Raw genomic sequence first — 72,089 nt, forward strand, 5'->3', positions numbered from 1 at the left:
AAGGAGCGCCTCCAGCATCGGCAGGGATGCTGCTCAACAAGATCAGCCTCAGAAGACCTTCTCTTGATCCCACCGGTTAAAACAGCTAGACTGGTGAGGACTAGAGAGAGGGCCTTCTCAATAGTGGCCCCCACCCTGTGGAATTCTCTCCCAAATGATCTACGCCATGCCCCGTCTATGATGAGCTTCCGCCGGACCTTGAAGACCTGGCTTTTCAGGCAGGCTTTTGGGGCGGGTTAGGTTCTTACTGTCTTTTAAATTTTTTAATTGTTTATGTACTGTTTTTACCTTGTACGTCGCCCAGAGTGGCTGGACAACCAGCCAGATGGGCGACTAATAAATTTAATAATAAATAAATAAATAAAAACATTTACTCACACTTTAGTCTCCTAATTCCTGTGCTACCAAATGTTAAAATCATGCTTTAAATAAGTGCAAAGTATTTTTTATAACACAGAGTGTCTCCGGAGGAGATATTTAAAAAATATAATATTATGTTCAACTGCTGCCAAGAGAAAACAGACTGTGTTGTCATCAGAATTTGTGTGTGTTTTGTGTTAATTGTGAACAAGAACTTTGAAGAAAATCTAGGAATGCAGCCTTGTTTCGTAACATGCAGAAAGGCTTTAAAACATGGGTAAATAATACCTAGCATTTATCTAGTTCAGGAGTTCCCAACCTGTGGTCTGTGGGTCACCAGTGGTCCCCGAGCTTTGTTCAGTGGTCCACAGCATGCCTGTGAAGGACACTTACAATTTGAATTCTAGAAAATTACGGAATTGAAATTCTAATAGGAAAATAGGGACACAGGAAGCTGCCTTATACCGTGTCAGATCATTGGTCCATCTTGCTCAGTATTGTCTACGCTGATTTGGCAGCGGCTTTCCAGGTTTTCAGGCAGGGAACTTTTCCCAGCCCCACCTGCAGATGCTAATGATTGGAGTTGGGACCTTCAATAAAATACAATATAAGAAATAAAAGAAGCAATAGAAATTCAGTTAAAAATAATTCACCATCCAGCACAGCACATTACAAGTGCTACAACAGGCAGAAAGAAACATTAAATGGTCTGCCATGACCAATTTTCAAGTGGCCTGTGAGTGGGAAAGTTTGAGAATCATTGATCTTTATAGGGTTGTAAGTGTCCTTCACAGAACACAATACATGCTACCTTGCTCCAGTCTTTACAACAATCCTGCAAGGTAAGGCAATATTAGAGAAAAGGCTTCCTCATATCCCCCTCACAATGTGTGTGTAACAAGATTGGGTGGAATGTTTTACTGAATATTCTGGGTTGGGGTGAAGATAAAATTCTTCAGCAGTTTTCCTCAGAAAATTCTGTGCTGAAAAAGTCCTGCTCGTTTAATGTTGAACAAAACTCTTTTTGGTAGTTCATTTCCACCGAATATTCTCCAAAGGAGAACTGAAACTCCCCAATGGTAGTCTTGGGTGATACTGATTGTTTGGATTCATTGCAGTCAGACTTCAGGTGCAGTTTGGGGATGGAAATAGCCTTGGTTGCCTTGATGGATGATTTATATCTTAGAACAGGCAAGGGAGTGTTACCCTGCTAGTGATATAGAAAGTCAGTGGTCATCTGTACCATCAACCATATTATCCTTCTGAACCATTCAGCTAGGATAGGGAGAGGGCTTTGGAGGCACCATTTTAAAGTGGTCTGGATCTTTCTAGAGGAAAGGTTCCAGAAAGTGATGCTGAAGAACTTCTGCTCTACCCCACTGATGGATAAGATGTGACAAGGGTCTGTCTTGTCCCCATGCTCTTTAACATCTGCACACATATCTTGCCGCCCTGGGCTCCTACTGGGAGAAAGGGCAGGATAGAAATCTAATAAATAAATAAATAAAAACCACTGGGGGGAAGTGTCTAGAGGTTTGAGCTGTAGTGTCATCAGTATGTGGATGACATTCAGCTCTACTTCTCATTTCAATCTTGATTCTGAGAAGACTCTTGATATCCTGAATTGGGGCTTTGGGGCAGAACTGGGATGGATAAGGGAAAACAAGTTGAGGTTAAATCCAAATAAGATGGAGGTACCGTGGACAGGGAGATTGCTAACTCCAGAAGGTGGGATGCCTAGAGATGTTCTCTAGAAGGTCAGTGGTAGATCACCTGTTTTGCATACAGAACGCCCTAGGTTCAATCCCTGGCATCTCCAGGTAGGACTCTTACCTGAAATGCTGGAGAGCTGCTGCCGATCATTGTAGACAATACAGTTACTTCAGTTAACAAAGTAGATGTGTTTGTGGACATTACTTCTTTAACAGAAAGTATGGTACCAGGGGTAGGAATAACATGGAAAGAATAGGGATAGGTTCCTACATCCACTCATAGATGGTGGGGGCAGCTTCAACAGGGGCTTTAAAGGGTGCCTACCTGGCACCCACCTCTCCTGCTCCTTCTCCTGCTCTGAATCATATTGGATCCTTCCCTCCCCAGCCCTGGGAGAAAGCGAGAGATCTCTTAATACAAAGCAAACACACAGGCTTGTCAGTTTCACCCTAGCAAAGCAAAGACAGGCTGGTCAGTTTCACCTTAAAGCAAAGGCACAGGCTTGAAAGTTTATCCATAGCAAAGCAAAGCTGGTTGGTTTCACCTTTAAAAAAGCCTTCCTTAAAAGGAGCTTCATTCCTGGAGGATTTGTTAGCTGAGGTATTACTGTACTGAGCAAGATGGACCAATGGTCTGACCTGATAAAAGGCAGCTTTGTAGGATTGTATACTCCTATGCAGAGCTTGGAAAAGTTACTTTTTTGAACTATAACTCCCATCAGCCCCAGCCAGTATGGCCACTGGATTGGGCTGATGGGAATTGTAGTTCAAAAAAGTAACTTTCCAAGCTCTGCTCCTGTGTTCTAAACCCAATGGACACAAAGGCCATGCTGAGCCTCATCTGTGAAAGCATCTTGAAGGTCCAAACAGGCTCCATAAAATCGGCAGGAAGGCTCCTATACCTTCAACTTAAGAAAAAGTGTCTCAATAACAGAACAAGGGGGATTACTAAATCATCGGTTCTACACTGGGAACAATAGGTGGTATCCAACAACTAAGTTCTACTCAGAGAAGACCCATTGAAATGTCCATTAACTTTAACAGATCTACTCTGAGTAGGACTAGCATTGAATACCACCCAATAGTAGACTATTTGAAACTGAAAAATATGGTATGGAACTTTGGAGAAGGAGCATTTTGGAAGTATCCTTGTCCCTTTCCCAAAATTCCAGAAAGGCAGAAGGATACCTTCCCAAACATTTGTGGGAAAGCATGACCAGAACTGATTGGGACTGCACCAGGCCATGACTACATAGGAACTCTTGGAACTGACCACAGGATTATGCTGTGTAAACATTAATTCTAGAACATTCACTCATGTATTAAAGCAAATAAATAAATAAATGATGGTGACACATTTAAGCTTCAAGGAAAGTTTTCATACCAAGAAGATCACTCGTTCTCTCTTTTTTTTTTTCAAGGAAAAGCTTAGCAAAAATTGTGAATGAAATTATATCCAATAAATTCTACCCAAGAAACTAAGGAAATGTTATCTTTGTCTCCTATGAAATCTACCCTTCTCTTTGTTCTAAAGAAAAAGAAAAAGCAGCCCCAGTTTGGCCCAATATTTTTTGGAGCCAGAATACACTTTCTACTGCATATGTCAAAAGCAGTGACACAAGGCAGAAACTCATATAATACTAGCTGTGAACCAAAAAGAATGTGTCTTATTAACAATTTAGGACAAATCTAATCCTGACTGACGCAACATTCATTGCAACTTTGCAGAAAGGAAAGCAGGGGCAGGGGGCTGGAGATGGTAAAACATAACCCTGATGTGTGTGTCTTCCTGATGGAACAACAGAGCATAATGAACCCTGGTGAGAAATCATATAATTTCACTTGGGCTTGGGAAATTCCCAGTAGTGCCGGTGGGCAAAATGTTTCATGCAACCATTTCACATTCTTTTGCATTTGCAGCCCCTGACTTTTGTTTCTAAATCCATTCATTTTCTGATTGTTATAGAGCCTTTCTTCCAACGAGGCATACAGAAATTTGGTTGCTGCAAATTGCTCTCTCTGTGTGGGCATAATCCACCAGTAGGTTCTCCTGCAGCAGTCCTGTTGAATAGACCTTTCGTGTAAGTCCCACTCATTGCACCAGGCTCTGCGGCAATATACAGCATTCTGAAATAGAACCACTTACAGTGGTTTGCTGCAGTTCTAACTGCTGAGGTGTGGGCATTAGCAGGTATCAAAGAATGCCAAAGTCTGACATCAGCTCTAGCAACTCCTTTCCAGCCCTTCTACAACTGCCACCTGCCACTATAGAGATTAAGTGAATAAATAGAAAATTTGGTACCAAAACAGAACTGGGCGGAATTCTAGCACATCCCTTGTAGGGAGGGGATTCCACAGCTTAGGGCCTGCTCCCAGCCCCCCCAATCTCTGATGGCAATGGAACTACCAAGAGGCCCCCCTCTTAACACCCAAGAAGCTCTGAAGGGAAGGAGCTGGTCTTTCAGATATTTTGGGCCTGTACTGTGGAGTTCCTTTAATAGTCCCTCTGCTGATCATGTACTTTCCTAAGTATATAGAAAAGTTGTTACTGACTCCTTTGGGAAAGAGACCCTTTTAATAGATGCATTAAGAATGTACTAAGGGCTATAATAGGTCTATGAAGTCCAACTGAAGGAGAAAATTAGAGGGTGTTCCATTTGCTTTCTCACACATGTGCTCTATGGAGATTGTCAGTTGCTTTAGGGAAGGGGGTCTGTTTTGGCTCTCCCGTCAAGGGTGTCAGCTAGTCTTATGAAGTTTATCTTTCTGAGAAACAAAAGCTTTCCAACAGCATAAACAATATCTCCCAGCTAGCTTTCAGGGTTCACGTTAATGGCATAATCCTACATACTTCCTCATGAACTTGATTCTGTTCCCTCCAGCACGTAAGAGTGTATTGGAGTAGGTTCCACATTGTTTTGAGTATTTTTGGAGCCAATTTGCAGGATCAAAATGCAGCACTTAAGATGTGGTAAGTTCAGGGGGTATTGGGGACGATGCACTGAAGCATTTGTTTAAATGTTCTGTTCACTGTCCAGATTGTAGTTAAGCATGCAATATGATAACGCATTTTGGGAGGTCATCCCACTCCATTCTGAAAGAAAATATAGGTGAGTGATGGAGAAATAATGCACCTGACTGTGTTGTGCATTGTCATATCTCTGAATGTAGCAAGTGCCAATGGATCATCAATTGCTATTAGTCATGAAGGCTATGCTCTGCTTCCACGGCTGAAGGCAGTATGCTTCTGAATACCAGTTTCTGGAAATCCCAGGAATAGATAGTGCTCTTGTGCTCAGGTCCTTCTTGTGGGCTTCCCATCAGCAGCTGCTTGGCCACTGTGGAAATAGGATGCTGGACTAGATGAGCCATTGGCTTGATCCAGCAGGCTCTTCTTATGTTCTTATGACTGCCACATTCTATACTTATCTGTTTCTCTTCTCTGTCTACTTTTCTATTTATTTATTAAATTTATATCCTACCCTTCCTCCCAGAAGGACAGGGCAGCAAACAAAAATGCTAAAAGCACTCTAAAACATCTTAAAGACAAAAGACTTTAAAACATATTAAAATAAAACATCTTTAAAAACTTACTAAAACAAAACATTTTAAAAACCAATTCCAATATAGATGCAGATGGGATAAGGTCTCCACTTAAAAGGCTTGTTGAAAGAGGAAGGTCTTCAGTAGGCACCAAAAAGATAACAGAGATGGTGCCTGTCTAATATTTAAGGGGAGGGAATTCCAAAGGGTAGGCGCCACAACACTAAAGGTCTGCTTCTTACGTTGTGCGGAATGGACGTCCTGATAAGATGGTATCTGCAGGAGGCCCTCACCAGCACAGCATAGTGATCAACTGGGTATATAAGGGGTAAGACAATCTTTCAGGTATCCTGGTCCCAAGGTGCATAAGGCTTTGTACATCAAAGTCAGAACCTTAAACTTGGCCCAGTAGCTAATGGGTAGCCAGTGCAATTCCTTCAGCAGTGGGGTAACATCTTGGCAATACCCTGTCCCAGTGAGCAGTCGCACCAATGTGTTTTGCAACAGCTGCAGCTTCCAACCTCAAGAGCAACCCCACATAGAGCACATTACAGTAATCCAATAATCCAGACATTCTCTCTTTTGCAGGAATGTGGGGATGGAGAAAACAGAGAATATTTTAGAACCAGTGTAGTGGTGGGGTACTGCATTTGAGGTCTAAGGATAGGGGGGAAATGGGTTCAGTTCACATTTAACATGAACTGAATTGGGGAAGGGCCATAGCACAGTGGTAGAACATCTGCCTTGCATGCAGAAGGTCTCAGGTTCAATCTCCAGCATCTCCAGGTATGGCTGGACAATCCTGCCTGATATCTTAGGGAACCACTGCCAGTCAGTGTAGACAATACTGAGCTAGATGGACCAATGTGTCTGACTCAGTATAAGGTAACTTCCTATGTGAACCTTTCTAATTCTAATTCTCATTTCCTGAAACAATACATGAACACTTGTAACTGACCAGATTCCATCACTTGCTGTGCTTCGGTGAACTTTGGTTCCGTAGATGAAATGCCATAATCATGTGCAATAATTATTGCATGGTGTGCAAAAGTGGGGGGAGGGGAGTTGGAGGAAAGGGCTTTTTTAAAAAAGTATTTGAAGGCAATTATATTTATATTGACCCCCTGATTTCCCCTCCTCCCTCACTATCTGGTACTTGCTTATTATTATCAATCTGACATCTCCGTCCTTTGAAAGGTTGTCCGTCACACTTTGAATCGCTCCTCTCCATGGTTACATTTTCTAATCAGTTCACATGATTGAGCTTACATCAAGTGATGCTTTACTTAATTCCTTTCCGTTTGGGCGGTGTGATTCTTGGAGGGACTCTCGTCAAAATTTTGGAGGGTCCTGTCAGTTTGAAAAGAACATGACCTTTAAATTGTATCAGTATGTTTGCTGGTGCATAAGGCAAAGGAAAAGGTTTGTACTGATGGAAAACCACTCTAAAAATGAAAAGTAATTCACTTGAAGGCAACATGCATGGAAACTTAAATTTGTTTGTGTTTAACTGGTTAAATACATTGAGAAGAAGGAGACCAGGATGGTCATGGAACCTGCTAAAAAAATACCCAACATTTTGTATCTCCTTTTCTTTTGTGGTGTATGTTGTCTTTTTTTTACTTCCTGCCATGTTTTATATGCAGACAAACAAAATCTAGCATTATGCCAGGATAGCCTTAAGATGTCTTCGTTATGCAAGCATTGCACAAGTCATGGCAGTATTCTTCTGATCGTTTGCACTTTCCACACCTATCTGAGAACCAAAACACAGTCATCCTTCAAAATTCACACTTATCTGAATTTGCGATACAGTCCTCCAACCAATGTTTATAAAAATAGATACGGGGAAAGTCATTTGTGGAGCATCACCAGCACAGGGTTGCCCCCTCTGCTGATCAGCTGTTCAGTGGAGGGGGCCATTCTGCAGGGTGGCAGTGATGCTCTGCAAACAACCTTCATTTAGAAAGCTGTTTGTGGAGCATCATCAGCACAGGATTGCCCCCTCTGCTGATCAGCTGTTCAGCAGAGGAGTCCATTCTGCATGGTGCTGCAGTGCCTCTTCCCCAATGCCTCCACTGAGGCATTGATCATGGGGGGGGGGAGGCATTGCTGCACCCTGAAGAATTGACCCCTGTCTTGGTCATGGGAAGGAGGAGGAGACAAAAGGTCTCCTTTCCCCGCTGTTTTCCCTGCTACATGTTTAAATTGTATTGTAATTGTTTTTAGATCTCCCATTCTCTGTACTTTGTGGTTCGTTTTATTGGATTTTATTGTATTTTGTATTAATCTGTTGTTCACCGCCCAGAGAGCTATGCTAGTCGGGTGGTATATAAATTTAATAAATAAATAAAAAATAATTAGGGTTTTGAAACCCTAATCAAAACAGTAGTCTTGCTCCTGAACTTATTTGGGAGCAAATCCAAGGTAGGACATAGGGGAGGTCCTGAGGACAACCCAGGGCAGATTGGCCTGAAGACCCTTTGAATCAGAGCCACAGGTTAGGTGGGGGGCGGCCGCTATGCACAGCCCTACTGGAGATGTTTGATCACATGGGTGAATGAGAACATGAACGCAAAATAGCTATAGTTACTATTTAGGGAGAAGGAGGGTCACAAACCTTGGACCTTCCTTCAGCTAAAGCCATTGACCAATAATATTGCAAAAAGAGGTTTTACAATCTCTTTCCTAATTTGCATCTGGTAAAGATGCCGTGGAGCATAGTATGGTTATGATATGGTACCACTGTGCATATTATTGTTCTAGAGCAGCCTTTCCCACCCTTTGGGTCCCCAGATGTTGCTGTACTACAGTTCCCATCATTCCTGACTATTGGCCATGCTGGAGCTATATCCTCATATCATACTGGAGACTTTTGCATTACCGCAGTGATCCCAGGCAGCTTGGTGTAGTGCCTGACAATACTGTTCCATCTCTCTGAAAATTAATTCACAGGATGGCTCTTTTCTACTGTAATGGCTGGGGTCTGGTTCCAAGCAGACTGATGATGGATTAACAGTATCTTGTATCACGAAAAGGCAGCACAATAAGTATCTTTTCCTGATTAAAAAAACCCAACCCTGATTACCTAATCAATGAGTGCTTCTTCCTCACTTACTGGCTAGGACCATATAATTAGTTCTGTCTATATACCAAGAAGCTTTTAGGCTTTTGTTTCTGGAACAGCTAGACCCTCATGTTACATGCAAAACTGCTCTTGAAACTTAAGAGGATTTTCAAAAGTCATTTATGATATGGCATAGGTGGTGTAGTGTGTTTGTTCCATTATCTTCCACATGAAATACTAGCCAACGAGAAGCTGAGAAATGCAAACAACTTTGGCAGTTTGGGAGCAAGTTGGTCTTGGGTTGAAATTTGTAGGGATGATTGCGGAAGTTAACCTGATGAACTTTGATCTGATTTGCACTCCTTGGGCTAATGCACTGTGGTGCCTTCCAAATGTTGTTGGTCTGCAGTTCCCATCAGCCTCAGACAGCATGACCATTGGTCAGGGATGATGGAAGTTGTAGTTCAAAAACATCTGGAGGGCACCATGTTGACTAACCCTGGTCTAATGTGTGGATTGGAATTTAGTTATCCTCTGAATTTTGAACTTCTCTGAATGTTGCAACATACTTCTTGGAAGTTTTAATGTATCAAAATATGCACTTAAACATTTTTTGAGATAAATGCAAATTAAGCATATTAATTAAATTAAATTAAATGCAAATTAAAATAAACACAAATTAATTATTTGGCAGAAAATATACATAAAATTAAAATATATTTGCATAGGTATGTTGAGAGGATTAAAAAAACAACAATCCACAAATGCAGAAATGGACTGGAAGTATGAGTAAAAAACATGCAAAAATGACATAGACCAGAAGTACAGAACCTCCCTTGTTTAGTAGTTTGATGTTAGTGAAAACTGAACAATCACTATATAAGAACATATCTCCACTGACTGGCAGTAGCTAGGAAATTCAGAAGAGCAGGGTCCCTTCATAATTGCTTATTCTTCTACATCATCTGCATTGTCTTCAGTCTTTCCTGCATGTGCCTTCTCCCACAACAACAGACATTCTTAGGAAACAGTTAACATGAAAGGGGAGAATGTTAACTACTGAGAAGAGTCTTCTCAGTGGCTGACTCACCTCTTTTTACTCTGATTGGCTCCAATCAGCAGGAAGGGACAAAAAATGGTTAAAAGATTCATCTCAGTGGCTAACACACTCCTCTTTCATGATGATTGGCTCATAGCATGCTGGGACCCTGCTCCCCAAAAGGTAAAGGGTCTAAGACCCCCCAAGACCCCAGACAACTACACCCCTGCTTACATGTTAGATGCCAGGGAGTAGGGATGTAAGAAGTCATTGTTTTCCATTCTGCTCTGTATGTGTCCCATGCAGCACTGTTTCCATTCTGCTGCAGTTTGTCTTTTACTAAGAACAACATTGTTTGCCTTGCTCTGGCAAAATTACATAACTTGCATAATTTATGCAATTAATTATGTAAATAGCGTAACTACATTGCCATTATGCTATTACACCCTAATTCATGTCAATGCAAAGAACATGCAATGCAAATATTCAAGTATGTATCATTTGCAGACTGAAAGCAACAGCAACCGAATACACTGATTGTATTTGCTGGATTGATTTCCATTCTGGACATGGCTAAGTGACAACATGCAATTTTTGCTCCTGTTTTCATTTCCATCAGGATTTGTCCCTACCAGGGACTGAACCGGAGACTGTCTGTATGCAAAGCATGTGCTCTACCACCGGGGTATGGCCCTTTCCCTACATGTTCAAAAAATCGGAGAGATCTATATCCTTTGTTTTTAGTTGACAATTTGTTGTCTTTCAAATCAAATTTTGGGTTTTGACTCTGTGTTTTGACTGATCTGATTGTCACCAGCCACCTTGAAGGCTTGTCATCCAGAAGAGAGGATGCAATTTTAGGCAGTAACGCAGCCGAAGCTCTGCTCACGGCCGGAGTTCGATTCCAACGGAAGGAGGAAGTCGAATCTCCAGTAAAAGGGGTCGAGGTCCACTCAGCCTTCCATCCATCCGTGGTCGGTAAAATGAGTACCCGGCATATGCTGGGGGGTAAAGAAAGGCCGGGGACGGAACTGGCAATCCCACCCCATATATACGGTCTGCCTAGTAAATGTCGCAAGATGTCACCCTAAGAGTCGGAAACGACTCGCACTATAAGTGCGGGGACACCTTTACCTTAAGATAGATAACATAAATAAGGTTGACGTGGGAAGAGTTCCCTGAAGGAAGAGTGTTTGAAAACTGCATTAGCCGACTGAAGAGCTGCACGTCCATTGGCAGAGCGTTGGCTTTGCATGCAGAAGGTTCCAGGTTCAATCTCTGGCATCTCCAGATAGGGCTGCGGATGTCCCTGCCTGGAAACCCAGAGAGCTGTGTTCATCAGTAGATCTCGGGGGAACAGGAGGAAGGAAAACCAAAATGCTAGAAAAATAAGTATTTATTTGTAATCCAAGCCCGACGCGTTACAGCCTTTGTATATTTAGGCCTTCATCAGGGGAATAAAGGCTGGCAAGAAGAATCTTCCAATAAGCAAACTGCTTTCACTGATGCAAACGCCTCCAAGGCGTTATTGCTTATTGGAAGATGCTTCTTGCCAGCCTTTATTCCCCTGATGGCCTAAATATACAAAGGCTGAAACGCGTCGGGCTTGGATTACAAATAAATACTTATTTTTCTAGCATTTTGGTTTTCCTTCCTCCTATTCCCCTGGTTTTACATGCTAGCCACTTCCAGGTGTTGCATCAGTAGATCTCACCAGAGTTCATCATACCAAATCCTGGCCTGTATCAACCCTCCTTTTAATCCTGGTCCATTTTGCTCAGCAGCCCAGTGGAATATGAAAGTTGATGTGTAGGCCAGAATTTGGCATGGTATGCATAAGCCTTGATAAGCTGCTGCCAGTCAATGCAGACAATACTGAGCTAGATGAACCTACGGTCTGACCTGGTTTAAGAGAGCTTCCTATGTTCCAGGTGTTGGGGGACCCCTGAGAGAGATGCTGTCACTGGGCCCTCCTCTCTGACTAGGCCCCCCTCCGCCTCACCCCATCACTGCTACTCATTTACCATTCATTTCCCTCTGGGGCCAGTCTGCACTAGTGTCCAGAGGGACAGCACAGAGCGAGAGGCGGCTCCTGCTCATTCTCCTTGCCCTCTTCACTGCTTGCTCACTTGGAGAGGACAGGTGAAGAGACTGGAGAGCAGAAGCAGCAGGGATGGGGGGTCTGGGGGGATCAGTAGCAGGTGCCTCACAATGCCAACCTTTGATGCTGGCCTTAATATCACGAGAGCCAGTGTGGCGTAGTGGTTAGTGTGTTGGACTACGACCTGGGAGATCAGGATTCAAATCCCCACACAGCCATGAAGCTCACTGGGTGACCTTGGGCCAGTCACTGCCTCTCAACCTCAGAGGAAGGCAATGGTAAACCCCCTCTGAATACTGCTTACCATGAAAACCTTATTCATAGGATGGCCAGTCCATTTCCATTTCAGGAGGATTTTTGCTATAGCAGGCCTTATTTTGGCAATGCCTCTTCAGTGAGCAGTTTGGCTCCACAGGGATTGGGACCCGTCCTGAACAGTGGATGTGTTGTGCATGTGTACATTAGTGGCTGATTAAATATACTGGTAGTCATAAATCTCACGTTACAATAAATCACATAAACAGACTTTTGGGAGATTAGTTTTGCCTTTCACAAAATGCTAATGTTGGCTCTGTTTTTGTTTCACCCTATTGTCTTTCTCTTTAAAAATTACAGCTTTACTACAGAAAGCTAATTTTATAATACAGTATTAACTCAATATTACATAAATTACATTTGTCAGATTGCATTGTTATGGATGTACAAAGCCCCAAATTTACAACCAGAAGCTCTCCAAAGACATGTATTTCCTACAATGAACCATATGCCACAATATAGTCTTAAGGAATTACACATTTTAATGCTAGGCACAAATCCTGCAGTTTTCCTTTAAACACAAATGGAAAATCGTATATATCAAGTCTTTTCTCCCTATTTACATTGGGTGCCATTATAGGCACCAAATTTTTCCTACGGTGAAAATATTTTAATTCCTGCCCCTCTTTTTTTAAAAAAGTCTCCTGTTGCCACTGAACATGTACTTTGTGGGGGCATATGTTGTAGCTGCTGTTGATACATCACCTTCCAATAGAAGGATGCTTGAGGAATTTGATCTTTGCAAACTACTATATGAAATTACCCAAAACACACTTCTTGGACTAATGCATGGATTGGGACCAGGGCCTCATCTGCTCTGTACATTTAAAGCAGTATCATATCATTTTAAACAGACATTTGGCTTTCCCCAAAGTATCCTGGGAATGGTAGTTTGATAAGAGTGCTAGGAGTTGTTAGGAGTTCCCAGGATTCTTTGAGGGAAGTCATGACTGTAGTTTGTTCAGGGTGATAAGAGACACCTTTTCCCCTCTTAGAGCGACAATTCTCAGAGCTCACTAGAAAGAGGGATTTATTGTTAAACCATTCTGACAACTGTAGCTCTGTGAGCACTCTTAACAGTCCCCATATTCTTTGGGAGAAGCCATGCCTGTTTAAAGTGGTATGATACTGCTTTAAATGTAGGATCAGGGCTGGCACCAGACATGCCAGGGCCCTTGGGCACCAGCTTGCCCTGGGCCCTGGCACATATGTGCGCACGCACACATACACGCGTGCGTGTGCCCAGGGCCAGCCGCAGACACGCTGGAGCCCTTGGGAAAAAGCCTGCCCCAGGCCCAAGCGCTCCCCTTCCATGATTCACACACAGTGAGAGCTTTGGGACTCCGCCATTCCCTTGCTTAACTTACCTTGTTCTGCGGTTGCGCACGCAGCAGTGCCCTTAAGAAACATGGTGGCTGAGGTTTCCCTAAGGAGCTGAAGCTTCTGCCGACATCTTGGTTCATGGCAGGGATGCGAGCTCACAGCATGCATGGGTGCCATCAGCCAAGATGGTGGCAGAGGCTTCAGCCCCTTAGGAAAACATCAGCCGCCATCTTTCTTAAGGGCACCGCTGCATGCGCAACTGCAGAACAAGGTAAGTTAAGCAAGGGAATGATGGAGCCCCGAAGCTCTCACTGTGCAATCCGCGGCAGCGATCCTACAGCGAATCACAGAAGGGGAGCAGAGGGGACCCTCAGGGGCTTCTGTAGCCTCAGGGGCCCTTAGGCCAGTGCCCCACCTGGCCACCCCTTGGAACCGGCCCTGTGTAGGATGCAGATGGAGGTCTAAGCTGCGCACTGGATTTTGTACTTTTCTGAATGTCACAATACAGTTCCTGCGAGAATGTACCAAAATAGCCATTTAACTATTTATTTGAGAGAAGCCACATTTAAATATGTTTATTCAGAGAAAAATGGGTATAAAATGTACATTCAAAGAAAATCCATATTTCAATATTTAGCATATGTATTTATTTAACTATGTGTTTTGGAAGAACACACACACACATACACATTTAAATACAATCTTTGAAATATTTATTAAAATATGTGCTTGCAGATGATTTTTTTAAAAAAAACAGACTTAAAAATTATATATATAATTATATATAATATAAAATTATATATATATATATAATCAGAGATTAATACAAAACAGAAAATAACAAAATTATGTGAAAAAGCATGCAAACGTGATACAGATTAGATATAAACAGCTTTGTTCATCGCTACCTCCTTAGCTTATTATAACATTGGATATGGAAATGCAGGAGAAAAGTAATCAAATTGAGTATAATGTATATCAGCTTTTGCCAAGCTGGTGCCCTCCAGATGTTTTGGAGCACAACTTCCATCAGCCATACAGACTGGGGCTGATGAGGAGTTGTAGTCTGAAACATCTGGAGGGCACCAGCTTGGCAATTGCCAATGTGTACAGACCACAACACCAACATCAGGAGAGCAAGCCTTATCCCCAAATCAGCTATTTCATCGTAGCTGGATACATTTCCTTTTTCTTGTTAACACTCAGTAGCTTCCACTTGCAAGGTGTAAGTAAGTCTCTCTCTCCCCCCCCGTCTCTCCCCTCTTGCAATGTAACCAGCTTATCCATGTCATTCAGACAAAGAGCAAAAAAAAATGTTGTCTGCTTTTTTTGGGGGGGGAGGTGGGAGTTTGTGCGATTGTGCAACATCTATAGGTTTTTAAACACACACTGTCTAATCAGCCTCTGACAGATCCACTGTAAATCAAAGGTCTGGTAAGTGGGAATGCCAGAAATGTTTGATCTCACTCCAAGCCTTAAAACAACTTGCTTTTTTTTTTTCCAGCTTGGCTCCTCACTAAAATAAAACATTGAGAGATGAATGTTCTGACAGGTCATTGTGTGTCAAGCTGTCACTCTGTAATGGTTACATATTTCAGCTGGATGGAGGTGCTTGGCGGTTGGGGAGTGGGCAGGCGGAAGACTGAAAGAACAGAAGAACGAAGGAAGAGACAAAGAATAAGAGATCTCAGCTTTTTCCTTGTGTCTGATCTTCATTTAAACCAAGCACTTGTCATGTACAGGGTGCTGGTGGTGGTGTTGGGGGGTGGTTTTTATAAATTTTTAATGATATTGGGTACAACTGGTGCTTTGAAATTTGCTGCACTTTAATTTTTTCTTCGTTAGCAAAGGCTCGCTAATGCATTGAAGTGCTAAGAGCGTGTCCTAGGGATGCCACGATAATTGTGTTGTTAATAATATTGTGGCACTAGTAATGTTCGCTTGGTAATCAAGCCGTGTGATTTTTTTTTAATATATTCAGTTATTACACTGCATCTCGTACAAATCATGTCAATTACAATTGCCAGCCTATGACAGTTAAACTAATTGTGTACGTTTTCTAGAATTTCCCATTGGCTTGGCTAATCAAGCTAAAAAAATAAAATAAAAAAAAATCAGCCCATTATTTGCATTCATTTTGTTGTTGTTGTTTGAACCTCTTTCTGCTTCTAAATCAGTTGTCCATTTGCTTCAAAAGTGAGGGCAGTACGTATTATAATAATACATATACAAAAGCTTTTGCAGTGGAATGCTATGTAAGCAGGTGAATGAAGAGAAGACACAAAGGTAATCCTGGGGAAAGCTGTGAATGTGTTCATGTGTGGGTTTGATATTTAGTTTTTTAAAATAAAATCTGGGAACCTATTTTTTGCATATGTGTAGTTATCCATCTACACACACATACATACACATACACACGGTACTTTTAATACAATTTTCAAGAATGGCATAGCCAAAAAGGCAATTCTACGCAATTACAGTTGAATATCTGCTCCAGAAAACATTCCACATCCTTCTCCAAGAATGGGGAACGTCTGGTGCTCCAGATGTTGCTGGATTCTAGCTTTCATCAGCCCCAGCTGCAGCCCAACAACATCTGGAGGGCCAGACATTCCCCAACCCTGTAAATAATAACACTGAAGAACTATTATTGACATTCAGAAAAAGAGGGCTCCTTCAAAGTGAAAAAAGGTGTGTGTGTGTGTGTGTGTGTGTAAAATACTCAATTTACCATGAATAGCTCAGGAAATATCTGAAGTATTTTCTAGTTTCTGTGTACAGTCTTATTTTAAGAATGACATATTCATATATATTACGTATTGTTGCAGTCCTGTGAAACTCAGGCCACATCTGCACCCTACTTTTAAAGCACTATGATATTGCTTTAACAATCAGAGTTCCCCCTGAAGAATCCTGGGAGCTGTAATTTGTTAAGGTTGCTGAGAGTTGTTACGAGACCCCCATTCTCCTCACAGAGCTACAATTCCCAGAGTGGTTTAACAATCAATCCCTCTTCCCAGGGGACTCTGGGAACTGTAGTTCTGTGAGGGGAATAGGGGTCTCCGAGCAACTCTCAGCACTTTGAACAGACTACAGCTCCCAGGATTCTTTGGGGGAAATCATGCCTGTTAATGTGGTATTAGAGTACTTTAAATGTAGAATGCAGATGTGGTCTCAGTCAGTATTTGTCTTGGCTCTTCTCCAGGGGTACGCAGAACACCTTACAAGGTTCTTCGGATGGCAAATCGGTTTTTGTGACATTTGCGTGTTTTCTTAGATCTATGGAAACGTAGAGGTAGAGAGGAAAAAGTGGGAATTGTCCTTTGCACTTATTAAGATGCACATTTAACATGGCATTTCCCCTCATTTGAAAGAGGAGTGTACATGTAACGGTGGCAGTAAAAAAGAGACCGACAGGGAGGTGTATCGGTAGTAGAGCCCAGAGGTAGTGAATGAGTGGGAACAAAAAGTGTGGAAACCTCGTAATTACTCTAGGCGGAATAATATATAGGCATGGATGCTTCTGAGAAATAACAAGTCATCTGGCAGCAGTATTTGAGGGATGACAAGTAAACACGTCTGTTATTTGTGAAATAAGTAAGCCAGATGATCAGATTTGTAGAATAGTAAGCATCCATTCTTTTCTGAAGGTATTTCATCCAGTTATAACTAGGGATGGCTGAATCTGTCAGTCTCAGTTCCTCTTAGTTTCTCATTTTTCCAGTCTGAAGTTCAGTTCTCCACATCAGTTTGTGATTGATTGATTTTTATTTTATTTTTTAAAAATGCTCATGGAAATTTAGCAGCTTTTAGAGCAAATTTCTCCTAATAATAAACACATTTTTGTATGTATTTTTTAAAATTGTTTTTAATGTCGTATTTTTAAAAATGTTGTAACCTGCCCTGGAACTTCTGCATGAAGGGCAGGTAATGAATGATGGTGGTGATGATAGTAATATACATATACATATTTTTGCAAAGCCATATCTCCTAAAATAATGGGTTTTTTTGCACATACTGTATATACATGTTATGGATACATTATCCCCAGGATGTTATTTTCACAAATATATGCAATTGTATGGACACATGATTACTCCAGGATTTTTGTACAAATTGCTTAGTTGGAGAAGTGCATTGCAAAATTCAGAAAAGTGAGAATTTCAAAAGATGGCTATGTTTCGGTTTGTGTATTGTTCCAGAAGGGGTGAATTGGGTAATTTCACTTTCAAATGCAAACTGAACTGAATTTCTCCCCATCCTTATTTGTAACCATGCACACAAGAGTTAGTGGCTGCAAGTTGGCCATGTGTCAAGGAAAGCAAAATATGGGCACATACGGAGAGCCCTGTTGAATCAGGACAAAGGCCCAGTGCAGCATCCTGTTCTCGCAGTGGCCAACCAGTATCAGTAAGGCTGCAATCCAATGCACACTGAGCTGGGAGCAAGTCCCATTGAACCCAATGAGAACTTAAACTTACTTCTGAGTAGACATGTATTGGATTGCAGCCTAAGTCAATTAACAATAGCGAGGACCAACCACATCAACATTAAGCCATAAGCACTGTTTTTATTTATTTTATTTATAAAATATTTACATACTGCCCAGTGATATAAAATGTCAAGGGGTGTGCAATACATGCAAATAAAACAAAACATCAGAGCAGAGCTTGGAAAAGTTACTTTTTTGAACTACAACTCCCATCAGCCCAATCCAGTGGCCATGCTGGCTGGGGCTGATGGGAGTTGTAGTTCAAAAAAGTAACTTTTCCAAGCTCTGCATCAGAGGGCATATCACAATTGCACATTTAACCAGTGTGTTAAATTTGAAATGACTCAAATCCAGAGAAATTTAGCCCCATTGAAATGACTAGGACAAGTTAGTTATGGCTAATTTATGCCCCGCTATTCAATAGAACTTTAGTATGATTAATCCTAGACAATCAGGAATCTAAATTAGCACCAGGCAGATTTCAGGCTTGTGGGATCTATCCACTACTTTCCTCCACATCCAGTCAGATCCACTAACTGGAGCCAAGCAGTAGGGGCGTGGGGGAGGGAGGGATGAAGGCACAGATGGGGCTATGTTGCTCTCCTATCTTCCTAAATGTGCAGATCACTGCCACTTACTGTGTGGGCGAGGCACAGGGAGCTTTGTGCGATGTGGAAGCAGTGTCGGATTGGGTCTACTGCTGTGCACAGCACTGCACTCAGTTCCCCATGCTTCACCCCTTCCCCTCTCCCTCTCAGAAAGGGGCAGTGACCCAGGGTGTTGGGAAGTTGGGAGGGAACAATGCATCTCCATCCCCCCCAGACCACTGGTTGCTACTGGAGCCAGGTGCAAAAGACATACACTTAGGCTGCATTCAGACATGGGGCTTATTGCATTACTTTACTGGATTAAAATGCTAGCACTTCTTTCCCAATTCTTAAAATCCTTTTCACACTGAAGTACCTATTATGCTAAGGAAATGTGGCTTTTTCGGCTGATATACCAGCGTTCGTGCAACTGTCTTTCACACTGCTGCAATGAACAGCACCTTGTTTTCATCGTTTACCTGTTATACACATGTAAACTGTAGTTACCCCATAATTCACCTCTTGAGTTAGTGTCTGGACACAGGGGTGTGTGTGGGAAAAGGAGGAAGGGAAAGCTGCTATCCTCGCCTACACTGGAATATCAGTACAATATTCATCAGGCAAGAAGAAATTGGTGTGTGCCTAGAGGGCAAGAACACATTGCATGCCAGGATGCCTGTCATGTGAATGGCTGCAGCTAGTGCAAATCTTCCACCATCTTCTGGGTTCCCAGGCTTGCAAATGGATTATTTCTGGTATTATTTATCACAAAATCAGTGCTAAATCTCCACTATACCCCACTAGATTTCTGGAACTAGGTTTTATGTCATGTGAAAGGTCAAATATAATGCGCAAATTACCAGGCAAGAAATCATCAGAATAACGGGAAAAAGTGCAATGTGAAAGCAGACTTAGAATTAAAGAATTCTGAGCCCAGGGGTTTGTTTTGAGTGGCAAAAGTGAATGGAATGCACAGTCCTTCACTCAACAATCCACTCTTGCCCCCTTCCCAAAGCTTTCTTTATTTCAGCAGTAAAAAGTAGGGTGCAGGGATATTTTTTTGGTTCTTGCTGTTGTTAAACTACTGGGAGTCAGAAATCATTGTTGATCTATTTCAGATCACCCAGAAATCTGCCAGCAGATCCCAATGTATCTTCTGCCAGCCCCTGTTCTAAATAATGTGGGGTCCCCATGCATCACACAGGCTCAATGCTTCAGAAGGAGGGCCCAATATGGTGATGCCTGAAATGGGTACAACTTTGAGATTTTCGGTTTCGGGATACATGTGCGGCTCTGTTGCTTCATTCTCCACACTTGCCCTCTTCACACAAGTAAGTTATACCTAGGGATGGGGAAGAAATTTGATTTGGTTTGCATTTAAAGGCAAATCTATCAAATTCACACTTTCTGAACTAATGTGGGAACGAAAACACTGCCATCCTTTGAAATGTGCAATGCAGTTCTCCAACCAACCAATGTTTATAAAAATGCATATATTAAATAAAAGTGTGCATGAAAATGAGCACATTAGTGAAGATAACATACAAAATGCATTATATTAGGAAAGATTGCTTGGGGAAATGTGTACATTAATCAAAACTGTGTACAAAAGTGTGTTTGTTGGGAGAAATGCACACTAAAATGCTGATGAGGATTTTTTTTTAAAAAAAATCGCAAATTGCTGCAGAAATGTGGAGAACTGAATTTAAGATTGGAAAAATGAGAAATGGAGAGAACCAACATGGACAGATGTTTTCTGTCCCTAATTACACCTGAAGGGGGCTATGCTCAGAGTTCACTCTGACTGGGTTCATTTTATTTAATTAAATTTAATTAAACTGGCAATGTGTTCTTTTCCAGTTTGGGGGAGGGGAGGAGAGGAGAAAAATAGAAGAAAGGTTTAGGATCTGCTCTAGATTTGGGATCTCTGAAAAATTGTATGTGCGTGTGCGCACGCATCAATGCAGCAAGTGTTCACTAAACGTGGCTTGAACAAACCATATCTCAAAATGTTGTGCTTATTCCTCTAGTTTGCCTGCAGGTAAAACTGGAAAGAACAGATTTCTCCCTCGCTCTCTTTTTTGAGCCTCTGAGTCCTGACCATTCAGAATGAATGGCTTTAGAACCATACCCAGACAGAAAAATCAATGCTTCATATCAGGAGGCTTCAGGGGTTAGACTCCCATGTTCATGTCAACAAGGCTATTGGTTTTCTTAATACCCCAAAGTTAGCATTTCCAATGCTGCAGGAACCCACCACAGTGACTTGTATAGTCAAAGTTGAGCAAACGAATTTTCCCTTGACTAGGGTGGCCAAATGTTTTAATGCTTGCCTTCAGAATAAAATATGCATGTATGTGTGTTTTGCAGAGGAAAAAAAACCTACTTTACAGCATTACTAAAGGGCATCTTCACTGTTGCAACAATGAGTCAACAAGTACAGACAGCCACACATAGCTGGAAAGGGTAAATAAGGGCCGGCAGCATGATCAAAGAATACTCAAAGCGGGGATAGCCTATGCGATGCCTTTCAGATGTTGTTGGACTTCATCTTCTACGAGTCCCAGTTAGTAGTGGGGAAGAGCCATGGCTCAATGGTAGAGTGCATGCTCTGTATGCAAAAGGTTCCAGGTCCAATTCCTAGCATCATAGTAGAGTTGGTTGAGAACCCTGTCTAAGATTCTGGGAGCCGATGAAAATCAGTGTAGATGTTCCTTAGCGAGATGGACTAATGAGTCCATATAAAGCTGCCTTATACTGACATACCACAAAATTGTTTTCATCATTCCAAAGTGGATAGTCATGTTCTCTCTTTGTTTTTGTTTTTTGTTTTTTTTGGAGAGGTCTGAGCTATATAGGAGAATCTTGGAAGGAAAACCATCACTTGCTTACCTTTAGCTAAAATGCTAACCAGGCTGAGGCAGAGCTGTTCATGGATGAACAGGGCAATCAAAATGCACAGTTGCTCATAATGGTTACATTGCTAAAGAGCAATTATCCTGATCATTTGGGACCAACACATACTCATTTTCAAGCTTGATGGAGAAGTTTGCATGCAGAAGGTCCCCAGGTTCAATCCCCAACATCTCCAGCCACAGCTGGGAGAGCCTGTTTGAAATTCTGAAGAACGACTGTACACAATGCTGAGCTAGATGGACCAAAGGAATGACTTGGTAGAAGGTCTCTTCGTATGGTCCTTTCAGTTGACAACTCCTACCTTCTCACCTGTTTCAGTGCATATCTAGAGTGGGTTTCTTCTTCAGTTTTCAATAAAATGGGGCTTATAACAATTTGTTGCCGCTTTTACAAGCTTGGTGCCTTGTTATGATGCATTGTGAATTGCATGAGATTAACCCAGTAGGCTTTTGCAAGTGTTTTATGATGATATGTATCATTGTGTCCTGAGCTCATGCTCAGAAAATATCATGGTTGCATTTTGACTCCCCACTTCCCAATCTCAATGTGAATCTGAGTTGCACAGATTATTTGAAGATGGAGAATGGATATTGCTCTGTTTTGCAACATCCATTCTCTGCCTTAAAAGATTCTGCGGAGGCTGGTCCATTAGGACAAATGGGGTACTCTTCCACAACCTCAGTCTTGATTCCTCCAAGCTCACCTGCCTTCTTTCTTACAACCAATCCAGTCAGTGGCCCTGGCTATTTGCTTCTTAGCTTCGTTGCTGACCTTGTGGAACTCAGCAGGGGGAAGGATGCGAACACAACTAGAATTAGTTGGCTCCCACTGTCATTGGCTCTGGCTGTACCTGCTGTTGGCCTACCTGCCTGCTGCCATGCCAGCTGCAATGGGCATCAGCCACCACTGAAAAATAAGCATGCATATGGCATTTATTTAGTACTTTAGTGTGTTTGAAACAATTCACCTACATTGCCTAAGTAGTGCATGTGGATTTCTTTTGAACACCCTGAAGCATTATACTGGTTGAGCAATGTCACATGGTTTCCATTTTGCCAATACAAGGGCTGAGACAGGATGAAGAGTGGCTTCCCAAATAGCACCTAGTGAGTTTATGGCTAAGCTGAAATTTTTAAATGGTGAGTAATATACTCAGAAGTCTCATTGTTTTCAATGGTTTAAGTGAATGTGCATGCCAAGAGTGCCTAGCCTGCAGCCCTCTGGTCATTGTTGGACTCCAACTCCCATCAGCCTCAGTGAGCATGACCAATAGTCAGGGATGATGGGAGCTGAAGCCCAACAACATCTGGAGGGCCATTAGTTCACCACCCCTGGTGTACAGGATTGCAGCACTTGCTACATCACACCACCTTGTGCTATTTTGCCTCAGCCCCAAATGGCATATCCATTAGAACAGGGGTTCTGAAACAGTGGCCTGTGGACCACAAGTGGTCCATGAGCTCCATTCAGGTGGTCCATAGCATGCCCACATTATAAATACTCATATCGATTCTTAATTGTATCTTGATTGCTTCTTTTATTTCTTGTAATGTATTTTTTTGTATTACAAGTTGAATTCTATGGAATGAAAATTGCAAATACTTAAGTAAAAGAAGCAATTAGAACACAATTAAAGATCATACAGCACATAGCACAGCACATTACAACTGCTACAATAGTCAGAAAAATCCACCAAAATCTGCAGAGATGTTCAAGTGGTCCATGGGGAAAGAAATTTGGGAACTACTGCGTTCGAGCAACAATTCAGTATGTTTGATTTAAGTTAGGGATATTGAAGAAATTTTCCAGATTTGCATTTATGCATAAATTTGAGGTGTCCTGTCATCCCAAAGCCGGTCCCAGAATGATCTTCCCCACCTCTGTCTTACTAACTCAGCTAGTTTTTGTGGTGAGTTGGTGACTGTTTTTTGGCCCCACAAAAAGGGGAATTTAAAAACGTAACTTAATGATATAACATATGTGTGTTATGTTGATGTTAACGCTTCCATCCAAACAACATCTCTGACCATCAGCTCCTCTAGCTATAAATCATCTACATTTGGCCAACGTTTTAGTTGTGGAAGGGTCCTCTCTCTCAACAAAAAGGATGTGTCAGCCTATCTACTTAATGAAAGAAACTAGTGTGACCATGTTTTTCAGTCCTCCTCTTTTGCAGACTGAAACCTTACAGCTATAAAATCACAGGGCTGCATGGGGCTGTGTTTTTTTTTTTAAGAAAGGGGTTCACGAAGCTCAACAAGCTCAGCCTCTTTGGGGCACCTCACCTGTAATAACACTCTCTCTCATGTTGCATGTGGCTGCATTAAAAAAAAAAAGGAAGGGAGCCTGTCTGATCTCAGATGGACCACACATAGTCTTCCTTGGTTGCCTCTGTCCTCCTCCGCTCCCTCTGTTGACTTTTCAAAGGGAAGCTTCTGTGGGCTCAGGGAATGTTGTTTACTATGTACTCTTTAAATCAACATGTATATTAAGATGACTATATGAGCTGTCCTCCTTTGCATTTGAGAGCAACTGGCTACATGTGCAAAGTTAACAAGTGAAGTTTTTTTTCCAGGCTTGGAGGTAAGTGACAAGAGAGAAGAATGTCACTTGCTAAATTTCTATGTATCAGGTAGCTGTAAAAACAAACAAACCCAGAAGCAGGATCAGGAAACAAGATGGCTGCCTAATTGTTTGTGTATCCAGGCGCTAAAAGGGCAATGATGTTGAGGCCTTTGTGCTCTTCGTTCAGGCTGTGTAAAATCTAATTAGTTCAGTATCTTCTTGTGTTTAAGCCAGGAAAAGGCAGAGGTGGGGCAGAGAGAGGAAGGGGGAGTGAACTCATTCTACTAGTTTGTGCCCACCTGTGCTCCTTTTGGGCCAAATAACATTTGAATGTTGCATCAGATTACGCAGCGGGCTTTCATTATCTGTTTCATTTCATGCCTTCCTCCCCTCCCCTCCCATTTTTAGACGTTATGTTCCTGGCGGTTTTTATTCTCCCCTTGAATCCCCTCCCTTCCTTGTGGTATGCTGTCTTTAGTGACACAGTGCTAACATTGAAAGCGCTAGGGGCTACCATGAGCATTGCTCACCCAGAGCAATCGGATGAAAAGGCAGTGCAGATGTAATTTGTTTTCAATGGCTGTTTCAAAAGAATAATTGTGGTGACATTGTGGGATCAATATTATGGATTTTTGTTTTCAAGTACACTGTATGTGTGGTGCTAAGGGGAGGCAGGAAATATAGCACTGCAGCTGGAATACAATAAAAAATGGATTGAGGTCTGTGGGTATTGTCGGCTGGTAGCCATCACAGGTTTGGTACATCATTGGCGGGATTAGAGAGCTTGTCCTCTGAGTTGGCATTTCATTGTGAGTGTGTAAGTGCCTGCTGCCTCCTTTTCCTTGAGGGACCTGTTTACTGAACTTGTATAGACCAAAGTGTAGCATCGGCACTGCAAATGCTTTGGTGGTTTGTACCACTAACAAGTGGCAAAGGTACAGAAGTGGGGATTAAGGTACATTTGTGATGTCATGTAATTTGGCACGTTGCTAATGAAAAATGAAAAAGAGCAGCATTGGAGGTGAGAAAGAGAGAGAGAGATCCGGGCGGCAGGATGAGCTTTTCCATGCGGTTTCTGTTCGTTGGCTCTTCAGGCCACCAGGCTAGTTTTTTTTTTTTTTTAAAAAACCCTCTTTAAGGAACCTGAGAGCTGAGCAAATGCACACACCTCCAGAGAGCTGCTGGTGATACAGCCTACTTGGAACAATATGGTGAGTGTCACTTAAAATACCAAGAGAAATATGATGTGGTGATCAAGGACTTCTTGCTTTAGGAGTTTCATGTATCAGAGTAACTAGATTAAAATTAAAAAAAAATGTCATTCCCAGGGTGAAAATTATATTAACAAAGAATTAGTAATGAAGCCAAATAAATGTAATGAGATGTGAAAGACAGAGCATAGCCAGGTTTTTTGCCCTCCCCCCCTTTTGTAATTAGGATGTGAAAAGAATGGAAATTCAGACCAAACACCTTCTTAATTAGCAATTCAGATATTGAAAATGGAGAACCATTGGGTGGCAGCCAATGCTAGTTCTACTCAGAGTAGACCTATTGAAATTAATGGACACAACCAATTTAGGCTAATTTTAATGGGCCTACTTTGAGTAGGACTTGGGTGGATACAGCCCATTACTTTTAGCTCACCGGTCGTTTCTCCTACTGACTGGAGACATAAGGGGGTTTATTCCTGTAAAAATAAGAACACAGAACACCTTCCCTCTTCCTTTATGCTACATCTGACTATTATTTGTCCATATAGTGCATTACTGCTTACTCTGATTGGCAGTGGCTCTCCAGGCTCTGAGAGAGTGGTTCCCCATCACTTCCTACTTCAAGAGTAGCCAATGTGTTGACCTCCAGATGTTTAGGGCTATAATTCCCATCAGTCCCAGCCAAAATGGCCAATGATAATGGGAGTTGCAGTCCACAACATCTGGAGGACACCATCTTGGCTATCCATGTACTACTTAATCCTTAACAACAACAACAAAAAGAACAAAATTGGAGGTGCCAATGATTGAACCTGGGACTATCTCCATGCAAAGCATGTGCTCTGCAACTGAGGTGTGGTCCCTCTCTTAAAGTTTCCTATTGTTTTATAATTATTCACTGATTTTTTTCTGAATCTTTAGATAAAGATAGGGCTGTCAGAGTCAGGACCAGAGGAGACATCACTGAGAAGTTTATAGTCCACCATTTATTGAGATGTACTCTACATATACTCCAACTAGGATGGGGGGGGAGGATTTTTTTCGTTTTGTATTTTGGAGTGAACTTACCTGATTTGTTTCTCCCATTCTCTTGCATCACAATGTAGATACGTGGAGCAGTCAAACCTTTTTATGCATTGTCAGATAATTTACAGTTTGCAAACTGGTCCAAAGTCTTGTTTCTTTTCTTTTTTCGTTTACATTTTCATGCTGCTTGGAAGAGTTTGTATGCAAAATGCGGTGCAGATAGAAAATGCATTTTAAAATACTCCAGGAAGTGGCTCTACATCATAACCTGCACTCTCTTCCTGGGCAATTATACAGAGAAAAAGATGGCTGCCCCCTTGCACCCCTGTGAGCAACCATCTCCTTTTCTGTACAGTGTCCATGGTGGCCTTACAGGGACATTGGCCCCATCTGCACGATACCTTTAAAGCTCTATCATACCACTTGGTCATGTCTTCCCCCAAAGAAACCTGGGAAATGTAGCTTGTTACGGGTGAGGAGGGTTTTTAGGAGACCCCTGTTCCCCTCACAGAGCTACAGTTTCCAGAGTTCCCTGGGAAAAGGGATTGATTGTTAAACTATGCTGGGAACTGTGCTCTGTGTGGGGAATAGCAGTCTCTAGGGTTGCCATGTTCATGGCCTGAGACTGATCCTGTATCTTTAGGAGAAGAGAAAGCCAGCCAAGTGCAGGTGGTCTTGCAACACTGTAATGAGAAAAACCACAAGGTGGAATTCTCCCTTCCCCCTGCAAACCTTTTAAAGATACAGAAGACCCCTTGGTTGCCAGGCCCGGCCTCCAAGAGGTCTTTTGTATCTTTAAAAGTTGGGGAGCAGAGGAGGGAGAATTCCACCTTGTGGTTTTTCCCATTACAGAGTTGCAAAAACACCTGCACTTGGTTGACTTTCTCTTCTCCTAAAGATACAGGATCAGTCTCAGGCCATGAACCTAGCAACCTTGCTTACAACTCTCAGCACCCTTTGCAAACCCTAGGAGTCTTTGGGGGAAGCCATGACTGTTTAAAGTGACATAATACTACTTTAAAAGTATAGTACAGATTACCCATTGTATGGGGGAGGGGTGGCTGCTTTCACAGGTGCAAGGAAGGAAGGAAGGAAGGAAGGAAGGAAGGAAGGAATTGGGGTTTTTTGGAAGTGTTTTATCAATATGTCAACATATGTTATTTATTGCATTGTATATCTAACACATGGACATTCACAGTTAGTCTTCCACCCAGGCACTGACCAGACCCACAAATCTGCTTAGCTTCAGCAAGGTTGCTCAGGACCAGCCCTGTCCTATATCAGGGTGAAGTAACCTGCTTTAGGCGGCAGCATGAGTGGGAAGGGGAACAGATGAAATCGGGGATTGGTGTCTCAATGGCACAGAAAATCTTTTTAAAGCATTGACCCTAGTAGTGCTGCTGCTGGTGCTGGATACCATTTGGCATCTGCTTCAGGCAGCAAAAATTCTTGGGCCAGCCCGAAGGCTGCTGCACATGTATGCTCAGATTATGCTCCAGGACATCTGCACTGACAATGTAGAGCAGCCTTTCCCGACCAGTGTGCCTCCAGATGTTGTTGGACCACAATTCCCATCTTTCCTGACCATTGGCAATGCTGGCTGAGGCTGACGGGAGTTGTGGTCCAACAACATCTGGAGGCACACTGGTTGGGAAAGGCTGATGTAGAGAATGGAAACCAATGAACGGATGGGTCCGGATGCTGTGCCAAAAAGCACATGAGCAACACTCCATGCAACTTTTGAGTGAGCAATGGAAGATTCCCAGTGTGTCAGTTCCATTTCTGAAACAAGACTGCATAATTCAGAGCTCCAAAATCAGGAGAAATTCTGATAGTTTAAGAGAAGGGCTGCAGCTCAGTGGCAAAAATATGTACTTTGCATGCAGCTTCACCCCCTGATATTTCCAGATAAGGCTGGAGAAAACTCCTATATGAAATCCCGGAGTGCTGCTGCCAGTCAGTGCAGACAATACTAAGTAAGATGACACTGCAAGCCATAATTGCCCAGCACATCCCTTTTCATTCCTTCTCACTTCAGTGGGGCCAGCTCCCTATCCCCTTCCTATGTGGGCCTTAGCAAGTCCTAGCTCCATGCTCATAAGGGTTGGGTGGCCTTGTTGGGTGGTGTGCAGCAATAGGAAGGGGGATTTAACCAGCACCCCTCACGCCAACTCTTGAAGGACCGCCTGTAGTCCCAGGAGATCCTGCAAGAGCACTAGGAAGGGCAGGGTGGGCCCAGGCCGCTACAGCCAGCCTCTTCCTTCACGTGGCAGCTTTCCCACCCTCCCTCGCTTTGTTACGGTGTTTCACTGAGCTTTTCTTAAAAGGGTCTCTGGCTGATGGGACCCAACAGAAATTTTCCTCTTGATCCAATTGGCTCTTTGTTGAGTAGGTTTTCCACCTGTCGTTCAGCGACTGCTTTTCACGCACATATGCTTCTGTCACAACTTAAGGTGGAAATGGCATTGGGCAGGATCAGACATAAGCCCCCCCAAGGGTCTTGTGGAGGTACATGTGGGCCATGCCCCTTGTTTGGGAAGGTCTAATGCTGGCCAACACCCAAGGGTGTCTCTTTGATTGCTAGTTGGGGGAAAAAACATTCCCTCAGCAGGGGCTGATGCAATGAAAGTGGATCCTTGTCCTGCTGCCGCGCCAACTCTGCTTGTGCTGTAATCCAATAACGTTGTGGCCTGTTTTTACCCATAAATCATTGTTGGCTGTTTTATTCCTGTTGCTGGTGAGGGGGGGCGCATCATGCCCCTGCCTCACAATGTTTTACTTTTGTCGGCCCCTGTGCGCGTGTGGTTCCCTATTAACTGAAGTTTGCAAGCCTGCTTTGAACTCTGCTTTCAACCTGTGGTGAAACTAGGTACCCTGGGTAGCATTAACCCTGGTTAGCATCATTGTAGATGTAATGTTGAACCACCATAATTAAAGATTTAAAAGGGAGAGGGGAATTCATGTTGGGAATTCATGTGTGCTCTTGAGGCAGATTTCCACTTTGAGAAAACAATGGCAAGCCAGAAAGCTAGCATTGCATCTTGTACCATGGGTGTGTTTCAGATTGTTTACTTGGATAACTTTCAGGCAAATAAATTGACCGTTATAGGGAGTTATAGCGTATTAGGATAATGGCCAAACTGCAAGCCAGCATTCTGTGTTTGTCGATCTTAATAGGTGATGTTAAGGTGAGTCTTCTGCACCAACTTTCTCTTACTAAAATCCCATAGCGGCATTCAACTCAAGTTGTCCTGCAGTACATTAAATGAAGAACTTGATGGATCAAATATACGCATTGCATACCGCAGCAGAAAATGTCCTTTTATTATTAGAGTTTATGCTCAAACATTATTCTTGGAGGCCCATCATTTTTTATGAAAACTTTTATTAACATTCCAAAAGAAAAAAAAATGACCTCCCAGTCCTCTTCTGTGTAATGTTTCTATCAGTCCCAAGGGTAGTAACCTATTTAATATTTTTTTTTATCTTTACAAACACAATAAAGTAAGCTGTCTGAGAGACACAGATTTGTAGATCTTATTAGAGTAACTTTTTTTTAAGGTGCTCAACCTCAGGGTATAATAATGACAACTTGTAATCTTGGCATGCAAAGTTTTCTGTCAACAGCATTTTTAAAAAAAAACCCAGATTGTTTAATTTCATCTGTGTACCTTTAGATGCATCAGTGTTCTGGAAAGTACCATCGTGTGCAACATTATGATCCAAAAGTCAAACCTGGGAGCATTGGAACTCTAAAATTGATATCATTGGGAATATCAGATTTGTAGTAATTTGTGTTGGATAGAACGGAAGCAAAGATGGTTTTTGTCAGATACTCTTAAGGGAAAAAAAAGACAGTTGTTTTTAACTGATTAAAACAACTGTCCCGTAAATGAGATATTTTCCCCAGGGTAGTTAACAGCTTTGGTGGCACCAGATGGGAATCATTTTTTTCAGATGTGCTGCTGCTTCCAGTGGTCGAAGAGTCCCAAGGCTCTCTCTTTAAATGGCCTTTTTATTCTGCAAGATAATGGGCAGCTTGTGCATTGCTAAATCAGCCCTGTTTTGTTAGGAATGTTGCCGTCAGGGGCACTCACAATTTGTCAGAGGAAATGCAGAACATCTCTACAGGAGTCTGTTTAAGAGGACATCATTTCTCGATAAGCTCTTGCTAAGGTCAACGTGGAGCTCTGCTCTCTTTCTGTCCCCCTGTTGCTTCTGCCACTTGGGAAACTTCTGATTTATTAGGATTACACAAGTCATGTCCTCCGCCTGACTGAATCTGCAATGAGAAATTTCTTTCCTTCCGTTCTTAAAAAAGAAAAAAAAATTACACCCAACAAAAACAAAACAAAACGTAAGTGTAGAAGGTTTGTGAATGTAGGCAGAGGGAGAGTGTGTGACATGGGTCAGAAATATGGGGGGAGATCCTTCACTATGGACAGAGTGAGGCTTCATTCATTTGAGCAGAAAACAACCTCCAATCATGTTGTGCTCTATCATGGAAAAACAAAATCTAGTGTTAAACTAACAAAATAACTTGTCAAGAATATAAAAATGTCGGTGTCAGGGACAAACATATATAGTGCAGAAAAGTAGCATTGTTAGACTGTCACAGCAAGATCATCCAGTTTTGCCCTCAAGGCTGACACATTAAGGGTGGCATGAGAGCCTGCAGATACAGCCTACTTCACCAGGATCACCACCCGGCCTGGAGAGTTGGTACAGAGAAGCAAAACAAAATGCTGATGCAGTGTATCCTTACTTCCTAGCAGGAGCGCTCTTGCCCAGGGTTCGGCCAACATATCATGCCTTCCCCTAGTATAGTATCAGCTGTAAAGAGCTTGGGCAGGGCATTCCATTCCTTTTGTCTTGTTTTCTTTTACAACTGACATGCAACATTTCATGACTCAGGAGCCTGCTCAATCTCCATTGGCTTGTTTTGGTTCCCCCCTCCACTTTCTATTCTTTTTTTGTCGTTTAACAAACCTCGGGATTCTGCAAAGCACAATGACCTCCTACCTGTTTCTCAGTGGCCTTGTTTTAGCTCAGTTTCATCAGCACTCACCTGTGTTCACTATTAGGTAGAGACACACTTACTGTTATGCCAGTTTGAGTGCGTCTCCACCTCTCTTTTCTAAAAATGGGGGCACACAACGGTACTCAGACTCCAGCCCTTTTTACTCTAAAACCTGGATGTATCAGCTCAAGACTGTTTTTATGATGATGATGATGATGATGATTCTGCTTCAGAGAGATTTCACAACTGATTGGTAGATCAATTTGTTTGCCTTCCAGGTGTAGCCAATGGAAATGCTTTGCTGCAGGCTCAGAAAGAGGAAGTGATTGGCCCAGCCCTTTGCTGTGTGCAGTCCTGAAAAGCCTGAAGTCAGCAATGGGGAAGGGAGATGTGACCAGCGGAGGGCAGAGTCACTTCAAAACACAACCAGAAAAATCATTCTGGCGACTTTTGAAGTGACTAATGTGTCCACAGCCTTAGTGTGAGAGATATGTAATAGAACTACATATAATAGAGTGTGAGTGATATATAACAGACCTACAGATATTAGCGCTGCCACTTGATTGAGGAACTCTTACTTGTTTGATCACATGAGCTTTATTCATTCCTTTAAATCTGCTGAAATTTTCATATGAATAACACAATCACTCTAAAGAAAATATTTTTTTCCTTTGTTGTTTAGATGATGCATGTGTGTATTACTGCAGGCAGTGTGTTAGAAGAGGCATTTCCTCTTTGGAGGGATGAAAGAAGGTAGCGATTTCTGTTGTGACTTGGATTAATCAAAACCAACACTGTTTCCATTCCGGCACAGTTTGCTTTCCACCAAATGCTATGCTGTCTGCCTTGCGGTTTGCTATGTAAGGTTACATAACTATTTTTGTAACTTATGGGAAAAAATGTCAAAACATTGTAAAAACATAGTAAAGCAGGAGTAGTCAACATGGTGCCCTCCATATGTCCTGGATCCCAGTGCCCATCAGGCCCAGTCAGCATGGCAAGTGGTCAGGGATAATGAGAGCTGGAATCCAATCACTTCTGGAGACCACCATGTTGGGTACCTCTGCAGTAAAGCATGCAACTGTACACATATGAGCTTCTTTGCATAGTTTGTGTGCTCTTTGTTGGAAGGACTAGAAGAGGCTAGAATTGAAAGGCATGGCTGTGAGTTAATGTAATGGCTTCATTTACACAGGGATGAGGACTAGGGGAGAATCCTAAAACAGAGAAAGGAGATTTTGAGGAGGAGTGTATTTAACTGCATTTATATCCTGCCTTTCCTCCAAGGAGATGAAGGTAGCTCCCTCTTCCTCCATTTTCTTTTCACAACATCCCTGACAGGTGGGTTAGGCTGAGAGATAGCGGCTGGCCAAAGGCCACCCAGTGAATTGCATGGTTGACAGGGGATTTGAACCTGGGTCACCTCAGTCAAGCACTCAAACCAGTACAAAGTAGTATCACATGAGCCCAATTCAAATTGCTGTAAGCACAATGAGCTGGGTGGAATTGCAATCATATCCATTGTCCCTGCTCCTGAATTTCAGATGTTCTTCTTTGTCATGAGCCCCATGGAGAACTCTTGGCAGGACTGTTCTGAGGAGGAGGAGGAGGTTGGGATCCAGGGGCGGGGCCTAGTGGTCTAGCACAGTGGATAAGGATGCCAAGGAGGAGCCCAATAGTCTGCCCATTGACGGGGCTGAACCAATGGCCCCTCTGAATGTGCCGCCCATGGTGGCTGATCTGCAGCTGGGCTTGCCTCCTGCAGTGGGTCTGCCCACAGTTCAGGAGGGGGGTGCCCAAGGCAGAGTTGGAGCGGAATCTAGCAGAGTCATCCCCACCCCTGTCGCCATGGACATGCCATTGGTGGTGCAGGCACGAACACACTGAGCCCATTAGCCAGTCTACCTGTAGGAGTGCCTGCTTGCTTGCTTGCCCAGTCCCGAGCTGAGAGAAAAGCCCAGCAAAAGTAGCTGTGCCTGCCCCATCCTTTATGAGGGGATCCAGAGTGTGTGTCAAGTGTTCCAACAACACCTTCACTGGAGTAGTCATGCAGCTTCCTGCCTTAGGGAAGCCTCCATTGCCATCTTGGGCAATGGCAGACATTTGCACACAGCATGCATGGTGTGCACATTGACAGGAGAGGTAGGTGGGACACGTGGATGGGCTTATTGAAGTCCATGCTGCCTGTATGGGGGGGAAGCCTGGGAGCTCGGTATCCGCAGTAGCATCGGACTGCAGGATCCAATACTGCCGCAGATCACAGAACAGGAATGCCACTCTCCCATCCTAAGGAGGGGCACAGGGGTCCTCAGCCAGGGCTCAACCTGGCCACCCTTTGGTGCCAGCCCTGATATCTTCGCTCAGATAGCCATGCCGCTTCGTGCCTTGTAGTGATGTCAGATCTTGTGAGCTGTATCCTGACCTATGTTCACGTTGTGAGCTAACCTGTGGATTCAAGCCCTTAGCTTGAATTGGGAACCCCTGCAAAAAGGCAAGATCCCTGATCATGAATGGAGAGAGAGGAGAGTGGGTACAACCACAGTTCCCTCTTGCATATGTTCAACAAGCAACTGAAAAGGGCTACAGATTGGGGGGGGATGCCAAATGTATGCACAGCAAAGGGGAATGGGTAGAGTCCACACAAGCTTAAAATGAGAAGATGTATTGGATTCAGAGTCAGAATGGAAGGACACTTACTGCCTTTCCTGCCGTAAGGAAGGAGACATCCTAGGAGGAGTTGCATTAATTTTCAACCAAGGACTTGACACATCTGGGCTAATTATGGAAGTATGTTGGGAAAATAATGGCAAATGAAACATGTCAACGGTTTTCCTCTTTGTACCAAAAGAAGCATCTGTCTGATGCAAAAGTTTTCCTTTTGCTGTGATGAATGGTGAATTCTTTTAGAAGAACCCCATGTAAGAGACAGGTTATGAATAAACAGTAATAGCTCTAGGCCAAATGAAAAGAGCACTGAAAGAGAAGATAAGATGCTAGAACGTAAGGACAACAAACATTATATGGCACCAGATCTGGAGCTTAGGCTACTCTTGTTTTCCAAAACTAAGATTTGACCACTAGAACGGCATTTAAGGCCCCATCTGCACTATACATTTAAAGCAGTGTCATATCACTTTTAAATACTCATGGCTTCCCCAAAAGAACACTGTAGTTTCTTAAAGTGTGCTGAGAGTTACTAGGACACCCTTATTCCCCTCACAGCAGTACAGTTCTCAGATGGTTTAACAACTAATCCTTCTTCCCAGAGAATTTTGAGAACCGTAGCTCTGTACATCAGTACATCCATCTTAAATTAAACATATAAGCCCTCCAGATGTCCAAATGGGTATCCACATGAGATTGACGTCTATAAAAATATGTTCAAATGAAACTGATTATGAGAAGAGTCCCAACTCTCCTATACCAGGGGCCTGGGACTTACCAACACCTATCTGAAGGATGTTGGCCCTCACTGGGTGATCTTGGACCAGTCACAATCTTTCAGCCTAGCCTATGGGAAGGGGGAGAACCATGTATGTCACCTTGGGCTTGATGGAGGAAAGTTGGGATATAAACATAATAACAAATATAATGACAATAAAATATATGTGCCAAGGCCAGTGCATAAATATTGATTGCACTTTTGAAGTAACAAATAAAATCTCTGAATTGACTATGAGATCTGGACTGATGTGGATTAGATTTTATATGTGCTGTTAGATTGTTCTGTCCATGCATGGACATCTGGTGGCACCAGAGAAAGAAGGTGTGCTCTCACTTCCCACTGCGTATTGGAGAGTAATCCAAAAGCAGATCTCCAGCCCACAGTCTCAAGTATTCCCAGGCTGTTCAGTGGCATATTCTGGACAAACTGTCAGAATACAATAGCATCCTGGTGAGATACAAAGTTCCAATGCCATTATTATAATCTGGCAAAGCAATGCTCACAAAAGAATTTATAGAATAGAAAAATCAGTCAAGCCAATTGTTGCAGGCTGGTGATTTCTCTATTTGATTATCCATCACATGGTTTTGGAAGTATTTCTGATATGTATGTGTGGTGAAGCAAACAAGAACATGAGAACATAAGAAGAGCCCTATTGGACCAGACCAAAGTCTTATCTATCTAGTCCAACATTCTGTTCCAATGGTGGCCACCCAGATGCTTATGGGAAGTCCACAGTCAGGACATGAACACAATAGGACTCTCCTGGTCATGTTTCCCAACAACTAATATTTAGAGGCATACTCCTTCTGATCCTGGAGACAGTATATAGCCAGCATGACTAGTAGTCCATCATCGAAGTGAACAAAAGTCTTTTGATGAAGGGCAGGTAAGAAATACAACAGTGACTAAACATTCAGAATATAGGTTACTACTTGCTGGGTTGTTTGGGAGTGCAGAATTGATTGGTGTTGACTGGCCTTGTTTCTGCCTCTTTATTCAGCAAAATTAGGACTAACATGAAGCCTTTCTTCACTTCTGCTGTCCAATGATGACCAGTTGTTGTCACTATCTGTGTTTGGGGGCAGCTGTTTTGCCCACTTATATACCCAAAACAGGACCACTGTGGAGAAGAAATCACACACTGAGAGATGATGAAGTGGAGAAGAATCATTCAAAAAGATAAAGGCTTCATCTCTCATCATGGGAGTGCCACAGAAGTTCTGAGGTATCTGAAGTGACAGTATTTAACTGCATTTACTGGTGAGATCTGACAAAACCAAAGGGAAGCCCTTGGAGTGTCGTGAACATGCTTTCATTGACAACACGCTGCGATGGCTTTTCTGACTTCACCATGCAGGAAGCCATTAAAGAGAATACAGCATTTGACAACTGATTGATTTTACGCAGATCCCCATTAAAATGGACACAAAGAAGGCACCCAAATGAATGCTGCTAAATATCTTGTGTGATGTGAATAGCCACGGGGGAACATACATGAGCTTTCCAGAAATCCAAGTTTTAACTTCTCAGTTTTTACCCAGCCAACTCTTTCCACCTCCTATTTTAAAGAGCACCAACGTATTTATCATTCAATTGCTTGAATTATCCAGTGTCAGATGGTGCTTCACAAATGTTGGCATGTTCTTTCAAAATTCATTGAAAGCAGAGTAAAATAGCACCGTGATTGGCAATACATGACACACACACACAACACACACACACACACACACACACATACACACACACACATACACTCCTGTTCCTTTGTTCATTATGGTTTCTATGTGGTGCTTATCTGGAAATTCTGCATTTGTTTCCTTTAAATGCTGTAATATGAGTAAGATTAACCATGTTGACTGTTCTGAGGATTAAAGCAGGATGTCTTTACATGATGCATTTTATTTATTTATTTATTTATTTATTCGCTTATTTAAAAGGTTTTTTTATCCTGCCCTTCATCATTGCCAATCCCATGGTGGGTTGCAGTATAAAATATACAACAATACAGTAATTAAAACCATTATAAAATCCCTGTTAAGAGAATCAGTGCATTTTGGACGTATGTCTCCTATTCATCTGTAAAATGTAAATGCTCCTTTTCAATTAGTTTAGCGCTGAAAGTGTTGAACAATGAGAAAACCATTTTCAAATGATTTTTAAAAAAAGTTTTAGAAATGCATGATAGAAAAATGCAATGACAGTTTAACTTGAACAAATATCCCCCCTCCCCACACATTTTTTAAAAGATGTGTTGGAACATTAGTGGTGGCTGATGGGTCCATGTCAGCGGGGCAGTGGAATCTGCTCTGAGTTTTAGTCCAGACTTTCAAGGAGCTGTCCAAGCTGCTGAAATTTATTCCCATAATAGGTTCAGCACCTTGGACAGCTCCTTGAAAGTTCAGACTAAAACCCAGAGCAGATTCCACTTCCCCACTTACATGGAGCCACTAGCCGCCACTGTGGAACATAAAGGCCTTATAGTCTAATCTCATGCAAGTTTATTCAGAACTAACTTCCACTGAGTTCAGTAGGACTATCCTGGAGTAAAGGCCTTGAAAGCTGCAGGCAATAAACACATTCCCATGGACTTTGTTGGAATGCATTCTGTGCCAGCATAAAGAACTAAGGCAGGGGCATTGTGACAAGAGATTTGACCAGAGGTAGACAATGTGGTGCCCTCCAGATGTTGTTGAACTTCATATCCCATCATCCCTGATCTTTGGCCATACTGGATGTGGCTGATGGGAGCTGGAGTCCAACAACCATGTTGGCTATCCCTGGCTTAAACTATGTCACATGGCAGTGGTTCTCAAACTTTTTTGGTTTGCGGTGCACTGTAAAACATATAAAAAATTTCTGGCGCACTTCATGTACAAAATTAAAAATATATTAATATATTTTAAACTATGAATAAAAATAAACTATAGAAAACTATTACTTACCCTATACAAATGGGTTTCTTCTCATTTTTAAAATATACTTTCATAATATTTGAGGCACACCTAGCCACCTCTTAGGGCACACCAGTGTGCCTGGGCGCACCGTTTGAGAATCACTGTCATAGGAGGACACCAACTCATTTGATCACTGACTGCCTTGGTGCTGGGGAAAGAAATCTACTGTGGGGGGGATGATGTATGTTTGCTCTTCCTTTGCAGGGAAGCAGATTTTAGCTAAACATTAGGAGAAAGCTCCTTATGGAGAGGTGGGAGAACTAGGGGTGGGAGAGAATACCTGCTAAATTGGACTTGGAGATCGGAATACAAGCAGATCGGAACTAGGCAGCGAACCTCATCCCTAGGGAGAACCTTTTCAGATCAAGGGCCACATTGCAGTGGTGGGCAGGGCTGCAGGCAAAAGCAGGTGGAACAATGAATGCAAATATTACCTTTGTGCACAGGCTGGTTTCTACATACACTCACATACCAATACTCGTCCTCCATCCAGGCATGCAAGAGATATTACCAGAGTTCAGGTTCACAGTCCGACAGTAGTGCAGTGGTAAATTCAAAAGTGCAGGGTCCCTTCATGATAGTCACAGCCATACACACCCTTTTTTGTTCCTGGGATGAGAATGAGATACTTGCCGGTGCCTTCTCCCACAACAACACATATCTCTAGGAGCCGATAAGCATGAAAGGGGGGAGTGTTAGCTACTGAAAAGAGTCTTCTCAATGGTTAACTCACCTCCTTTCTCTCTGATTGGCTCCAATCAGCAGTAAAGGACAAGGAAGCATGTTAGGTGACTCTTCTCAGTGACTAACACACTCCCTTTTCATGCCAATTGGTTACTGGAAACATAGACACCCTACTGGGACCCTGCTCCCTAAAAAATAGAGGGACTAAGACCCCCAAGACCCTGGATGACTACACCCCTGCATTCCAGCCTGCCAAAAAACATGCAAGGAGGTTGCAAAGCAGGTCTAGTGTGGGGCATGGCCCGAGGAGGGGGGATGTGATTATCGTAGAGCCTTGACAACCAACCAGAGAGACATGAAGGGCTCTATTTGGGCCCCCGGCCTGAGATTCCCCAGCTATCACTGGAGACTTGTCCATCGGGTCACTAATCTCAATCTGCCCCCAGACCAGTCCCTACTTGCCTGCCTTCTTCTTTACAACCATTCCTGGGGGTGGCATTGCCTGTCAACTTCCTCCTCCTTCTCCTCCTCCTCAGTCTCAGTGTTGCCCTTGTAGAACTCAGCAGGGAGGAGGACAAGGTAAGAATTAGTTGGCTCTGCCTGTCACTGACTGTTGGGGATCCCTACCTTCCACCTCACCAGTTCCAGTGGGCAACAGCCACTCCTGCCACCCATGTCCTAACAGTAGGAGGTATTTTACTAGAGGCTGGACTGCCATCTGTAGAGATGCTGTAGTTGCAGATTATTTAACTGAGTGGCAGGGGTTTGACTAGATGACTAACTAAAAATTCTATGACAAAGATCCAGGTAAAGCAAAACTTCACACACACACACACGCATGCACGCATGCGCGTGAGAGAGAGAGAAAGAGAGAGATTATTAACATCAGGTTTAGCAGTATCTGATTCTGAACCTATTTATTTGTCTCCTCTTTTTCCTACCATCTCCCCGCTCCTTTCTAAATCAGTAGGGAGATCAAAGAGTATGCTGGGGGCTTTTAGCTCTAAAACATTCCTTTCATGTCCTGAGGTTTAGATGGAGAGCTTTTTTGTGGAGGAAATGTGCAGTTTGTGTGAGAGAGGGTTTGATAGCTCTGTACCCACCAAAAGCTTAAATGTGCCTGACTGGTTTTTATGAGCGGCCGTAAATTTAGCCGTTCTTTTTTTACCTTTTTGATGGGCTAGAAACCGCTCTCGCCTGACTGGTGGCCATCCCAATGCATCTGCTGCTACCACACAGGTGAGGCTCTTGGCTTCAGAGTGATGACTGGTAAGAGAAACAAGATGTCTTTGCCGGTTATAAATTTAACTCTTCTCTGATTAGTCTGGGCCAATTAGGACACCCCTGGGGTTCAGCCGAGGGTCGGCGTACAAGCCTGAAAGCCTGATTAGCCAAGGTCTCTTGATACTTGTTCTTGGTAGTAAATGCTGGCACATATAGTATTGATTTTCATTTAGATATCTTAATGTTTCCAGACAATCCAAGCAGATGTGAGCTGAACTCAGATCTGCAAGAAGTCCTGGGCTTGCGACCGGCTGGCATTTTTCTTCGTATTTTGTTTCATTTTTCCTAAACTTAACTGATTTGGAATCGGGAGATATAAATGAAAAATGCAGAGTTAGCCTATCAATCATGGCATGTACAAACATTGCTACTGCCCTTTCCCAACATCCTATTACCACCGGGTAGTTGGCTAGTCAAACAGGAATAAAAATTACACTGCAAACATCATAAGTTAGGCTTGATTTGTTGAGCAAGAGGGCTGACAATTCGGCAAGAGTTATATACCTCAGCTTCACTGAAAATCAGCCTTGTTATGGCTCTGGTACGTCTATAAAGATTGTTCATTTCATATAAAACAGCTACCTGCACTGAAAGGCTTGAAAGGAAGAATGATGCTGGTTATAAATATAGAGGAAAATCTATTTGTCTGCCCCTTCGTGCTGCTAGCAAGTCAGACGCTGCAGCCCTTGTGCTGTTCCTAGGCAGCGAAGGGGAGTTATTCCTAGGCCACCTTTAGCTTTCGTCTCCTGCCCCCGGACCGAAACACACCATCCCTCTTTGTCATATAAGATAAAGCAATGAAGTGTGACCGGTGCCACTGCATTGCTCTCTGCCCACCAGGAGCACGTTAATGATAATGAAAAACTGTACTGCACCACATTTAAACGACATGCAAGCGTAAGGCTGTCTATTGGCAAGGCTGGTCGAACAGTTAATGTCATCAAAGATAAACAGAAATTATTAGAATTGGTTTGGATGGTTGTTGTTTAAAATATATGTATATATATGAGAGAGAGAGAAACTGGGTTGTATCCCTTTAAAGATATACTGTAGCATCAGACCATTCAATTGCATTTCAGGCTTCTGGGCAATTAAGATGATTAACACGCTGTTCTCATTGCCTTTGATTCATTAAAGTTTGAAGCAACCCTTATGCACGGTTAGGGACAATAAAGGGAGGCCCATGAAGGAAACGGCCAAACTCAACGTGTTGAGGTATGCTTATATGGCCCCCTTTCTCTATAACGTCAAAACCAAATACTGGGGCACAGCAATAGAGTCAGCAAATGTGAACAGGCCGTTTGCTGGAAAGAAACAGCCTAGGTTACTTCCTCCAAAGCCAGGAAGAACAAGCAGCTGAATTTTGAAAGAATGCAATATGTAAACAAACTGTGAGTTTTGTTTTTTGAAGTGGTCCAAGTAATTAACCTTATTCATATTTCTGGGAGCTTTAAATTATACCGTCTGTTATACAGTGTTACCGGCATACACAATGTAAATCAATCAAATTGGCATCAATTTGCTGATGTTGCATCATTTTAGTCATGGGTTGGAGAAAGGGACCCTGACTGGGTCATGGCTCAGTGGTAGAGCATCTGCTTTCATGCAGAAGGCTCCCAGGTTCAATCCCTACCATCTCCAGGTCAGGCTGAGAGAGACCCTTCCAGGAAACCTTGGCTTGCCTGGAACCTCAGGAAGCTGCTGCTAGTCAGTGCAGACAATACTGAAGTTGATGGTCCAATGGTATGACTTGGTATAGGGCAGCTATACAGAATTCAAGCCCTACCGCCCCTGATGAAGGAGAACTCCTGCTGAGTCTCTCTGTGGATTCTCAGATTGCTTTGGAGGAAGAGGAGAGGTGTCCATGAGATTGACTGCAAATTGCAAACCATGGTGTTTGTGTTAAGTCTTCACTGACCTTGAGCTCTACAGTTATTAACAACATAAAAAAACACCCTTGTGGATGTGATTAATGTGGCTTGGAAACGATACAAGAAGATCCTTGTGTGTACCAGGAAATAAAAATACATCTGGACTGGCAGTCTTCATTTTAAAACATTTTCACCTTTGCATTGTTCTGGTGATGGGCAGCAGCCAGAAAGATTTAGCAGCCTCTTGAGGAGAGAATGGAGAAAAAAAAGGGAAGGTGGACTATCTTGAGGCCTGGCTCAAGACTGAGGCAACGGTTGGAATATCTACATCTTTGGCTTCAAGTTTGTGAGGGGGCCAAAATCAAGGGTAATTTCAATGCTGAAATTGGATTATTTCAGTGCACCTCTATGTGGGGCTGCACTCCGGTTGCACTGAGAGCAGCAAGTTGATGCAGAATGTAGCAGCTAAGTTTCTTACTGGAGCAACCTGCCACCAGTATATAACACCTTTGTGGAAGGAACGACCTGGGCTGCCAGCATACTTTTAAGCCTTTTAAGACCTTATCCCAGTCTATGTCTGTGTTGGAATTGCTTTTTAATATGTTTTTAAACTTTTTTTAAAAAAAGATGTCTTGAAAGCTTTTAAAAAATGTTTTTAAAGATATTTTGTTTCAATGTATTTAAAAGTCTGTTTTTATGAGAGCCAGTGTGGTGTAGTGGCTAGAGTGTTGGACTACGATCTGGGAGACCAGGGTTGAATCCCCACACAGCCATGAAGCTCACTGGGTGACCTTGGGCCAGTCACTGCCTCTCAGCCTCAGAGGAAGGCAATGGTAAGCCACCTCTGAATACCGCTTACCATGAAAAACCCTACTCATATTTCAGCGAAGAGAGGTGTGCAATTGACAAGAAACAATGAAACTGACAAAAAAAAACCCTCCCCTTCTCCATTAGCAATATCAATACTCTGGAGGGAGTAAACATATAAAATTGGGGGCAGTGCCACAAGGAAACAGCAATACCTAAAAATATGTTTGGCAACTGAGAGAATAGGCCATCAAAAGAGGTATTCATATGTAATGGTTTATGCAGACGCAAAAAAGAGGGGGGCAGATTAATGAGAAACGGAAGGGAATGGATTTATGGGTCAACACATGTGAAAGTGACATAGATTAAAAATAGGATGATCTGTGCCTCCTGAAATAAAACAGTTGGAGCAGCCACTGACCAACCCATGTCAAAGGCTAGCAATAGCATTTTGACTTGGAGCCTAAAACTTGGGCTGGATTAGATTACGTGTTCCTAATCGCTTTTGTATTTGTCGCAGGGAATGAGAGCCTTGCCTGTCACCTACTTGACACACCTACTCAAACTTTTGACATCACAAGATATCCATAGCTTAGTAGTAGAGCACATGCTTTGCATGCAGAAGGTCCCAGGTTCAATCCCCAGCATCTCCAGGTAGGGCTGGGAAAAGTCCCCTGTCAGGAACACTGGAGAGCTGCTCCCTGTCAATGCAGACCATATTGAGCCAGATGGACCAGGTGTCTGACTTGTTATAAGCCAGCTTTCTATGTAAAGGCTATGTGCACACAAAACCCAACTAGGTCTAAATAGTGTGTTTGTTTAGATTTGCTTACATTATGCCAGGAGCAGCCAATGTGGTGCCCTCCAGATTTTTTTTATGAAAGTATTTCAATATCACAATATAATAAAATATCAGGGTGGCGTATAGCCTTAAAACATAAAACACCATTACAAAAAGTACAGATAATCATTAAAGGGACTGGCTACATTAAATATTGAGCCGCTACAAAAGCCTGTCGGCATAAAAAGGTCTTCAGGAGATGTCTGAAAGTCAAAAGTGAGGGTGCCTGCCAAATCTCTGCTGGACGAGTGTTCCACAGTATGGGACCAGTGACATTAAATGCCTGACTTCTTGTGGATGCCAGCTGAGCTTCTGTAACATGGGGGACAAATAACAGTGGTACTCCAGATGATTGCATTGATCAAGCTGGGATGTAAGGGATCAAGAGGTCCTTAAGGTCATTCATTCATTGGCGATCACTCGTGGCTGAGTAAGATTGTCTTCCAAGATAAGGTCTTTAACAGTGGGCCCATAAGTGACTGTGGAGGCAAATTCTGGATCCATCTGCGTCCTTAAGGTATCCTGGACCCAAGTTGTATATCAACACAAGGGCCTTGAACCTGACTCAGTAGCATATGGGCAGCCGGTGCAGAAGTTTCAGCAGAGGTGTCGCATGCTGCTGGCTGTGGTTGGACTACAACTCCCATCATCCCTCTTCATTGGCAACGCTGCCTGGAGCTGATGGGGGCTAGAGTCCAACAACATCTGAAGGGCACCACATTGGCTGCCCCTGCATTATTCTGTCACAGGTGTACCAAGTAGATGGGTAGGGAAGTTATGCTCTCACTCTCCACCACATGTAGAGGAGCTGGAGTGAAATGTATCATCTGATCCAGCCCATTCATTGTAAAGTTTCCTGAGTAACATCTATTTCATTGCTTGGATAGGCACTTCCCCCCTTCTGCTCACATGCCTTTGATGCAGTTTTAACCCCATGCACTATATGGAACTGTCTCCCTTTCTCAGCAAGGATGTTCTAAATCCTGCTCCATTACTCATTTCAAGTGCAACACAATGATCACAGCTTTCTCCCCCCAAGAGACTGACAGTCGTATAATCTCTGTGATACTCTATAAACTTCTGCTGAATTAGGGAAAATCTCTCTCTCTCTCTCTCTCTCTCTCTCTCTGGCTGCTTTCACACTGTACTTTATTTCATTATTCTGATGGTTTCTTACCTGGTAATTCGCACATTATTTTTGATCTTTCACATGATGTACAAGCTAGTACTGGAATTCTAGTGGAACATAGTGCACGTTTAGTGCTAATTTTCATGATAAATAATAACATAAATAATCCATTTGCAAGCTTGGGAACCTGGAAAATGGCTGGAGTTTTTCACTAGCTGCAGTTGGTCAGGTTATATGCACACCAGTATGCAGTGTATTCCCACCCTTTAGGTGTGCTTTTGTTTTGCCTGATGAAAATTGTACGGGTATTCTAGTGTAGGTGTGGGTAGCAGCAGCATTTCCCACACACTCCCCCGTGTCTATACAACAAAATATACATATATGTCAGATGCTAAAGAGAGAGGGGTTGCATGGTGCTCTTAGACCTCCTACACAATGGGGACCTACAGTGCGCATGTGAGGGATGAAAAACAAGGCACTGTTCATTGCAATACTGTGAAAGACAGTTGCATGAAATGCTGGTATATCAGCTGAAAAAGCCACTGTTCCTTAATGCAACATATACTGCTGTGTGAAAGGAATTTTAGAAATCGGGACAGAAGTGCTACCATTTTAATCAATTAAACTAACGCAATATCGCCCCGTGTCTGAAAGCAGCCTCTCTCTGTATATTGGTATGTTGGACTACTCCTGCGTAGGACTATCTAAATTTGGGGTCCACAATATGGAGCCTGTGAACACCCACCAAGGTTCCACTCTCTCACAATTTTTTTAAATAGTTGTTTTGTAGTTGTTGGGGTAGAATTATCTACTTTTTTATCTGTATTTTGTTTTACAGGGTCTAGATATTTTGCCTGTTGATCAGGAGGTGTTTTGCTTGTGGTTTGGACCCCGTGATGTCCTCAGACATACTCCTTGGAAGCAGCTGAGGACCACCAACAACTTTTTTTGTTGAGGGTTTTGTTGGCTTTTGTTGTTGTTGGGAGGGTACCTGTTTTTTGGGGGGGGTGATTTTTTGTCCGTGCTTTATTTGGCTTTAGGGGGTATAGGTGTTTTGCATGTTCTTTGGGTGGGCTTGAGCACCACCACTTTGTCTTCTGTGAAATTGGAATTTTGGAGTGTCTGCAACAATTTCTTAGTTTTCCAAATATGCTTGCAGACCTCAAAAGATTGGAGACCCCTGACCTAAAGGTCTGAAGCCAAGTGCTGTCAATGGTCCACCCCTAATGCCAGTGTGGGTCTCTACCTTCCTGACTCCTGCCTCATCAGACAACAGAACAAGAAGCTGCACTCGTGTGGGTTGCAGTGGCTTGGGCTGGGCTGCCGTGGTGGCATGGAGGCAGAACTGCAGCAATCAGCAGTGGCTCAGAGAGGCACTTTGGGCAGGTGCAGTGAAGGGGTGAGCTGTCATTTTAATAACACCCAATGTCTTGGCTCCCACCAACAAAATCAAATGCAGGACTCTTGTGTTGATTATTGCCAAGGGCTTGAATCCACAGGTTAGCACATGACTTGAACCTAGTTCAGGATACAGCTTACAAGATCTAACATCACTGCAAGGCATAAAGTGGCATGGCTACTCAAGCAAAGATGTCAGGCCTGGAGCCAAAGGGTGGCCAGGTTCAGCCCTGGCTGAGGGCCCCTGTGGCCCAGAAGGGCCCTAAAAGGGCCCTTCTTAGGATGCGAGGGTGGTGCTCCTGTTCTGTGATCCGTGGCAGTGTTGGTTTCCATAATCTGATGCTGCTGTGGATTATGAGCTCCCAGGCAGCAGGGGCTTCAATAAGCCCATCCATGTGCCCCCACCTACTTTTCCTGTCAGTGTACACACTGTGCATGCTGTGTGCACATGCCTGCCATCACCTAAGATGACAATGAGGGCTTCCCTACAGGGCTGACATCCCTGCCACCATCTTGGGTGATGGCAGGCATGTATGCTACATGCGCACAGCATGCACATTGATGTGAGAGGTAGGTGGTGTGTGTGTGTGGGTTTATTAGCCTGCCACAGGAGGTGGACTCAGAGGCAGATCAGCCATTGTGGGTAATGGAATTGGAGGGGCTGGTGGCTCAATCCCTTCATCCACATGGGCATCTACCTCAAGGGCGGGACTGTCAACTGGCAGACTATTGGGATCCTCTTCAACATCTCCATCCACAGCGCCTAGACCACTAGGCCCATCCCCTGATCCCAAGCATTCTCCATGGGGTCCATGGCAAGGGCAAAGAAGATCAATTAAGGCAGCATCTTGCTGTCTCACTGCAGCTGCCTGGTGCAACTCTCCACAACACTGCTGTTGCCACTTATGGCATACCTTTCAGTGCCTGGAAGGAAAAGACTGAAAACCAGCAAGCGACCCACCTGGCTCTGTTCACAGGCAGGCATGAATGGCAGGCAGCCCTGATGGTGGCTGGTGGTCCTGGTATTTGGCCAAAGATGCCAGCATGCTGATAAGGGGTAATGGAATCTGTCAATTTTGGTTTCTCTCTGTTTATTATTTTTCCAATCTTAAGTTCAGTTCAGTTTGTGTGTGTGTGTTTTTAAAAAATCCTCATGAAAATTCATCAGCATTTTATTGTGAATTTCTCCAAATGTGTAAGCAATTTTCCCTAACATAAAGATTTTGCAAAGCAATTTCCCCTAATATAACATGATTTTTGTATGATTTTTACTAATATATATATATGCATTTTTGTACACATTGCTTGGCTGGAGCGCTGCATTGCAAAATTCTGAGAAATGTGATTTTTGAAGGAAAGCTGTGTTTCATTTCACATCATGTTTCAGAAAGTGCAAATTAGGTAGGCTCGCCTTTAAATGAACTGTATCCATTTTTCCACCATCCCTAATGCTGATGCAGGCCTACTCCTGTGGTTTTGTTTTATGTGTTCTTTTGTTTTTCAAAACTGGGACCATGATTCTTAGATGGCATGAGATGCATCTTGCCAGTCCATTTCCGAGTACAGTTCAGAGCTGGCTTTAACTTAGAAAGACCTACATGACCTTGAGTCCAGTTCTGTGAAGGACTCCCAGTTCTTCTGCCTCTTATGCCCTGCTCTGAGTCCCACCACCACCTGAAATGGCTATTCAGGCTATGGCAGGGCCTCTTCTGTTGTGATACCCCGTCTTTGGAATTTCCTCCCTCACAAGATGTGCTTGCTGGAACCATCCTTGTTTTTTCTCTCCCTCTAGATGCTGGACAAACCTCGTTTCTTATTTATTTCTCCAGGCCTTTTAATGTGATGTGATATTGTGGTTTTATGCTGCCAGAGTATCTTATTGCTCCTCTATGTGCTGCTTTATTATGATTTTATGTTTTACTGTTGTAAGCATTTGCTGAAGAGCAGCCTGGAAATGTCTTAAGTAAAATAAATAGTTTGGCACTGCTTTTCTGCAACTTAATCATGAAAACAACCAAGCACAGGTCTTTAAGACTGACTGAGAAAGTATGTCCACTTCTGGGCAGGCACATCTTCTTTCCTTTCTTTCCAGAACCTAAAACAGTAGCTTAAGTCACTATCTTTCAGTGTAGCCTACCTCAAGCATTGGTGTAGACCTGGCACCAGCAGTAGGTCAGGCCCAGCACTGGCTGAGGGGTCACCAGCCCTGCCCTGCTGCACTACCACTCATCACCTCCCTGCCAAGGCCCCAAAGGCGTTTCAGCAAACAGAGAGGTGGTTGGCAGGGGTTGGGGGGTTGCTGGTGGGTGGGACAGCATGGGTGCTGTGGACAGTGGCACTATGCTGAGGGCCCCCTGAAGTCTGGCATCAACCCTGTATTACTATGCAGATAAAATGAAAGAACACCATGCACTTTGCCCTGAGTCTAAACAACTCACTCATCATCTTCATAGCAGGTGGGGTGTTTGTGGAGAGTTATCTACTGCAATCACCCGGTGGTGGTAGGCTGCTTAGTGTGTCTAAAGTGAAAAGCAGGTTTTATCCCCACTGCAGTAACTTCCGCATAAGAGTGAATTGTGATAATTTACTTATGGGGGGGGGATAAAGAAAGCAGCACCCTCTGGGAAACCATAGAGCAGAAGGCTAAACTATACCTGGCGACCTCCAGTCATTGCGAAGCAATAATTCATTAGAATCATGAATTGAATGCTCCTGTCCCTGTAGTCCAATTCCAGTTCTATTTCTGAAATTTTGAGGTGACGTGCATATGTGTATATAATGCATATATCTATTCCAGTGTTTCCCAAACTTTTTCCCCCATGGACCACTTGAAAAGTGCTGAGGGTCTTGCTGGACCTTTTTTTTTTTTTTGCTTGTTGTTGCAATCGTAATGTGCTGTTCTACATGTGTATGGTCTTTAATTCTATTTTTACAGGCATACTGTGGACCACCTGAATAAAGCTGGCAAGACCATGGGAGCCTCTATATACCCTACTCTACTCAAATTTAATCGCTTTATCTGTCCAACCATCCAACCAATCAACATACATCTAATCTAAGGGTGATGAACCTCCAGTCTCCGAGCCAGTCATGGCCTTTCAGGGGGCGTCTCATTTGTTCCCCAAGGCCATTTTCCCTAAATCATGCCCACCTGTCCATCTCTGGTGATATGAGCTGACAGGTGAGGCTTTCTTGGAAAGCCCACCCTACACTGATCCAGTCAACCTCCAACAATGATCTGTGTAGGCCAGGCTTTCCAAAACACCTCGGTCTGTTTCCTTTTGCTACTTGCCTGTTTTGTAGTGGTCTGGAGTTACCTTTAAGGTGAGGAGTGCTTGCTTTAAGACAGTCTCCTTGCTCCTGTGCTTAGATGGGAGTGCAGGGACTGTCTCAAAGCACTTTGCAGTGGTCTTTGAAGAAATCTCTCACCCCCATTAAAGATTACTGGAGCATGGGAGCATGGGCACTCTCTTAAAGCAAGCACTCTTTGAAGCAATCTCCCCACTTTTAAAGATCATTGCAGTGCTGCCAAACAAGCAGCACTGCAAAACAAGCACCTGTTTCTTCATCACTCGGCAATGGAACAATCCTTATCAGAACCAATGTCGGCTCAAAGCAGATACCGGCTCTTGCGGGGGCTATTTAATCACAGTGAAGAAAAAAATCAGGTCTGCTTTCTTTTGCTGCATGCACAGGAAAAGCAAGCAGACCCAGTTTTTGGGAAAGACTGCTCTGTGCTGAATCCTTGTCGGGGTTTGAAGGGATCAGCATGGGACAGGCTCTGATTGCAGATCTTGAAAAGAGGGGCATGGAAAACCCACCCTGTGCTGATCTTTTCATCCTCTGAATTGGAGGTTGAAAGAATCAACATGGGGCAGCCTTTGCAGTAGCATGGGATTTTGACAGGTGGACGGGTCAACCCAGCTGGCAATCATATGATGTTATAGTGATGTCATATGATTGGCAGGTAGATTGCCCCCCCACCTGTCAAAGTTGGCCTGTGGGGTGGGGGCAGATGAAGAACCTGCCCCTGTAGCCAAAGAAGTTCCTCACCCCTGATCTAACCCCGAAGCAAGGCGTATTAGTCTGTTGCTGCAAAAAGAACGAAGAGTCTTGAATTGCCTCAAAGGCCGGCCAATTTATTATGCCACAACCACTTCATCAGCCGCATCTAGGAATCTGGTGCTGTGCATTAACATCTGTTTGACCTGCAATGAAGAGCAGGCAAGCAGTTTGTCTCCATGGCATAAAAAGCTTCCACAGCTCATTCCTATATTTCAAGCCACTGTTAAAGGTAGGAGCCGACCAGGTCAGCTGACAACCCTACTGGTGAGGTCTCAAGCACCACCCTTTTTAACTGGATACAGTTCTTGGATTGGTGGAGCACATAGATCCTGGTACTATAGGCGTGTCCCTTGCCCGCTGCTGTGAATCATCTAGGTTCATATATCTTCCAACATTTCATCCAGTCAAGCAGATTCTGGTTCGCAAAAGGTCATGCAATAAGAAATATCTTAGTCTTCTAAGGTGCTACAAGAATCATTTTTATCTATTTGATCTACCTATCCGTCTCTCTGTTTCTCTGTCTATTGTGTGTATCTACATATCCATCAATAGAAATTTTCAGACAACCATTCATACATGTAGAACAGAGGATAGCCAATGTGGTGCTCTCCAGATGTTTTTGGCTCCAGCTCTTATCAGCCACAGTCAGCATGGCCAGTGGTGAGGAATGATGGGAGTTATAGTTGAACACAGTTGCAGATGAGAGCCCTGCGAATTTGCCAAAACTTCTGCTCTGTCTTTTTTCATTGTTCCATTCTTAACAAAATAATACGTCTCCAGCTCAGGAATGGCTCTTGCTGTTGCTGAATATACCTGGACATTGTTTTTGTTGTTGCTTGAGCCTTTTTGAGCCTTCATAAGATGCCCATTGATTTTGATTATTTACAGTTTTACAAGGGGAACAGAAGCAGCACCTGCTGTGAGAGAGATCAGAGGGTCCTGCTCTCCTCAAGGCTATTGCCTTGTTTAATTCCTCAGTTTAAAGTCTGGGAATTAGATTGCATTTTCCTCCATTTGACACTTTATATTTCACATTTCTTTATCACATTATATTGTACATACTGTATCTTAAAGACAGCTGCCCTCTGAGAATCGGGTTTGTTGTGTCTTGGCTGTTGTTATGTGCTTTGGTGTTTTCTGGTGACTTAAGCTTGCCTTTTAATAACAAATTACAGCCAGTGCTCTTTTTAATCCCAGTTTGATAAACACAGCCAGGGAACTGAATGGCAAGGATTGCCTTATTTTAATCTCTGCTTTATTTATGCAGCCGAGGAGGTAGCAGAGCAATTTTTAAAATGTATTTCCTTTTCTGTTTTCTATTTAACTGCATCACAGCGTGACTGTCGTTCACAGACAGACCTTATGAGGAGGGACAGGGGAGAAATCCAACTGAGTTCACATTTTAAACCAAATCTACCTAATTCACACTTTCCAAACCAATATGCAGTATGAAACACAGCCATCCTTTAAAATTCGCACCATCTGAAGTTTGCAGTGCAGTTCTCCAGCCAAATAATGCATGCATGTATATATATATGCATATTTTGTGAAAATAATATACAGGAATTCATTATATCAGGGAAAATTGTATACAAACGTGTATATTAGGAGAAATTTGCACAGAAATGCTGATGAGTTTTCATGAAGACTTTTAAATAAATAAATGGCAAACCCATGTGGAAGTGTGGAGAACTGAAGATTGGAAAAAAATTCCAGTCTGAGAGAAACTGAACGTGATAGATTACCCCATTCCTACTTGTGAGACCAGATTTTAAAAATACATATTTTGCATGTCATAATTGCAATCAAAGCAAACGTTTAAGGAAACCCATTTTCTCCAATAATAAAAGAATTCACTAATAGGCAAAAAAACCCCTTGCGGTTTGGTAACATACCTATAGCCAACAGATATTTCTATCAAACTTTAAAAAGCAGGGAAATTGGGCAGCTCTAGTGAATGCACCAGGGGAGAAAGATACCTGACCTCCTCTCTGAGATATTGTACTGCCCTACAAATTTGTCAAAATGCAAACACAATTTGGATTGGTCTTTTACAGTCTAATCCACTTCCTGTGTAGCTTGGAAGAATTTGGTAAGGATCTGGTTGGCCACTGCAAGAACAGGATGCTGGTCTAGATGGGCCATTAGCCTGATCCAGCAGGCTCATCTTATATTCTTATATATGGTACAGGGTGCACATGGGTCTTCCGTGCAAGCATAAATCTTACTTTTCAAGGGTTGCATATAGCGGACAAAGATGCGCTCAGTTCTATACAAGTGTTACTCTGAAGCCATGGAGGCCAGTACCAGTGGTGCTATGCACCACAATCCTGCTCCCAATTGTAGCATGTAACATTTGAAAAGTGCTATTCTTGTGTTCAGATCTCAGATGTGCAGTTAGCAGCAGTGCAATTTCAACCTCACCTTTGCAACCCTGAGATGGACACTTTTGTGGTTTCTCTCTTTTTAAGCTAATGAAAAAGCTATGATGTTCATATTTCTAACAGGAACCAGTAGCGCAGAATGAAATGCTTTATACATTGCATGTTGCTCAGCCCGGCACAAATGGTATTTATTTTTATCAAATGTGGCTTTCAGTATTAATTTCAAATACTTTGGCCACACAGGCATTTCTCTCTTTTTCTCCTCCTCCTCTCTGTCTTTTCCCAAGCCCCCTGTTTCACTGACTAATGTTTCTGCTGTAAGCTTTTGTAGTGGATGCGTTGGGTGGTGGCAGATCAAAGTCTCTAGTAATTTTCATCTTTTCTTTATGAAGAAATGCTTGTTTTTCTGAGGCGGTTGGCATCCATCTGAGTGAATCAGGAAGCAGGGATGGTTTCAGCTCGTATAAATAATAAGGGTTGCCTTCTGTTAGAGATGCTTTTATGTTGGGGAAGATGATAGCTCAAGATTAACATGTTTTCAATCAAAATCGTTAAACCCCCCTATGTAATATCTTTTGAACAGAGAAGAGTCTTGATATGTAGCAGTAGCCATGGCTAGATAAACCTAGACTGAGGCCTAACACAGTCGGGGTGGGAGAAGCCGCCTCCTGTGAGTAAGGCTGCTGGTTGTGATGGCTGTTGTTGACCTGGTTCTCTTTTAGCAAATTAGTATGCTCACTTTCAGAAAGTGGGTGGGGGTTCAACAGACCATTTTTATCTAAAAGGGGCATATGTGAATGATAAGTCATATTGGGGTATATGTCATGCTGGACTCAAATATTCAGTTGGGGGCAATTTAGGAATCACCTGCTGGATTACAATAAACATTCAGTCCTGTTCATCATGGAATAGATCTTTGTGGCTTCTCCCTCCTAAATCCAGTGTGATCTCTAACTATATATTTCAGATATTTATTTATTATCATGTTTATATCTCACCTTCCCTGAGATGAATGCAAGACGGCACACACAGTTCTCCCCCTCCCCTATTATCCTCAAAACAGCCCTGTGAGGTAGGTTAGGCTATGAGACAGTGACTGGGCCCAAAGTCACCCAGTGAGTTTCATGGTTGTGTGGGAATTCGAACCCTTGTCACCCAGGTCCTAGTCCAACATTCTAAACCCTACACCATACTGGCTGTCTATAGAATCCAAGAATATCATTGCCAAAGGGCGATTCTTTTGTGTTCCTTAGTGGGCAAGGGGTCTTTATGAAGCCAATGAAGGGAGGGAATGGCTCAACTTTTAAACTTTGTTGAGCAAAGTGAAATATCTGTATATGTATTGCTCTTGTGGCAATGAAGCCCTGTCACAAGCAGCACATGTACTGACCTGTGAGGAAGAACAGAGGGAGAAAGTCAGTGGTGGACAGAGAGTGAGTGTGAGGGGGGTATAATATAAAGTACTCTAATGGGACTGTTGAGTCTTAGGGTCTCCATGTCCTAATGGCCATTGTGGTGACCTGTTTGTCTGACCAAAGCTCCCATCATTCCTGGCCATTGGCTATGCTTGCTGAGGCTGATGGGAGCTGGTCCCAGGCTATGGTCTGAAGGCACATGAGGCCAGCACTCTGCTGAAGCTAAGCAGGGTCAGGTCTGGTCAGTGCCTGGATGGGAGACCGCCTGGGAACCATATGTAAGCCACCTTGGGTTTCTATCATGAAAAGAAAGGTGGGGTATAAATGTAATAAATAAATAATAAATAACTAAATAGTACAGCAGCATCTGGAAGGTGAAAGGTTCCCCACACCTGTCTCACTGGGTAAAAAAAGGAGGGAAAGAAAGAAAGGGATCCCTCCCCCCCCAAAAAAAGATTATGGCCAGGGAGCAACTCTGGGAGTGCTGCTGAGGCACTGGAAATAAAGGTAGCCCTGGACTTGTTGCTAGACAGAGTGACTCTGTGGGAATGGCCCTGAAAACAAAACAAAATGGAAGGCCTCAGATTGTGCTGAAGGTGCATGGGTCTGCTTTTGTTGTTATTATTATTATTTGAATGTTATTTTATTATTTGTTTATTTATTTGATTTATATCCTGCCTTTCCTCCCAGTAGGAGCCCAGGGCGGCAAACAACAGCACTAAAAACACTCTAAAACATCATAAAAACAGACTTTAAAAGATATTAAAAGACAACAATCATTAAAAACATATTAGAACAAAACTTGTTTAAAAACATTTTTAAAAAGCTTTAAAAACATTTTAAAGAAAGGAGGTTTAAAAATATATTAAAAACCAATTCAAATACAGATGCAGACTTGGATAAGGTCTCTACTTAAAAGGCTTGTTGAAAGAGGAAGGTCTTCAGTAGGCGCCAAAAAGATAATAGAGATAGTGCCTGTCTAATATTTAAGGAGAGGGAATTCCAAAGGGTTGGTACCATTACACTAAGAGTCCACTTTCTATGTTGTGTGAAATGAACCTCCTGATAAGAAGGTATCTGCTGGAGGTCCTCATCTGCAGCTCGAAGTGATCAACTAGATACATAAGGCCAAGGCCAATTCAGTCCCATAACCAGGCCTGAACCCAGACTGGAATGGGTCAAGATAATCTGTTTCATCCAAGAGTACTTGCAATTGCTGTGCCACAACCCTCTCAATCACCTTCCCTAAGGAGGGGGTATTTGCGACTGGGTGGTAGTTGTCACAAACCAATGGGTCTGGGGTGGGCTTCTTCAGGAGTGGTCAGATCACCAGGGTGGCTGGAACCACTCCCTCCCACAATGATGCATTGACCACACCCTGGATCCACTCAGTCAAACCCTCTCTGTAAGCTTTAATAAGCCAAGAAGGACAAGGTTCGAGAGGACACGTATCTGGCTGCATTGTTGCATGCACCTTGTCGGCGTCATCAAGCCGCATCAACTGAAACCGTTCCCAAGAAGTTGCAGCAGATGTTACACTGGACACCTCACTGGGGGTTACAGTAGATATGGATGAGGCATCAAGATTGCTATGGAGGTGAGCAACTTTACCCTCAAAGTGCCTTGCAAACAATTCACAGTGGGCCTCCTAAGGGTCTAAAACTCTGTTTCTTGGAGATGATGTCAACAGACCCCTGACAATACAGAAAAGCTCCACTGGATGGCTTCTTGAGGATGCAATGGTGGCAGAGAAGTGGGCCTTCTTCACCACCCTCACTGCTGCACAGTAGGCACTGTTATGATGTTTTACTTGTGCCTGATCAGCCTCACACAACATCTTTCACCACTTGCACTCTAGCTGTCATATAGCCTGTTTCATTTCCCTTAGCTCACTGGTGTACCAGGGTGCAAATCAGGCTCCACAATACTGGAGAGGGTGCACAGGGTCAACCTTGTCAAGATCCCAATGCGCTTTGCTGTTCCACAATATGACAAGGGCTTCAACAGGGTCATCTGCTCTATCTCCTGGGAACTCCAGGGCATTCAGGAATCCACTAGATACCATTAGTCTCCGGGGCTGGACCATCTTAATCTGTCTATTGCTCCTGCAGGAGAGGATAAGAGCCATAACTCTAAACTTCACCAGGAAGTGGTCTGAACATGAAAATGGGGTGACATCCACCCTACCCATCTCCAGACCACCCCTTCCTCCATCTGGAGCAAAAACCAAGTCAAGGGAGTGTCCAGCCCTGTGTGTCGGGCCGGTGACAACTTGAGACAGCCCCATGGTCATCATGGAGGCCATGACGTCCCAAGCCGGAAAACTACAGGCAGCGTCAGTATGGACATTGAAATCACCCAGGACTATCATAAGAACATAAGAACATAAGAAGAGCCTGCTGGATCAGGCCAGTGGCCCATCTAGTCCAGCATCCTGTTCTCACAGTGGCCAACCAGGTGCCTGGGGGAAGCCCGCAAGCAGGACCCAAGTGCAAGAACACTCTCCCCTCCTGAGGCTTCCGGCAACTGGTTTTCAGAAGCATGCTGCCTCTGACTAGGGTGGCAGAGCACAGCCATCACGGCTAGTAGCCATTGATAGCCCTGTCCTCCATGAATTTGTCTAAACTTCTTTTAAAGCCATCCAAGCTGGTGGCCATTACTGCATCTTGTGGGAGCAAATTCCATAGTTTAACTATGCGCTGAGTAAAGAAGTACTTCCTTTTGTCTGTCCTGAATCTTCCAACATTCAGCTTCTTTGAATGTCCACGAGTTCTAGTATTATGAGAGAGGGAGAAGAACTTTTCTCTATCCACTTTCTCAATGCCATGCATAATTTTATACACTTCTATCATGTCTCCTCTGACCCGCCTTTTCTCTAAACTAAAAAGCCCCAAATGCTGCAACCTTTCCTCGTAAGGGAGTCGCTCCATCCCCTTGATCCTTCTGGTTGCCCTCTTCTGAACCTTTTCCAACTCTATAATATCCTTTTTGAGATGAGGCGACCAGAACTGTACACAGTATTCCAAATGCGGCCACACCATAGATTTATACAACGGCATTATGATATCGGCTGTTTTATTTTCAATACCTTTCCTAATTATCGCTAGCATGGAATTTGCCTTTTTCACAGCTGCCGCACACTGGGTCGACATTTTCATTGTGCTGTCCACTACAACCCCGAGGTCTCTCTCCTGGTCGGTCACCGCCAGTTCAGACCCCATGAGCGTATATGTGAAATTCAGATTTTTTGCTCCAATATGCATAATTTTACACTTGTTTATATTGAATTGTATTTGCCATTTTTCCGCCCATTCACTAAGTTTGGAGAGATCTTTTTGGAGTTCTTTGCAATCCCTTTTTGTTTTAACAACCCTGAACAATTTAGTGTCGTCAGCAAACTTGGCCACTTCACTGCTCACTCCTAATTCTAGGTCATTAATGAACAAGTTGAAAAGTACAGGTCCCAATACCGATCCTTGAGGGACTCCACTTTCTACAGCCCTCCATTGGGAGAACTGTCCGTTTATTCCTACTCTCTGCTTTCTGCTTCTTAACCAATTCCTTATCCACAAGAGGACCTCTCCTCTTATTCCATGACTGCTAAGCTTCCTCAGAAGTCTTTGGTGAGGTACCTTGTCAAACACTTTTTGAAAGTCTAAGTACACTATGTCCACTGGATCACCTCTATCTATATGCTTGTTGACACTCTCAAAGAATTCTAATAGGTTACTGAGACAGGACTTTCCCTTGCAGAAGCCATGCTGGCTCTGCTTCAGCAAGGCTTGTTCTTCTATGTGCTTAGTTAATCTAGCTTTAATAATACTTTCTACCAGTTTTCCAGGGACAGAAGTTAAGCTAACTGGCCTGTAATTTCCAGGATCCCCTCTGGATCCCTTTTTGAAGATTGGCGTTACATTTGCCACTTTCCAGTCCTCAGGCACGGAGGAGGACCCGAGGGACAAGTTACATATTTTAGTTAGCAGATCAGCAATTTCACCTTTGAGTTCTTTGAGAACTCTCGGGTGGATGCCATCCGGGCCCGGTGATTTGTCAGTTTTTATATTGTTCATTAAGCCTAGAACTTCCTCTCTCGTTACCACTATTTGTCTCAGTTCCTCAGAATCCCTTCCTGCAAATGTTAGTTGAGGTTCAGGGATCTGCCCTATATCTTCCACTGTGAAGACAGATGCAAAGAATTCATTTAGCTTCTCTGCAATCTCCTTATCGTTCTTTAGTAGACCTTTGACTCCCTTATCATCCAAGGGTCCAATCGCCTCCCTAGATGGTCTCCTGCTTTGAATGTATTTATAGAATTTTTTGTTGTTGGTTTTTATGTTCTTAGCAATGTGCTCCTCAAATTCTTTTTTAGCATCCCTTATTGTCTTCTTGCATTTCTTTTGCCAGAGTTTGTGTTCCTTTTTATTTTCTTCATTCGGACAAGACTTCCATTTTCTGAAGGAAGACTTTTTGCCTCTAAGAGCTTCCTTGACTTTGCTCGTTAACCATGCTGGCATCTTCTTGGCCCTGGCGGTACCTTTTCTGATCTGCGGTATGCACTCCAGTTGAGCTTCTAATATAGTGTTTTTAAACAACTTCCAAGCATTTTTGAGTGATGTGACCTTCTGGACTTTGTTTCTCAGCTTTCTTTTTACCAATCCCCTCATTTTTGTGAAGTTTCCTCTTTTGAAGTCAAATGTGACCGTGTTGGATTTTCTTGGCAATTGGCCATTTACATGTATGTTTAATTTAATAGCACTGTGGTCACTGCTCCCAATCGGTTCAACAACACTTACATCTCGCACCAGGTCCCGGTCCCCACTGAGGATTAAGTCCAGGGTTGCCGTCCCTCTGGTCGGTTCCATGACCAACTGGTCTAGGGAATAGTCATTTAGAATATCTAGAAACTTTGCTTCTTTGTCATGACTGGAACACATATGCGGCCAGTCTATGTCCAGGTAGTTGAAGTCACCCATTACTACCACATTTCCTAGTTTGGATGCTTCCTCAATTTCATATCTCATCTCAAGGTCTCCCTGAGCATTTTGATCAGGGGAACGATAGATCGTTCCCAGTATTAAGTCCCTCCTGGGGCACGGTATCACCACCCACAACGATTCTGTAGAGGAGTCTGCCTCTTTTGGGGTTTCGAGCTTGCTGGATTCAATGCCTTCTTTCACGTATAGAGCGACTCCGCCACCAATACGTCCTGCCCTGTCCTTCCAATATAGTTTATATCCAGGGATAACCGTATCCCACTGGTTTTCTCCATTCCACCAGGTGTCCGTTATGCTCACTATATCAATGCTCTCCTCTAAGACCAAGCATTCCAGTTCTCCCATCTTGGTTCGGATGCTCCTAGCATTAGCGTACAGGCACTTGTAAGTAGTGTCTCTCTTCAAGTGTCTTTGGCACTTGTGGTTTGGCCTGTGGTAATTTTGCTCTTCTGAATTTATATCCTGTGCCCCTGCTCTCACAATGCCTACTTCTAGGCCTACCCCTTTTAAAATTTCATAATTTCTTTGGTTTTTATCCCAGGGGGGAGGTTTATTCCGAACTGGACCTTCCTCAGCTCCTGTCGGGTTTCCCCCCTCAGTCAGTTTAAAAGCTGCTCTGCTACCTTTTTAATTTTAAGTGCCAGCAGTCTGGTTCCATTCTGGTTCAAGTGGAGCCCGTCCCTTTTGTACAGGGCCGGCTTGTCCCAAAATGTTCCCCAGTGCCTAACAAATCTAAACCCTTCCACCCGACACCATCGTCTCATCCACGCATTGAGACTGCAAAGCTGGGCCTGTCTGGCTGGTCCTGCGTGTGGAACCGGTAGCATTTCAGAGAAAGCCACCTTGGAGGTCCTGGCTTTCAGCATCCTACCTAGCAACCTAAATTTTGCTTCCAGGACCTCACGGCTGCATTTCCCCATGTCGTTGGTGCCAACATGCACCACGACCACTGACTCCTCCCCAGCACTGTCTACCAAACTATCTAAACGGCGGGCGATATCCGCAACCTTCGCACCAGGCAGGCAAAACACCTTGCGGTCAACACGCCCATCACACACCCCACTGTCTATGTTCCTAATGATCGAATCACCCACTACAAGGATCCCTCCACCCCCTGGAGATATATCCTCGGCATGAGAGGATAGCTGCTCATCCCCCAAGGAATGGGTCCCTTCTAAGGGATCGTTTCCCTCTTCCTCAGCTGGATGCTGTCCTTCCCCGAGACCATCGTTCTCCATGATAGCAGGAGAGCTATAATCGCTGGAGTGGGACACAGCTATAACGTCCCTGAAGGCCTCCTCCACACACCTCTCTGCCTCTCTCAGCTTTTGCAGGTCTGCCACCTTGGCCTCAAGGAAATGAAGTCGTTCCCGGAGAGCCGGGAGCTCATTGCACCGAGAGCACACCCACGACTGCTGTCCAACAGGCAGATAGTTGTACATGCTGCAGGCTGTGCAAAACACTGGAAAGCCCCCACATCCCTGCTGGCTTCTTACCTGCATAGTTTTGTTTGAGGTTTATTACGTCAATAGGTTGGAGACTGTGGTTTAGTTGAGGTCAGGGAACAGAAGGGCAGAGTGGGGGGCCCTGGCGTCCTCGCCCTGCTGCCGAACTCGCTCTGCTGCTTAACTCGCCTTGACGCTTTGTCAGCTGGGGCTCCCTGTAGCTGGTGGAGCAGGCTCCCTTGCTAGGTGCTCTGACTTTATATGTGTGGCTGGTTCCTCCCAGCTACTGCTGCCAACCAATGATGTGTTACTTGAGGCTGATGGCTCAACTATCAGCTGGGGCTTAACTCTTTAGGATTATCTCAGGCTTCCTTCCTTTGAAGGCAGAAAGGCAGGCTTCCTTCCTGAGCGAGGGGCGGGGCTGTTTAAGCTTTTGGCTGCTTTTAATCTCAGCACGGGGCTGCGACTTCCAGGCAAGTCTTTTGTGTTTGTTGTTTTCCCACCTAGAACAGCCTGACCTTTCTTTAACCTAGGGAAACAGAGCTTGTGGTTGTGTTTCAGGAAGGCTGAAGCTGCCCTTTTTAGCAAGGACTGAGCTGACTCTCTCCCTGTATGTATCGGTGGAGGTTCCTTTTTCCCCTTCTCTCCGACTGGAATTTAGCCTTGTTTACAGTGTCCCCTGAAGCTTTCCTGCTAGGGTGGTGTTGAACACTAGCTTTCTATAGGCTTCCTTCTCCTAGGATCTGTCTCCTAAGTTATAGGTTCTTTCAGGATTTGGCTCCTAGCTCAGGGTGACCTTAGGCTGCCCTTATTGCTTATTTCTCTGAGCTGTTTTAATTCAATTAAATAATGGACTAAATGGGAGCTACTTACCCTCTTTTCGCTCTGCTGCTTAACTCGCCTTGACGCTTTGTCAGCTGGGGCCTTGACGCTTTGTCAGCTGGGGCTCCCTCTAGCTCGTGGAGCCATCATTCCGGGCTCCTCCAATACCACAGCTGAGACAGCCTCTGCCAACTAGGTCAGAGAAGCTGCCAGGCAGCAAGGTGGATGGTACATCATCAGCAACCCTAGTTTAGTGTCTTCTTGGCCCAACACCAGGTGCAGGCCCTGACAGCCAGCTCCAAGACAGAGTGGTTTCCTGGTGACAGAGATGGAAGTTCTGTAGACCACATCAACTCCTCCCCTCCCCCATCCTTGCAGCCTGTGCTGGTGTTGCACCAAGTATCCAGGTGAGCAGAGCTGAGTCAGATCAACACCTCCCAGCTCACCCACCCAGGTCTCAGTAATGCACACCAAATCGGCACCTTCATCCACGATCAAATCATGGATGAGTGTGGTCTTATTGTGTACCAATCTGGTGTTAAACAACAATACACACAGGCCAGTGGGCACAGCAGTTGAGCAACGAGGAACCCATCCATGAGAGGAGTGGCAGCAAGGAACAAGGTGTGGATAGCCTTGCCCTCATCTTCTATGGTAGCTCACCACCTCCCCATGGCTATACCTCTCTCTACCCAGGATCACTGAAATTGGGGTGGCATCACCCATGTTCCTCCTTACTGTAATGTATTGTTGTTAAATTGTACGTCGCCTAGAGTGACCATTGGCCAGATAGGCGACCCACAAATTAAATTATTATTATTTTATTATTTAAGACTCCTCCTAAATACCTGATATGAACCCAACAACAGCTCACCAACAAAACCTACTTGAACCAATTATCCCAGTAGGCCTCTGACAGAATTGGGAACAGTCAGACCCACTTAATATTTTTCACACAGGGCACATCTACTCCTCCCATCTCATACCCAGGGAGGGCCAACCTTCTGCCAGTTACAGACTCTCACTCTGAAGGCATCTGGTGACTTTCTCCTTTCATTCAGTTCACTGCACCGGTTCTCACCCTGTGCGGGAACTACACATGTGCCATACACCCTCCCCACTTCCAACCTCCTCCAGATTGGTTTTAAAAAAATAGAAGGGGGTAGCGCCATCGCCCTTGGGATTCCCCAAGGGTGACCCCCTTTGGTGGTTGCCCCGATGGTGGCAGACTCGCTGTCCAAGGGCAGCCGGGCTTTTATGTCCCCTGACCCAGCCAGGAGCTGATGCAAGAGGCTACAAGATTGACTGCAGCCTCTCTCTGGTGTCAGGGTCAGGTAGGGAGTCCCAATCTTTGCAGCACTTACCAGGGACTTCAGCTGTCTTGAGAAACAGCAAAGCAGAGAAGCAAGCAAGCACCCAGATCTTCTGAATTTCTGTTTTATACTCTACTGTGTGTTTTTATGTTTTTCTCCATTGTTGCTTTATTGGTTTTAGGTTGTGTTGGTGTCTTTGTTTTAACAATACAGTGTTTTGTTTTTAGTCTATATGCAGCTTAGAGATTTTTGAAATATTAAGTGGTACATGCATGCTTTTAAATTTATTATTGTTGTTGTTATTGATGTACTAATCCTTCCTTCACCATCCTGCAAGATAAAAAAGGCAGGAAACTATTCTACTTTCACATGAGGGAGTGGGAAATTTAGGGTACTTGCAGGATGGTGAAGGAGGGATTAGCACATCATCATCATCATATATAATATAATAATAATAAATCACCTTCCATGCTCAAGTAGGGATGGAAAGATCTGTCAATTTTGATTCTCTTGGTTTCTTATTTTTCAACATTTTTCCACATTTCTGTAGCAATTTGCTATTTTTTTTTAAATTGTCATGAAAATTCTCCAACATTTTAGTGTGAATTTCTCCTAATAAACACATTTTTATAGGGAGTTTTGACTAATGTACTGGTATTTGGAAGCCATTTCTCATCCTATAATGCATTTTCGCATGCTATTTATATATTCATATATAAATATATGCTCATATATTCATTTTTATGCACACTTTCCCCTGATATATGTATTTTTGTAAACTTTGGTTGGCGAACTGCATCACAACATTTGGACAAGTGCAAATTGCGAAGGATGGCTGTGTTTCAGTTCTCATATCGTTTCAGCTTGAAATAGGAACTGAATCAAAATTCTCGCCCATTCTTAGTCTCAAGGCAATGTACAAAACTCAATAAAAACAGCTAAAACAGCACAAAAATAATAAAAGATTGGTTTAAAAGCAATACTGCTGAACACAGAAGCCTGCAACCCAGTTATTTATTTATTTATTGCAATTCTGTGCCATCTTTCTGCCAAGGCACCCAAAACTCTTAATACAAACATATGGGGCAAAATATTCTCAGGTCTTCATCAGGAGCTGATGACACTAAGCTCCCTGGCCCAGGCTCCCTGCCTTCTGCCTTCCCTCAGGGCACCAAAGTCTTAAATAGCTCTAAGTCAGGATGGGTCTTGGTAGGAGGGAAGGGATCCCTCACCCTTAAAGATGTTTCTAAAATGTGCTGCTAAGGTTCTGCTTTTGGAGGGTGGTCATTGTTTTATCTGGTATTCTAGTTGTTCTCTCTCTCTCTCTCTCTCTCTCTCTCTCTCTCTGTGTGTGTGTGTGTGTGTGTGTGTGTGTGTGTGTGTGTGTGTGGTTTCCAGGCTTCCCCCTCACAAACCACTTAATGATTTATCTGTCTGTTGCAACAATTGCAATACACTGTGCTAGATGCTGTAGGATTTTTAATTGTCATTTTATTGCTTCTTTACTTTTCCCATTTTGTATTTTATTGAATTATAATTTGTCTTCCATGTAATTCAAACTGTAATACAATAAAATACAAGAAATAAAAGAAGCAATAAAAAGACAATTTAAAATCAATATGAATATTTAATACAGACATGCCAAGGACCACCTGAATGAAGCTCATGGACCACGGACCATAGCTTGCAGACCCCAGATATAATATCCTTTTGTTATTTTTTTAACTACTTAGACTAAGCGGTATATAAATATACAAAATAAAATTTAACAAATAAATAAAAGTCTATGTGTGGCTGTCATCTTCTAGGTGCCTCCAAGTTTCCCTGATTACCTACCCCTGGAGTAGGGAAACCTTTGGCCCTCCAGATGTTGCTGAATCACAACCTCCATCAGTCCCAATAAGCATGGTCAATGGCCAGTAATGATGAAGATGATGATGGGAGTAGTAGTCCAGCAAAATCTGGAGAGCCAAAGGTTCCCCACACCTGACCTGTCTGCATTAAATCTACCATCACGGGATGATCAGGGGACTGGAAACAAAGCCCTATGAGGAGAGATTGAAAGAACTACATGTTTATCCTTGAAAAGAGAAGGCTGAGGGGAGATAGGACAGCACTCTTCAAGTGCTTGAAAGGTTGTCACACAGAGGAGGGCCGAGATCTCTTCTCAATCATCCTAGAGTGCAGGACATGGAATAATAGGCTCAAGTTACAGGAAGCCAGATTGTGGCTGAACATCAGGAAAAGCTTCCTGTTAGAGTGGTACAGCAATGGAACCAATGACCTAGGGAGGTGGTGGGCTCTCTAACACTGGAGCAGAGCTTGGAAAAGTTACTTTTTTGAACTACAGCTCCCATCAGCCTAATCCAGTGGCCATGTTGCCTAGGGCTGATGGGAGTTGTAGTTCAAAAAAGTAACTTTTCCAAGCTCTGCACTGGAGTCATTCAAGAGTCACATGGCACACATAGCTCTGTCCTATAACACCTTCCTGCTGCTCCCTGGTCCCCAGCACCTGCTGCCTCTCTCTGCCTGATGGCCCAAGCTCAAGATTAAATTTCAAGTGAGCGTGATCAACCGGGATAGACACAATAAAGGCTCAAATCTCAAAGCCAGAGTGATAGGAAAGCACTTAAAAGAGCTGACTGTCATTGCCTCTTAAATCTACAAGAATTGTAACTGCAAGCTTGAAGGGAGGCTGGGTACATAAATGATGTGGTTTTAATTTTGCTTGTGGAAATCATCAAGCCAGATCTTGGCGCACAAGAGATTCCTATACAGGAGGTGTCCTTTGAATGTCAAGAGCACGAAGGTCAGGACAAACAGGCAAGCATAACATCAAACATCGTGCTACGAGGGGATGACTGTGGAGCAGCTGGTTACCTTCCGTGATGAATGAGAATTGCGGCAGTTTTCAAGAGACCAACAGAAGGCGAGCAGGGTCCTAATCAGCTATAACATCGGTAGTAAAGATCTAAGGAGACCAGAGCATTTCCAAAACTGCGGACTTCTCCAGGCTTTGGATTCAGTAATTATAGCTGTGACAGCTGGACTGCGGGAGGACATGACTAGAATAGGTGTGAGTTTTTGACATACGGCACTAGTGGATTCTTCTCTGTTAGGAAGAAATCAAGAAACTAACTCTATCTGCCAACCCCAAGGCTGAAGCTGCAACAGGGTTTATATGTAGATTATTATGCACAATATTTATGTAGGGAGTCAATGCAGTCCAAGAGATAAGGAGTCGGGCTCTAGGGATCCTTTTGTATGTCTCCCAGCTTCTCCAGGTCAGCTACCATGGCCTCAAGAGATCATACTTGTTTCCCCAGAGTCAGGAGCTCATTGCATAAAGAACATGTTTGTAGCTTTTTTCCAGCAGGCAGATAGCTATGCATGTGACACTGTAATATCCTGGATCCCTCCCCCCTCCCAACAACCTTCTTGGCTTTCTACCTTCATAGCTGTTATTCGTTTATTGGGCTTGTAGATGCTCACTTTGTGTTTGTAAAATGAAAGAAAGGGGGGAGGATTCTGGCCTCTGTGCCTTGTTGCTAAACTTGCACAGGTGCTTAACTTGCCCACCTGCTTAATTGTTTATCTTGACGCTTTGTCACGGTGGCTCCACTCATGTTCATACATATGATCCTTTCAAGATTCTTTGTGCAGGGTGTTTTATTGGTACATAAGTTTTATTGATGGTGGGTTGCAGAAATCCATTCATCACTGTTGGAATTTGATCTGGGAAACCTGAGTTCAGGTTGCTCATATGCCATGGGTGTTATTCATATAGCATGGGTTGTATTAATATTATAATTAATAGGGAGCACTATCCATGTACATTGTATGTGTAGCAATGCACAGCTTTCTGTCTTTCAGCCTATCATGTCCCTCTCTGTAAAATAGAAGCAGCATGCTGCGTCACTGGGAACCAGCTGGTCAAGACAGACATTTTTGTTCCTATAGGCACCTGTCTGGCATTCAGGAACAGAATGCTGAACTAGATGGGCCTTTGGCCTAATTCAGCAGGGCTTTTTTTTTTTTAGACAGAAGCCAGATCCTAGAGATCAGAACCAGGAAACAAGCCAAAAGTCATCATTACCAAATTCTTCCAAGCTACACAGGAAGTGGATTGGACTGTGAAAGACCAACCCAAATTGTGTTTGCATTTTGACAAATTTGTAGGGCAGTCCAATATCTCAGAGAGGAGGTCAGGTCTCTTGCTCCCCTGGTGCATTCACAAGAGCTGCACAATTTCCCTGCTTTCTAATGTTTGATAGAAATATCTGTTGGCTATAGGTATGTTCTTAAACTGCAAGGTTTTTTGCCTATTAGCGAATTGGTTCTTAGGTAGATGCTACAACCTCTAGCCCTGGGAACTCACCATGTGTGGAAGCTATACACAGAGCTGTGGGTTGTTGTTTCAAGCCCTGGCAGCTTCTGACAGGAGAAGGCTTTTGACTAGCCTTTTCTAATTTGGTGCCTTCCAGAAGTGTTTGGATTACAATTCCAACCTGTCACTCCCAGCATAGCCTATGGTCAGGGATGTTGGGAGTTGTAGTCCAAAACATCTGGAGGGCACCAGGTTGGGAAAGGCTGCTTTAGAGGGACTTTGATTAGGCAAGGAATGTTTTGCATCATATTGAAACAGATGAATTTCTGAAATCACTGCTTCTACTTTGGACATTTGGTAACAATATCAAAATATTGATGGACATGATATCAGAACATTGGTGTAGGTCACTACACAGTATGCATCTGTACTGCAAGCTTGGAGTTAATGACAGCATTTCATAAAAGCAAAATATTACCAAAATATAGTGTATATAAAGATCCTCCATGGTGCAGAGTGGTAAGCGGTGGTAAGCGGTAAAAGGGGTCGAGGTCCACTCAGCCTTCCATCTATTTGTTGTCAGTAAAATGAGTACCCGGCATACGCTGGGGAGTAAAGAAAGGCTGGGGAAGGAACTGGCAATCCCACTCCATATATACGGTCTGCCTAGTAAACGTCGCAAGACTTCACCCTAAGAGTCGGAAATGACTCGCACTATAAGTGCAGGGACACCTTTACCTTTACCTAGTGTATGTAACTACTCAAGCTAAGATGTTTTTGTAGCAATTAGACATGCCCCTCCAGACCCCTTAAGAAGGTTTAGGGCAGGCTTTCTTTATTTATGTGAGGACGGTATCTCTGAGCAGAATTGGCCTAACAAGTGGGCGCTCCTATGAACCGGGTGATGAGTGGGTGATAATTGCACTCATCTGTGGATCAGCTGCAATGGTGGCAGAGGCAGGCATACAGGTCTTCCTCAACTGCCTCTGGTTCAGCCTCCGATTCCCCCTCCTGTAGCGGAGACAGCAGCAGTGGCAGGGGTGACGAGGGGAGTGAAGGGAAGTGAAGGGGAGGAACAGGAGCTGGCTCACTGTCCGAAAGCATCAATTCATCGATAGGAACTGGGACTGAGGGGGACGTACTGTCACTGTCTAAAGAGCCGAAGCCTGCTCCTATTTCGGTCTTTTGCCATTGGAATCCACTGGTTCCCTCTCCTGGAACCCAGTCCTCCTCTTCCTCTTCTAGATCACTCCAGGAATACTCTGCAGGGCCCACAACAAGGGCAGGATCTGCACTGTAGGATGCAACTGCAGCTTCCTGGAGAGATGACCATCTCCCAAGGCAGTCTGTTCCACTGCTGAATAGCTCTTACTCTTCTCCTGAGGCTTGACTGAGATCTGCTTCCTTGCCATTTCTGTCCATTAGTTCTAAATCCAGCGCTTTAGAGCAATGGAGAACAAGTCAGCTTCATCTTCTGCATGATGAAGGCAAACCCAGAGGAGCAAGTCCTAAAGAGGCACAGGTAATTGTGGACATGATTGGATGCTGCAACCACACTCTGTGTAGAGACAGAACTGAATTACCCATTCCCAACAGAGTCTTCTTGGAAAAAGGAAAGAGCAGGGCAGTGGATCATGCAAAGGCACAGCAGAGGCATTGTGGGAAATTTAAATGGTGGATCCAAGTGGCCCAGTACTACTACTGTCACCAGGTAAATTTATCCAGGCCTGCCAAAGGAGAAGACAGAACACACTATGCCTTTCTCAGGATTCCTCAGGGTTAGGTGTCCCAGACAATTGCCTGGGGCATTGGCTTTGGTGGGCGATGTCTGTCAACTCAACTGTCCACTCAACAGCTGAAACAAATGGTCCAAACAGTTTATAGAGCACAAATAAAATATAGATTTACACATTTTACTGTGGAGGTCTAATATCTTATATGACAGGGATAGATCATGTATACAAGACATGCATCAAAGTCATGAAACAGGCTACAAAAGCAGTAAAAATTATGTTTAAGAGTTGGACAAATGGAGAAGGGGTGCCATAGACAAGCCTCACCCGGGGTGCCACATTGTCTTGGGCTGACCCTGATTGTATAGAGATGAATTGCACTGAATCTTTTTCTATGCTTGTGTGCAAATTTTTGCACACCGTGTAAGTTTGTATCAATTTTCTTCCAGACTATACAGTTTTATGTCCAGGTTTAAAACAAGTGAGTGAATTTTTATGGCTCTGTTATAATGGAAATGTTGACCTTAATTATTGTAACGTGAATGGCTTGCCAAAAAATATATGGAATGTGGAGTAAATAATAGAACCATATAATTATATTTTGTACCATTACGCTGCATGCAACATACAGCTAATATTATGACTTTTAAATATGGAATCAAAGGGGGTAGGAGTCAACTTTTTTATATATCTCTTACTACTTCTCTCTTTTTCCTTTATAATTTTTTTTGGGGGGGTATAGCTCTTTTTAATCCTATTCAAGTGCCTGGACTTTTAAAAAAGCCCTTTTATTCCTGAAAATTAAAATATTTTCATGTAATCAGTAAATTCTGTTATGAAACTTTACTACCGCTATATTAAATGATAAGAATAACTGCTATTTTGAAATCCAGAACATCTTATAATTAGACCCGCAGTTAAGAAATGTTCAGAGTTAAGGCACATTAGAATGTATTCCGCAACATTGAGACAGCCCTGACAAAGAAACATTATTCTTAGATTTACAATTAATTACCCTTATGTCTATACCTTGCATTCAATTTGCATATCTTAAAAGTGCTGTAAATTTCATAGCACTCCCTTGTTATTTAAGATCATTCGCCTTGGTTAAAAGTTTCTGCAGTGATGACTTTCGCTTGATTATGTAGTTGTGAGGTCAATAAATCTGGCTTTACTTTGCTCTGCAGTGTTATAATTTTTCTTTGTGTGTGTGTGTGTGTTTTCATTATTTTGCTCCTTGTTCCTTCTGCCCTCTCATTTATAATCCCCCAAAGAACCAGTAGATAGAGAAGTCTGGCTACAAGACAAAGTGAATGGCTAGATTCTTCTGATGTTATCTTTTTCCCAGAACGCATTGGTACTGGGTATCTGACATGTTCTATACATCTTTCTAGTGTCATTCTCATTAAACAAATACATCTTAATGCATAGCTCTCAAGGAATGAAATTTCATGAGGTGAATATAGACTCAGCCATCTCACACACACCCCAGCCAAGATCTTTCCTTGTTCTTTTATTCCCAGCCTTCTCATTTTTTTTTATATCACCATTGTTTGGGTGCTTTGGGTTATAAGTTGAACATATTTCATGGATGAAATTGACACTATTAGTTTTTGATTTGGAAGTAGGGTTGCTGGGCTTTTTTTGGAACATTCTGATTGGAAACTTTAAAAAATCATTCTCCAAAATAGTATGTCTATTACATTTATATCATCATCATCATCAAAATTGATATCCTTCTTTCAGAAGGAGCCCAGGGTGGCAAATATAACCAAACAATTTAACAGCAACAGGATGAAAAGCATTCTAAAAACAGTTTAAAAACTTTCTAAAACAGTTGCAGTTTTAAAACATTCCATTCAGTGATTTCCGGGTTGCCAGGAAAATACTCTTTTGGCCATCAAATGCCTAGGTAAAAAGAGCTCTAGGCAGTGTAAGAGCCCTGCTGCATGTGGCCAAAGGCCTATCTAATTAGCAACCTGTTTCCCAAGTGACCAACCAACCTTCTGCAATTGTTCCATAGCAAATGGTATTCAGACTAGTAGCCCCTAGTAGCCTTATCCTTCAGGAATTTGTCTCATCCCCTTTTAAAGCCGTCAGCATTTGTGGCAGTTGTCGCCACATCTGGTAGCAGAAAATTCTGTAAGTTAACTGTAAGAACTGCATGAATTATGTCTGAAATTTCCACATAGATGATACCCAGGTGGTCTTCCTTCCAGGCACTGGCCAGACCCAGACCTGCTGAGCTTTTGCTTTTTAGACCTCTGGCCCTTCCACTGTTGCTGAACTGCAGACCATTGGCCATGCTGGCTGGGGCTGATGGAAACTGGAGTCCAACAACATCTGGAGGGCCAGAGATTCTCCACTCCTGGTTTAAACCATACGCCTAGTCCCATTTGCTAATCATTACCCATTAGTGTATATGATATAATACATATAATACCATAAGCAGTGTATAAGGTATACGTAGTATTATATGGTATTATATGTTTGATACCACAAATAGTGGATAAGATGTAATACATATACATTAAACTCATGCTTAGCATCTGGATCAGGAAATACACTGAATCCTGTCCATACATGTCATCAATCATGCTGAAAACACCCTGATTTTTTATTTTTTTATTTTTTATGGAAGCTGAGGGGAGGAAAATGCATAAATGTGCTATAACTGTAGTTTATGGTCTAATTCAAGGTTAATACAATATTGTGGAAGCTAAGAGGGCACTGAACACTTTGCTGGAAGAGTAAGTATGGATCCTTTTTCTCTTTTAGGTTTTTAGAAAAAAGGTTTTAAAGAACAAATGCATTTATCAACTGAAACAAATCCTGTGTTTAATGAGACTATACATTACCTACTGAAAGAGTGTGTGTTTGAGAGAGTGCTGATTTCAATTATTTGGAAATTTGGAATTGCTGATTTCCCCCCCTGCTGCAGTCATTTATTGAATCTACAGCAGTGGATGCACTTAAAGGAATTAAACTAGAAATGTGTATACAGGGAACCTGCAACTTATACCCTCTTATGTTCTGTGGAGTATTTGTTGTACAATCTCATTCATGCATTTGGAAAAAAAACCCCTAATAGTCTATCTTGTTTCTTGTATAGAAATGAATCTCTTTTCATTGTTTTTTATCCAGTAACAAAAAGAGAGAAGTTAGTCTTGATTCCATTTCCCAGTGTCATTAATTAGTAATCTGAAGTTATTACCATTGTCATTTCATTCTAATACCTTTTTAAATACCTGTCTGCCAGGCACATTGCCTTGATGCCTAGGAACAGAAGAACTCTCATAATGGTAAGAAGCGTCATTGTCGACATTTGCAGCAATTATTGACTGTTTACTGTTGCTAACACACACACACACACACACACACACACACACACACACACACACACACACACACACACACACAAAGATTGGTATTGTCCACTTTGAAACTTATAACCCAAAAGACAATGCTGGACCAGCATTTAAGGCAGGGGTAGGCAAACTGTGGCCCTCCAGATGATGCTGGGCCTGGGTTGCAACTCCCACCAACCCCCAACAGCCAGCAAAAGGTCAGTAATTATGAGAGTTGCAGTACAACAACCTTTGGAAGCAATGGTGTTTGGTGGCCCCATGTCAGTGGGGCAGTGGAATCCACTCTGGGTTTTAGTTCAAAGTTTGGACTAAAACCTGGAACAGATTCCACTGCTCCACTGACATGGAACTGCCAGTCGCCACTGTCTGGAAGGCTAATTGTTTCCCACCACTGATTTAAGGGCTAACAATTATATATACTAGTGGCAAACAGGGTGCTTCAAGGGCAGCTCTTATGTAGCCAAAACAGGACCATTCATGCACGAGTGGAAGGTATCGGCAAGGTTGGGGAAGCTGAAAGGTTTGCAGAA

The sequence above is a fragment of the Rhineura floridana genome, chromosome 13 (assembly GCF_030035675.1).
Source record: "Rhineura floridana isolate rRhiFlo1 chromosome 13, rRhiFlo1.hap2, whole genome shotgun sequence".
In the NCBI taxonomy this organism is placed as follows: domain Eukaryota; kingdom Metazoa; phylum Chordata; class Lepidosauria; order Squamata; family Rhineuridae; genus Rhineura; species Rhineura floridana.